Source organism: Eumetopias jubatus, unplaced genomic scaffold (assembly GCF_037043125.1).
Source record: "Eumetopias jubatus isolate StellerSeaLion01/CBP00866 unplaced genomic scaffold, mEumJub1_p1.0 scaffold_6, whole genome shotgun sequence".
NCBI classification, from domain to species: Eukaryota; Metazoa; Chordata; class Mammalia; order Carnivora; family Otariidae; genus Eumetopias; species Eumetopias jubatus.
In genome coordinates, this window is record NW_028274812.1 from 2,619,311 (window position 1) to 2,691,399 (window position 72,089).

Below are 72,089 nucleotides of genomic sequence, written 5' to 3' on the forward strand. Positions count from 1 at the left end.
GATGGCATCACAAAGATGGCCTTCATAACTCTAGCCAACATGCGTGGGGGCCTTTTGTGTGCTAAGCACTCTGCATGGATTATCTACCATTTCTCCCACATGCCTATGAAGAAATGCTGTTATGGATCAGCGAAGAGAAAGTGAGAGCAGAGAAGAAATGTGCCCAAGGTTTCAGAGCCAGGAAGCCGTGAAACTGGGATCAGAACCCAGGTCGACCTTATGCCCTTAGTAAACAGAGTGCTTACAACATGTTGGTCTACTTGTACACCCACATCCTGTACCTGGAAGGCAGAACATCTGGAGACACTGGCTTCATACTGGTGATCCCACAGATTGTTGTTAATACCCACACGTATTGCTTAGGAACAGTAGGCTGTAGCAAGATCTTGTTCCCCTGAAAATCTGAGACATATTGGAAGCCCCAGAGGTGAGGTGGAGGAGGAGGACCGTGAATTAATGCTGAGAACCTGCTGAGTCCTGGATGTCACTCTTCTGTTTAATGCTCACAAACTCTATGCAAAATAGGTGCTGTTTCTGTCTTACAGATGCAGAAACCCAGGCTTAGAGAGGGGTTATGTAATGGGCCCCTGACACATCCAGTGCACATCAGAACCAGATTTCAGTGCAAAATCTGCCCTTTATGTAGGCCATGCTCTTTTCCCTGTAACATGGCGAGGGGGTACAGGAAAGACAGGTTTCTCCGGAAGTCACTAGGACGATCATGTGCCCGGACAGCTGTACCGTGAGGGGTGAGGCCATGAGACACTGGAGAAGTGTTGAAGGAAGCCCACCCGCCGCCATTCCCGCGGGCTGGGCCCAGGCCGAGGGAAGCCGCCTCGTTTCCCTCAAACCACCCGAGCATCCAGATCCTTTAAAGGAGAAATCAAGACTCAACTACTTTTTTGATCAATGGGTGAGGCTTCATTTTAGAGAGGAAAGCCAATGGACCCAACGGCCAGTTTTCCCACCAAATCCATTCTCCCCTTCTGTCTGGACATGTGGTCATTCAGCTAGAGAACATATTTTCCAAAATTGGAGAGTCAACTTTGATTTCTAGAATAGTTACTTTTAATTTTATTAAATTAACTCATTAAATTTAATTAAGGCCCAAGGGATGATTACTGCAATTTAGACAAAAACTACTCAAAATTTTAAGTTAAGAAATCTATTAACTAGGATTTATGAAATACATGTCTCAATTATTCCACTTTAAAAGAGTTAGCAGAAAAAAGTGCTCTCGGTAAATTCCAGGCGAGGGAGGGTGGGGAAACAGGTCCTAATTCTGAGTCCCCGACTTTCCCCTTCCCTTCGGAACTGCCTCAGAAGATTGGCAGAAGTAGAGATTTTCAAGGCTGCCTCACCATCTTAGACAAAGTCTAACTGAGATCGACTGATTGCACTGAGGCACGTTTCAGAGCACTGAGAGACAGAGTCCAGCCCGGTATCCCACTGTCACTGTATGATGCAGTGTTTATGCTTGTCCGATGTTGTTTGCTTTGCCTCTAGCCTGATGTTGAAAGTGGGACCATTTCGCTGGCCCCAAAGCCCAACCCAAACCACTGCACCCTTGTCCAGCCCCTGGCATGGCTCACGTGGTTTCAGGGGTGGGCAATGGAGGTGCCCTGCCCAGAGCTGGAGTCTCTATACTGGCCAGGTGACTCGCTCAGGAAGGGAAGGGGGTTTTGGCCCCTTTAAACAAGTCCCACTGTGCAGAAGTGGTGGACCAATGTTGTTACCCAAATGTAATTCTCTTCTCTCTTTGGGCAAATGTTCATTGGGACATTAAATATCCTTATCACTGATTTAGAAAGAAAAGAAAAAAGGAAAGGAAAGGGAAAAAAGAAAAGAAAAGAAAGGGAAAAAAGAAAGGAAGGAAGGAAGGAAGAAACATAGATTCCTTTCTTTTCTCTACTAGAAAGGTAACAAACCAGAATATTTCTAGAAACAAAGAGAATTTCCACAGGAATTTCATAAGCACCCTCACCTCATATACACAACACACAGTATGTATGTCATTTGCCTTTGGGGAAGAAGCACACAGGAATAAAACAGTTTACTAATTCCACTTTTTTTCTAAAATAAAAAAATATGTATTACATAATGAAAGCAGAGAATCATCCAAGAGTCTCACATAAGAAATATAGACTTTGAACATATGTTGTCTCAATTTAATATACATGAACTGGTGAAATAGGTACAATTATCCCCATTTTTGAGATGATCAAACTGAGAGGTTAGATAACTGGGTCCAGGTTCAAGCAGAGAAGTAAAACCAGTAGGATATGTATATACTCAGTCTGTAAGTCCATTTCCTCCCCATCTGATGCTGGAGTTTGAAATCCATAGAACAGACAGGAAGGAAAACGGATAAAAAATGGGGAAGATCAAGGACAGCTGGACACTAAGTCATGAGCTGGCACCCCATGAGGACAGACTGAAACCTGGGTCAGCTCTTCTGCCACTGACCTTGGTGCAGAGGCCAGGGCTCTTTGTCACAGAGCTCAACACACAGACGGGGACAAGGAGCCAGAGAAGGTGGAAGATACCAGCTGCATAAAATCCCAAGCCCAAGGATTTTACACAGAGAAAATCATGTAGTCTTGGATAGGAACAATTGTGTATCTTCTTTCCAATATGTGTACATCCTATTTCTTTGTCTTGCTTTATTGCACTGGCCATCGCTTCCAATACAATAAATAGGAGTGATGAACATGGACAGCCCTTTTCTAGCTCCCGATCTGAGAAGGAAACATTCGCTCCTACACCAGCATGTGAGCTGTGGGTTTTTTGTTGATGGCCTTTATCAGATTGAGAAAGTTTCTTTCTATTCCTAGTGTGCTGAGAATTTTCGTTTTATCATGAATGGATGTTGAATTTCATCAAGTACTTTTTCTATAACAATTGACATGATCATGTGGTGTTTTTAGAATATTAACATTTTGGTTTACATCAATTGTTTTTCAAATACTGAACAACCCTAGCCTTCCCCAGATAAACCCAATTCAGTCATCATGTATTATTAATTTTATCTATTGCTGGATTCGATTTGCTAATATTTTGTTAAATATTTTTTGTACCTAGTTTATGAGGGATGTTTGTGTTGTTTTCTTTTATTGTCTTTGTCTGGGTTTGGTATCCGGGGTAATGACAGCCTCATAGAATGTGTTTGGAAATATTCCTTCTTTTTTGATTTTTGACAAGAATTTGTAAAGGATTTATATTATTTCTTCTTTAAATGTTTAGGAGAATTTACCAGAAAAACCATCTAGATCTGGAGTTCCCTTTTTTGGAAGGTTTTTAGCTACAAACTTATTTTCTCTAACAGACTTAGGATCACTTAAGTCATGTATTCCTTCATGAGTGATTTTGGTGTTTGTGTCTTTTAAGGAATTTGTCCATTTATTTAAGTTGTCACTTTTATGTGTATAGTGTTGTTTGTTGTATTCCTTAATACCCATCACAGGGCTTATTCTTCTAATGTAGGTATGGTCTACAGTGACATCCTACATTTTATTCATTTTATTAACAATTTGTGTCTTTTTTTTTCTTGCTAGAGCCTAATGAATTTTATTGATATTTTCAAGAACAAACTTTAGATTTCTTTGATTCTATTTTTCTGTTTTCAATTTCATTGATTTTGACTTTCATCATCTTTTCATTTATTTTCTCTCTTTCTTATAGTCCCTTTTTTATATATATAATTTTTTATTATGTTGTGTTAGTCACCATACAGTACATCATTAGTTTGTGATGTAATGTTCCTTGATTCATTGTTTGCATATAACACCCAGTGCTCCATGCAGTACGTGCCCTCCTTAATACCCATCACCGGGCTAACCCATCCCCCCAACCCCCTCCCCTCTAGAACCCTCAGTTTGATTCCCAGAGTCCATCGTCTCTCCTGGTTCGTCTCTCCCTCCGATTCCCCCCTTCATTTTTCCCTTCCTTCTCCTAATGTCCTCCCTGCTATTCTTCATGTCCCACAAATACGTGAAACCATAGGATAATTGTCTTTTAAGGTAGAAGTTTGGATTACTGATTTGAGCCCTTTCTTTTTTAATATGAGCTCTGAAGGCTCTAAGTTTCCTTCTAAGTACAGCTTTTATGGCTGCTTTGTAAGCACCCATATGTTTTTGATATATTGTATTTTCATTTTCATTAAGCTCAAAATATTTTATAACATCTCTTGAGATTCCCTCTTTACCCATGGACTATGGAAATATACTATTTAATTTCCAAGAGGTTAGAGTTTCTTGTGAAACCCCAAGAATATTATCTTGTGATAATATTAATATTTCTTTTATTAAGTTCTAATTTAATATCATTATGGTCAGAAACATATTCATATCACTTCAGTTCTATTAAATTCATTATGAGTTTTTTCTTAATAATCTAAGATACGGTTTATTTATGTGACTATTCCTTGTGTGCTTGAAAAGAATGTTTATTCTGCTATTGTGGGTTGGGGTATTTTACAAATGTCAATTAGATCCAACTGAATGATGATGATGTTTGGTTCTTCTATATCCTTACTAGTTTTTCCGTCAATTCTCCAAATCCTGAGACACGAATGTTGAAATTTCCAACTATTACTGTACGTTTGTCTTTTACTTGTTTCAGTTTCTTTTTTTTTTTTTTTCCAGATTTTGTTTTGTATGTTTTGAAGCTCTTTCATCACTGTCTTCTTGGTGAATTGCACTCATTATGCTATGTCAGTTTTTATCTCTGGTAATTGCCTTTACTCTGCAGTCTACTTTGTCTGGTACCAATAGTGCCACTCCAGCTTTCTTCTGATTTGTGTTTACAGAGTATATTTCTTTCCATGCCTTTTCTTTTTTGTTTTTTTTTAACAGTTTTATTGACATATACTGACAATAATTCACGTACCGTGCAATTCATCTTTAAAGGATACAGTTTAATAGGTTCTTAGGACATTTACAAAAGTGTGCACCCATCATCAGTCAATTTTAGAATATTTTCATCACCTTGAAAAGAAACTTCATGCCCTTTAGCATTCAACCCCTTATCCCCATCCCAGCCCCTGCTACACCACCCCTAAGTAGCAACCACTCATCTACTTTCTTTTTATACAGATTTACCTTTTCTGGACTTTCATATGAATGGAATCATATAGCGTGTAGACTTCGTAAATGGCTTTTACACTTAGCTTATGTTTCCAAATTTCATCCAAGTTACAGCATGAATCAGCATTTCATTCCTTTTTCTGTGGCCAAATAATATTCCATTGTATGGATAGATCACATTTATTTATCCATTCATCCATGATTAGCCATTTGGGTTGTTTCCACCTTTGGTTATTATGAATAATGCTGCTATGAATATCCATGTACAAGTTGTTGTGTAAACATATGTTTTCACTTCTCTTGGGAATTGCCTGATCATATGATAACTCTGTGTTTAATCATTTCAATAACTGCCAGTCTGTCTTCCAAAGCAACTGCACCATTTTGCATTCCCACCAGTGGTGTATGAAGGTTCCTATTTCTCCATATCTTCACCAACATTTGTTATTATTTGACTTCATTATTCTAGCCATCCTAGTGGATAAGAAGTGATATCATTGTGGTTGTGATTTGCATTTCCCTGACAATTAGTGATGGTGAACATCTTTTCATGTACCTGCTGGCCATCTGTATACATCTTCTTTGGGAAAATGCCTATTCAGATCCTCTGCCCATTTTTAGTTGAATTGTTTGGAGGGGTTGTTATTGAGTTATAGAAGTTCTTCTATATTTTTTATATAACCCTTTATCAGATAAATGTGGTTTACAAATATCTCCTCCAATTCATTATGTTGCCTTTTCATTTGATGTTTTCCTTTGCTATGCAGAAGCAAATATTTTTTTTATGTTCAATTAGCTAACATAGAGTACATCATTAGTGTTCAAAGATTCATTACTTGCGTATAACATCCAGTGCTCATCACATCGTGTGCCCTCCTTAATACCCATCACCTGGTTACCCCATCCCCCCAGCCCCCTCCCTTCTGTAACCCTCAGTTTGTTTCCCGGAGTCCAGAGTCTCTCATGGTTTGTCTCCCTCTCCGATTTCTTCCCAGTTTTCCCTCCCTTCTGTGGTCCTCTGCACTATTCCTTATGTTCCACATATGAGTGAAACCATATGATAATTGTCTTTCTCTGCTTGACTTATTTCACTTAGCGTAATCCCCTCCAGTTCCACCCATGTCAATGCAAATGGTAGGTATTCATCCTTTCTGATGGCTGAGTAATATCCCATCGTATACATGGACCACATCTTCTTTATCCATTCATCTGTTGAAGGGCATCTCAGCTCCTTCCACAGTTTGTGGATGATGATTGTGGACGTTGCTCCTGTGAACATTCGGGTGCATGTGCCCTTCTTTTCGCTACGTCTATATCTTTGGGGTAAATACCAGTAGTGCATTTGCTGAGTTGTAGGGTTGTTCTATTTTTAACTTTTTGAGGGACCGCCATGCTGTTTTCCAGAGTGGCTTCACCAGCTTGCATTCCCACCTTTCTGTGCATCCTCGTCAACATCTGTCATTTCCTGACTTGTTAATTTTAGCCATTCTGACAGTGTGAGAGGGTATTTCACTGTGGTTTTGATTTGTATTTCCCTGATGGCAAGTGATGTGGAGCATTTTTTCATATGTCTGTTAGCCATTTGTATGTCTTCTTTGGAGAAGTGTCTATTCACGTCTTCTGCCCATTTCTTGACTGGATTATTTGGGTTTTAGGTGTTGAGTTTGATAAGTTCTTTATAGATCTTGGATACCAGCCTTTTATCTGATATGTCATTTGCAAATATCTTCTCCCATTCCGTGGGTTGCTTTTTAGTTTTGTTGACTGTTTCCTTTGCCTGAGTGATTTTTTTTTTTTTAAGATTTTATTTATTTATTTGTCAGAGAGAGAGAGGGAGAGCACAAGCAGGGGGAGCAGTAGGCTCCTGGCTGGGCAAGGAGCCCAATGCAGGACTCGATCCCAGGACCCTGGGATCATGACTTGAGCTGAAGGCAGTTGTTTCACCGACGGAGCCACCCAGGCGCCCCAGGCTGAGTGATTTAAATGGTGGTAAGAGTTACAGAGGAAATAAGCAAGGTGGCAAAGTTGTGGAGAGTGGGTGGCTGAGTGGCAGGGACCACTTATCCACATATTTCCTTCCACATGAATTCAGCGTCAGTTTGTCAAGGTCTGTGTTTTTAAACCCCTATGAGAATTGAAAGAGATTACACTGAGTTTATAGATCCTTTGGGAATTAATACATGGACATCAGTGAATCTTCTTATCCAAACACAGGCTGAATCTATGTGTTTGGGAATCCCTGTGTCCTTTCCAGCATAGGTTTGTGGTTTTGTGCACATTCGTGTGAATGAGTTTGGCAAACCTATTACACTTAATCATACGCGGTTTGTATTTTAGTGCAAATAGGGTTCTATCTGGTGAAATGCTTCTAATGTTGTGCTAATGCTGTCTAATTTACTACAGTGTTTGCCGCGATTTTCCAATATATCTCTTTGACCTGGATTGTGGAGTGAAGACGATATTAAGTTTTTTATAACAAAAGAAAAAGTTCCACTCAGGTTTTTTAGTATGATTATCATTTTTGGTGAACAAGAACTATTCTCAGTGATGCAGGAAAAGGAACACAAAACTGCAATCTTTGGTGGATGGTTATTGCCATCCCTTACCACCCTCCACCTTATTTTTATTATTTCCCTTCAGTGTGATATTTTTCTCTTCAAGTAATTCAGGAAAACTTGTATTTGATTGACCCCCACGAATAAGAAACATTCTACTGGAATTTCTTTCTATTCATCACCTTTAGGAGTAAAGCAAATAACAAAAAATCAACTCAATAGAGGGATTTATTTCTATAAAATAACACAGGACGGGGCACCTTGGTGGCTCAGTCATTAAGCATCTGCCTTCGGCTCAGGTCATGATCCCAGGGTCCTGGGATCGAGCCCCGCATCGGGCTCCCTGCTCGGCGGGAAGCCTGCTTCTCCCTCTCCCGCTCCCCCTGCTTGTGTTCTCGCTCTCACTGTCTCTCTCTCTGTCTCTCTCTCTCTGTCAAAATAAATAAATAAAATTTAAAAAAAAAACAGTAGAAAAATAAATAAATAACACAGGACAGGCGTCTCATGGTATTGAGAGAAAGAATGAATGAAAGAATGTGACCTTTAAAGAATGTGTGGGTAGACTCATTTTATGATTCTCATAAAATGAAAATTTATGTTAGCTGGGGTGTAAGTTATAACAGCTGCTGGAAGAGTCAGCTTCAAAACCTCTGTGATTTGGGGCGCCTGGGTGGCTCTGTCAGTTAAGTGACCGACTCTTGATTTTGACTCAGGTCATGATCTCAGGGTCGTGGGGTTGAGCCCTGAATCAGGCTCTGTGCTGGGCATGGGGTCCGCTTGGGATTCTCTCTCTCTGTCTCCCTCTGCCCCTCTCCCCCACCACTGCCCTCCACTGCTCCCGTGGGGCACTCACTGTTTTCCATTCTTAAAAAAAAAAAAAAAAAAACACCTCCGTGACTTAATGCAGGAGAATTTCAGGGGGTGTGGAATCTGCTCCACGCAGCCATTCAGGGACTCAGGCTGCCCCCTCTGCTGGCCCCACCGTTCTCTATGGCCTTTAAGGGGTACTACAGAGGGGGCGCCTGGGTGGCTCAAATGGTTAAGTGTCTGCCTTCGGCTTAGGTCATGATCTCAGGGTCCTGGGATTGAGCCCCACATCAGGTTCCCTGCTCAGTGGGGGGCCTGCTTCTCCCCCTCCCTCTGCTTCTCCCCCTATTCATGTTCTCTCTCTCTGCATCTCTGTGTCTTGAACGAATAAATAAAAAAAAATCTTTAAAATAAAAAGGGGGTACTCCAGAGACCACCAACAAAGTAACAGCTCGACGAGATCGCACTTGGATGCCGAATGCATTGCTTCCCCTACAGCCCTACTGCACAGACCGAGTATTGGGCAATAAAACTGACATCGAGGATGAGGAGCCTGAATTAATTTAAGGCCCTAAGTGGCTGAAGAAAAAAGTTAAAAATCTGGACACTCATTAAGACTATTCATTAATGAACCAACATGGTAAATACATTTTCCATGTTAAAGCTTCCGAAGCTTCCGCATGGAGAGAACACTCCGTCAGTGAGAGCACTCCCAGACGGTCCTGTGAGCTGGGCCCCCACCCGCGAGCGCGGCTGGGTGAGGATGGGGGCCTGGCATCGGGGTGGCTATTACATAATAGCACACGCGCAGCGCACACACTGCTTCTGAAACCACAGAAGCCAAACCACAGTGGAAAATTCAGCTACTCTGGAAAGAAATCGCAAGATAATTTTCTGCAAAGTTTCCTACTCCGGTATGCATTCTTCTTAGGTGGCCTATATTTCTAGTGCTTCTTAGAGGCCACATGACAAGAGAGGAGTGGGTCTCCACAAAGAAATGTGTACATCGGCCTTGTATTGCCATGGCTAGAACTGGGGGCAGATGGCATGCTGTGAGGTGCTTGCAATGCCACGCCGTGTGGGAGACTGGCAGGAGTCCTGGCCGGTCCACCTGGGGAAGGCGTGGGATTCAGTCCAATGGGCAGGCCAGCAGTAATAGTGAGATAACAATGGATTTCACCGAACTGAGGACTTCACTCCTTCTTCAATGCAGAAATAACCTCCTGAGAATTCGGAAGATTTTTATCAACTCAGTTTTTGAGGATCTCTGAGGTTGGGGAGAAGATGCCACCCACAAAACCAGCCTGTTAAGCATACAAATGCATCACAGGAAGTATGCCCCCCCGCCTCTGGAGTCCAGCGTTCCCAGAACTGGGCTGGAAAGCACCTGCTGGACTTGGGGGTCTGGAAGCAAGTCCCCGAGGAGATGAGATTACCGTGTCTGCAGCCCCCCCGAGAGGGCACAGCGCCGCGGAGCCCGCTGGGTCAGCATGGCTCTGACACCAGCAGCACAGGCGACCAAACTGTCCCCCAGCTGGGAGGTCCCTGACTCACCGCGCAGTGTCCAGCACCTCTGCAGGCCCAGGTCCTCTCCTGCCCCGCCCCTGCCCTCCGGACCGCGCTCCTCCCCCCGCCGCACCCAGCCTTCCCTCCTGCACCTGCTCTGGGGCTCCTCTCTGCCCCTCTTCCCTCCACCCTTACTTGGCCACAATGGATCAACTGAGTATTTATTTTTGTTCTTATGAAGTTGGCCAGTTAAACACTGTTTTCGGGTTTACCTCCATTTACTTTCTCCCTAGGAAAAACATTTAAAGTTTCTCTGCTGTTTCTCAAGACATACGCTGCCAAATATTTTTGTACTCCCATGGCAATTATTTTTTTTTTTTTAAGAAATAAGAATAGCTCTAGTTCAACTGCCCCTGCTCCCAGGGATACAACTTGAACATGCAAGCTCGGTAAATGACGTCGTTTTGCTTGTTGCCATCACTGGGCATATTGTGTAGACAGAGTTATTTAAATACCTAAATGTGAATAGAAAAGCATGTAGTTTTAGACAGGTTTTTTTTTTTTTTTTTGAAGGGGTGGTGTTCTTAACACATTAGATAATTTTAGTAATCGCTCTAACTTTGAGCACAACGGCGCCCGTCCCCGCGAGGAGCCCTTGGCCATCTGTCCGGAGCATCGGTGACGTGTCTGGTGGATGGCGCGGCTCTCCCGCTGCTCTTCTTTACAAAGTGGTGTTTCCCCTGCCAGGTGGTTACGCCTTGTAGGTGGCAGGCCAACCACTGCCTCAGCCGAGGCTAACGGCTTCGTGTGCACGACAGAAGCAGTCCGTTCTGAAACTCCTAGAAGGTTGGGGCTGGAGGCACTTTCCCCAAAGCAGCAAAGGAGAATTCTTAGTTTTAAATCTCACAACTTCTTTATATGTTAAAGGAAGAACAAATGGGGCTCCAGTCTCCTCTCCACAGCCCCCAGGACACCCTGAGGGCCCTGGAACTCTATAGGCCAGTGTAAAAACAGCAAGCCAGGGTTCAGCACCCACAGTGGATGGGAGAGGCAGGGTCCAGAGAAGTGGACCATGCGAGGAGCTGGAGGCCCCACAGGGCCCTGGACACTGTGATTCTCTCCGTGACCCAGGCTTCCTTCCTTCAAATGGGACCACTTCCACTTTCCCACGAGCATCCGCTCACATTCATTATGTTGATTTGTTATTTCACCTAAAACACATATTTTCATGGGCAAAACTTGGCCAGTTATTTTTCCTGAGGCTTATTTCAACACCTCTGTTGACTTGGCACTTAAAGCTCAGAATATTTTGGTCCCCTTCTAAGAAATATCTAAATGTCACTAACTAGTTATTTGGTTTCAAGGTAATGGATGGGTCTTGAAGCCATTCACATGTTCATTTACTACGATTTATCCTGACTATATAACAGAGTCCTTCTCCCCTGGTGCGGAGCATGAGCAAAGAGAAGCTCCAGTTTCCGAGAGAATTACATTTCAGAACTTCGCCGGGCAGCTGGTGCGTTGACATTTCTCGTTTCCGTGGGAAGAAGTGCTCAAGTGTAGGAAACCAGGTAGGCCTGCCTCTCTAAGCCTGGGCATCTCCTCACCAGCCAACCAACTCTGCTTCCGGCCGCGAGGCTCCGCAGCGCCCTCAGCCGATGGTGCTTGGGACTGTCACCCAGCACGCTTTCGGTCTCTTGAGGGGTCCCAGACAGCTGTGAACAGTTGTCCTCTAAACTCCGCTGAGACCCACCGGGAGTCATCCAGTCTGTGCGGAGCTCAGTGGCCCCACATACGGCCACTTCGACGAAGTGCAAGACCAGCCTGGGAGTGCTTCGAGTCACCTCAGACACCACCACAACCACGTCTGCACGTGGAACAGGTGAGCCGGTCACAGAAAGGGATGCCCCCCCAGGGTTCACTGTCGGCCAACAGAGGCAGAGAAGGGTGGGCTCTGTTCTCTGTGGAACGGTAAGGTGGGAGTTTACAAACACCCCCCTTTTCTGATTTCCCTTCCTCCCCTCTCCCTCTCCTACTCCCTCCCTCACTTTACAGTCTCAGGTTCTTCGCAGGACCCGGAAGTATATAAGGTAATAATTATAACAGGTCATTCTTGGGTTTGTGAAGTAGAGGCAATAAGGATCACAATAAAAGCACAAAACAAGAGGAGAGGGAATAGAGCTGTATAGAAGCGATGTTTCCATCGCTTAGTGAAAATAATTTAGTGTGGACCTAAGCAGATTCGGATCGATTGAGAAGTACACTGTGAGCCCTACAGCAATCACTAAGAAAGTACTTTAAAACCATAGTGAGGACACCCAGGAAAATTGTTAAGAGAGTAGAAACTATGGTTCTCATCATAAGGAGAAGTTTTCATTTTTCTTTTTATTGTATCTATATGAGAGGATGGGTGTTAGCAGAATCTGTTGTGATCACTTCACAGTATATGCATACATCATCGTCATGCTGTACCCCTCACACCTCCATTTACGGTATATGCATACATCATCGTCATGCTGTACCCCTCACACCTCCATTCACAGTATATGCATACATCATCGTCATGCTGTACCCCTCACACCTCCATTTACGGTATATGCATACATCACACTGTCATGCTGTACCCCTCACACCTCCATTCACGGTATATGCATACATCATCGTCATGCTGTACCCCTCACACCTCCATTCACAGTATATGCATACATCATCGTCATGCTGTACCCCTCACACCTCCATTCACGGTATATGCATACATCACACCGTCATGCTGTACCCCTCACACCTCCATTCACGGTATATGCATACATCACACCGTCATGCTGTACCCCTCACACCTCCATTCACGGTATATGCATACAACACACCGTCATGCTGTACCCCTCACACCTCCATTCACGGTATATGCATACATCACACCGTCATGCTGTACCCCTCACACCTCCATTCACGGTATATGCATACAACACACCGTCATGCTGTACCCCTCACACCTCCATTCACGGTATATGCATACATCACACCGTCATGCTGTACCCCTCACACCTCCATTCACGGTATATGCATACAACACACCGTCATGCTGTACCCCTCACACCTCCATTCACGGTATATGCATACAACACACCGTCATGCTGTACCCCTCACACCTCCATTCATGGTATATGCATACATCACACCGTCATGCTGTACCCATCACACCTCCATTCACGGTATATGCATACATCACACCGTCATGCTGTACCCATCACACCTCCATATGGTGCTACATGTCAATTATCCTAAGACTGGAAACACAAAGAGTGAAAATACAGTGAAAAAATAAGTGAAGGAGTTAAAGATGTTACACTAGAAAATACTCACTTACGGCAAAAGAAAGCAGCACAGGAACAGAGAAAAAAAAAAAAAAACATGAGACATATACTAAACAAAAATTAAGAACTGCAAACATAAATCCAAACTATATCAATAATAACACCAAATGTGAATGGATCCAACAATCTAGTCAAAAGGTGGAGGTTACCAGACTGCATTTTTTTTAAATGCAACTATACGCTATCTACAGGGGACAAACTTTGGATTCAAAGATACAAGTAGCTTGAAAGGAATAACCACCATGCGAACAGCCACCATAAGGGCCAGAATGGCTATACTAATATCAGGCAAAATGACTTTAAAGCAAAACAAAACAAAATTGCTAGAGACAGAGAGGGACATTTTATGATAAACAGTGTCATCCATCAGGAAGACATGACAATTACATATCTGCACCTAACAACAGAGTTCCAAAATACAAGAAGCCAAAAACCGATAGAATTGAAGAAAGAGATAACTCAACAATAGTTGGAGATTTCAATACCCCCATTTTCAATAAAGGATAAAATAACTAAGGATAAGATCAATAAGGAAATATAAAACTTGAACACACCACTATTAAACAATTGGACCTAAAAACCATCTGTAGAACCCTCTACCTAACAACAGCAGAACACACATTCTTCTCGAGTGCACATAAAATATACTCCAAATGCAAATTGAAACCGCAATGTGGTACCACTTCACACCCATCAGAATGGCTATATTCAAAAAAAGAGCTAATAATGAGCGTTGGCGAGGCTGTGCAGAAACTGGAAGCCTCGTCCATAGCTGCTGGGGATGCAAAATGATGCACCGGCTGTGGAATGCAGTTTAGCAATTCCTCAAAGTACGAAACAGAGTCATTGCAGGACCCAGGAATTCCACCCCTACATATGCACCCAAGAAAAAAACCTGTATCTACACAAAAAAACCTGCATATAAATGCTCTCGGCAGCATTATTAACAACAGCAAAAACTGGGAACACCCCATCTCCACCAACTTCTGGACACCTGATATACAGCATATCCAATCAGAATATCATTTGGCAATAAAAAGAAATGAAGAACTGACACCAGCTGCAACATAGATGAACCGTGAAAACATGATACCCCGGGAAAGAGGCCGGTCACAGAGGCAAAACAACGTATTATACAATTCCGTCTAGAAGAGATGTCCAGAGCTGGCGACTTTACAGAGACAGGGAGTGGTTGTCTGGGGAGGGGACGGGCAGGGACTGCTAACGGGGACGGGGTGCCTTTTTGGGTGATGATAATCTTTCAAAATGGATGTGGTGATGGTGGCACAAGTCTGTGAATATACTAAAAACTGTTGACTTCTACACTTCACATGGGTAAGCGGTATGGAGCATGACTTACAGCTCAAGAAATCTGCTAATGACTGGAAAGAGGGATGAGCTGCGTGCCGGCCTGTAACACTGCCCAACCTTCTCCCGGCCCTGCGGTTTGTCTCAGCTATTTCTGCTCACCGCTTGCCAGTTTGTTCTCTGGTGAGTCATGCCCAGTAGCCAGGCCTGCAGAGAAAGTGTTTTTATATTTCTGCACGGTTAGAGCTTTCTGAAAAAATTTTACTGGGACCTGGGACAAAGGACAAGCCTTACAGGCTACTGGAGAGACAGACTCCCCTCTCTCGTGGTCTGTGCTTACATTTCACAGGGACGTCCAAGGGCTCTCCCCTCCTGGAGAGAGAGGAGAGGAACAATACGTAAGTACGCGCCCAGCTTCATATTGTTTGGGTTCCTCACCTACAACATAGACCCCGTGATGGGTACGTTGACGTCAGTTGGACCCTCACCACACGGCCTTGAGAAAGGATGCGAGTGCCTGACATTATCTTCTTCACAATTCATTCTTCCTATATGTTGTTTTAATGGTGTAGTCTTTGATACCCTCCTCTTCATATCAGAATGACGTTTTAAAATCTCTCTATGCAGTTAATTTTACTCTAGACTGATTGATTAGAATGGTTTTTCAGTTGCTGATATATAATTTTGAAGAGGACATGAAAGTTTTAGAATTGTCAAATTTTGGAATATTCTTCTTCGCATGAGTGTGGGATTTACAGCATTTCAAATTTCCTCAGTAACTAGTGACATTGTAACAGTACAAATGCTCTTTTAATGATCTTCATTCCCCAGTTTGTCATCAATGTCCTCTACGTAACAGCATATTCTAGGCTTTTATTAAGTTTACCGAAATTGTATCAAATCAGCAATAAGTTTAAATATTTTTCATGTTTATGTGATGCTCTCCTCTCATTAATTAGATTATCAAATACCACAAGAGCCTATTCATTATTTGTATTCAGAATTTAATTCATGAATTACTATTTCTGGTATAATCTGAAAAACACTCTGTTATGATTAATGTCAGGATAACTTCTCACATTTTATCACAGAGATCCCTAGCGGCACAAGTAAGTGGAAACTGGAGCCCATCCCCAGCTCAGTCCGCAATGTACTACCACTAAGACTTGTTCTTCTTTCGTCTTGACGATAGAACTACAGTGCATTTGGGGGAGCTAAAATCATAGTTAAGAATATAAGTTTTTATGGCATACATGCATTTTTGTAACTGCTCTGGTGGTTTTCATGTCGATACTATACCCATAGTCCCCTCCAGGGACAGTGGAGTCCCAGTTCGGAGGCCGCCGGCAGGGACAGGAGGAAGTGGGCTCACCAGCGCATCACTCTGGGGGCGGACCTGGCGAGGGGAAGCGACGTGGGCATCAGGCCTCGGAAGAGGAACGGCAATTCCTCAGAAGCAGAGCGACCCCCCAAGGCCCTCTCTCTTCTCCTTTCCTCCACATCCAAGTACCGCTAAGGCCTAGGATGCTGGCCCGAGTGAAAACGGTTACTACCGACTGAGCTCGTATTTGCCCACGACGGTGGTACCTGCCCTACGAGCACGAGCTCCTCAATGCAGCAGGAGCCCGAGCGGTGCGCAGTATTTACCCCCGCAGAGGAGCCCGTGGAGACTCCTGGCTTCCCGTGGCCCCGCTCAACTGTCCCGCCCCCCACGGCTGCGCCCCCCACACGGCACTTCCCTGCTGGGTGACACCCTTGCTTCTCACAAGCGCCCTCTGCTCATTCCGTGTGATTCTGCCGTTCCTGGGCAGACCCCCCCCGCCACCAGTGTTTCCGGGTGCTGAATTCAAAGAGCACGTCAAACATCATGATGCTGCTAGTTCTGTAGGACGCTCTTCTACTCCTCCTGGACGGTCCAAGTTGCTTCTTCTGTCTGTCCGGTTTCCAAGCAGCCCAGCAGGCAGCACTCCACTCTCTCTACTCCAGCCCTCAGTGCACAGGTGCACAGATATTCCCCAGGTCCCCATCACTGCGGGCCACACCAGGGCATCCTGTGGTGCAGGTGTGCGCCCAGCACCCTCCACCTCTGGAAAACAGCTGTTGGTGAGATTTCCCCCACGACGGGGTGTTCAGGGAGTAAGAGCAAACAGGTGACAAGTGCCTGGCGCACCCAGGGAAGAGAGAATATGTGCTTTCTCCACCGTAGGCCCTGGAAGACCCCGCAGGTATTGCCCAGGTGTGTGTGAGATGGAGAGGTGGGCGAAGGTGGTGCATCCAAAGCAGGGGCAACCGTGTGTATGAGGGTCTGAAGAAACACGTGGCATCGAGGTTCAAGATTTGGTATGCTGGCACAGAGTATCATTCTCTGTATCAAAATTTATTTTTTTTAAAGATTTTATTTATTTATTCGACAGAGAGAGACACAGCGAGAGAGGGAACACAAGCAGGGGGAGTGGGAGAGGGAGAAGCAGGCTCCCCGCTGAGCAGGGAGCCCGATGCGGGGCTCGATCCCAGGACCCTGGGATCATGACCTGAGCCGAAGGCAGACGCTTAACAACTGAGCCACTCAGGTGCCCCTGTATCAAAATTTAAAACAGAAGTCAGAGAAGATCCAAAACCACATCCCACATGGATTGAGAGAGCAGCAAGAGAAATGCTGAATACTCTAAAGGGGAAGGGGGTTTAGTCACCAAAATCTTCATTTCAAAAGAGCTACCATTCAGTTTCACAAACTTCAAGGATTCAAAAGAAAATAAGTATGAAGAAAATTGATAGCCAATACCTGGCAACTTATAAGGCCAAATCGGCTTTTATTGCAACTATCAATGTTTGAAAATTGCACATTAGTGGGGAAAATGATTTTGCCAAATCTGAAGATTGCATAAGTTGCTAAAAACAACTCAAGTTAGAGTATCAGAAGTGACCATGGGACCAGCCCTCGTGTAGACCCCTTCACCTTGTTGCTCTGCCTGCTTCCTGCTCCCGATCTGTGCTGCCCCGTGGAATCCCCTGGACCCGGCTCTTCCCGCCCTCCCCGCATGGTCTTCTGATTCCTGGGAGGCACTGGGGTGTGAGGGGCACTGCGCCAGGTGGTCTGCGCAGGGAGAGCCATGGCCGGGGCATGGCCAGGCTCCAAGCGGCAGCCGTGAACCACAGCAATGCAGCACACCCCAATGATGCGGGAGATGCCAGGCCCCTGACCTTGCTTTGGGATTCATTCCTGGTTGGCAGGAGGGTTCCTTTTCCATGAGGATAGAAATCCTGTGTTCAAAAATCACTTCCCCTGCTAACCCTGTAGTCCTGGCATCATGTGCAGCATCCGGTGTAGGCAACCTCATGCTCAACCCTGTCAAGGAATCTTGGAAGTCGTTTTTTACACTAAGAATCACCCAATTTCACCAGGACGCACCAGCTCCGCAGGCAAGAAGCTGCACGTGAGGGCGTGTGCAGCCTGCTCCGGGCCCGTGGGGCTCCCGTCTCGGCCGCTACAGCTCCCAGCCCCGCCACCCCCACCGTCCCCACATCACACACACCTTCTCTGCTCTCGGGCCCGGCACGTGGAGCCCCGTCCCAGAGGCATCAGTGCAGGTGCGGGGCACCCTGCAACCCAGCCCTTCTACCGGAGGACCCAGCCCATTTTCTCATCAATCAGCTTTTCAAAGTGGCCTCTTTTAGGTACAAAAGTTCTCTCAATTCTCCAACAGGACAGTTGGGTTTTTGTCTGATCATTCTGTGCTCTGAACGGTTTCTCCCAACAGAGGCTGCTGCGTGTGTGCATCTCAGCCTTCGGCAGCACGCCGTTCACTCTCTTCCGTGGGGAAGCGGCGCGGGTGAGTCACACGGGGAGCTGCCTGGTCGTCTCTGCGTGGCTTTCCCGAAGGGCCCCTTCCTCGCACAGAGGCTGGCCACACGCCCGCGTCAGGAGGGCCGGGCCGACCACACCGACCAGGACTTGCATCGGACTCGCGGGGCGGTGCTTTCTGCAGAAGCCACGTCTCCTCGCCACCATCATGGGTGTCCGGTGGGGCTGGCAGTCCAGCTACCGTGAGCCTCCTCTGCTGTTCCCTGGGCCGACAGCCACGCAGAGCCACGGACAGGACCACTGCCTGCTGCCTTTGGGAGAATGTTCATTAGCTTTGGTTCCATCCGATGGCCTTAGCTGAACCGTGAACCTACCTGTCAGACTGGAAGCTTGGAGGCCTCTCCAAGCTCAGAGTCAGGATGGCTGATCTCAACTGTGGAACGCTGTCCTGAGAAGGCAGCTGCCCAGACAGAAACCTTTCTCGGACACCCTTGCCAGCACCTGCAGAGCCTGTCTGTGCGCCCACAGATCCTTCCTGGGTGCGCACTGGGGCCAGATGCTATTCCAGGTGCCAAGGACATACCTAGGTGACTACAGTCCCTGCTCTAATGGAGCTTATGACAGTAAACAGGCCCGTGTCAGTGACGAGAGAGGAGTAAAAACACGGGGTGAACGTGACAGACAGAGTGGGAAGGAAAACAGGCATCCCCTCAGGCTGGAGCATCTCCGAGAACAAGAGGGAAACAAGCCAGTCTGGCGGTTTCTTGGAGAAGGGCTCCACGGACCAGGAGGGACAGATGCAAACATTCCAAGACAGGTCCCACCAGGGTAGCATGTGGCACATGCTGGTTCTGTGCGGGCCCAGGGAGCCGGCGTGAGACGGGGACAGCGACCGTGTGGGCAGGCCCACACCGGGCTACGGTGTTACCATCACACACAAGATACAACGGGGGCAGGGACACAAACAGGAGAGAGTAAAAGCTTTTTATTCCCTTTGAGTTATCATCAATAAAACGACACCTCACACTTGAAAAATTCCACTGTAAAATTCAGGTTTTACCATGAAAATGTGTTTCATGGATGAGTATGTCAAAATCTATTTCCGAACAAAAAGAAAATACTAGTCACACACTCAAAACCTAGCTGAGATACACATGTGGAAATGGAACTTCTCCTCACTAGGTATATGGCCGGCGATGGAGGCGGCTCCATGTTTGGCCCTTCCTGCCCATCCTCCCAGATGTCCTCAAAAGGTCAGATTCTCTGGGTAACACAAAAATGACAAATTTCAGATGCTGCTGTTCAAAGTTTTCCATAAATTTAAAAAGCCACCTCCTGCTCTCCTTTCCAATCATTTCACTGAAATCTAGCTCCTTTCAGATAATATAAAAAATGAGTCACACAGTTGACACAGATTCCAGAGACCCAGAGCAGAACGCAATGCTTTATAGAAAGCGACTGTTTACAGAGAGGACATCTAGGGAAATGCATTTTACAAGCACACTGGGGGACTTTCAGCAACAGATTACATCTCCACACGGCGCTGTGTACTCACACAGGACACGGCACGCCACCAGGACTGAGGTCAGAGCCCACAAAGCGAGGGCAGGCCCCCAGAGCGGCTCCCAGGCCGCATTGGCCCACTTTCTGACTTCCTCTGGGTGTTCGTGGCTCAGGTTCACAGATGTTACACAATCACACTGCCGTGTTATATAATCGCAACCCTTTCGTTATGGCTGCCCTTCACATACGAGGGCCCGGCAAAGACTTCTGTTAACACTGAGGCAGATACGAAAAACTGGCACTACGGGAGTGACAAAGTCCGCTCACTTGCTGAAATCAGTCAAGTAGGTCTAGCTTACTCTTTATTAATAAAGGTGACTTTTAATAAAAAAACATAATTTAATTCAAATAAAAAAGTACAAAATGTAGCACACGCTCACAGCTTCACTTACAGTCCTGGGAACACACACGCGGCACCCCCAGCAGTGCAGGCCAGCGACCCCCCTCCCCCGCCCCCGGGACAGCAGCACGGCGCGGGCAGAGGGAGCGAGGCTGCCCGAGGCCCAGCACCGGCTCCATCCGGACGGGACGCAAGGAAATACGGACAGTGCACAAAGCCCAGCACTCTGCATGTGGTCTGAGGCCACTACTACTGTGACAGTCCAATTTGGATTTTAATACAATCAATTTACAGACTGGAAATAAAAGCACTGCTTGGTGGTTTCAGATGCATTCTGGTATCAAGTATGTTTCCAGGCATCTTTACACACAATAAATTACAACAATAAAGACGAGAGCCTGTGACCAACAGCTTCTCCTAAGGACGGGGAGGCAACGACAACTGCTGTCAGCGACAATTTGTGGATTAGAAGTCAAAACGACCTCCAGATTTCTTCAAAACAAGCAATACTAGCACACACAGGAGTATTTAATAAAAGCTTACTGGCCTAACAACCCTTCCACATGGAAGGAAATACAAAATAAAGCTGACATATCAAATCTTTCGGTAATAAGCTTCAGGCCACTTTGCCAACTCTCTGCACAACCGCCTAATACCAAATGCGCTTGGATTCTGGATGGCTAAAGCCACACACACACAGAGTTGTGTGAACCTACAGCTTTATTGACACCTTTCAGTCAGCTCTTAATACTCATATTTTCATGGGTTCACTCCTTGTAATGAATTTGAGTTGTAGATAATCAACTTCCACAGAGAAATGTGTAGCCAAACCAAACTAAGAATATTGTATCTTCCACACATGGGCTCAAGTAGGAAGCTTTTTGTTTAGTATAATGAAAACTTAAATTTTTAAAAATATCTGCAGTCTTTTTGAAACACAAGGCACCAACAGGGAGCAGACATTCCAGCAAAGAGTGATTGGGGAAAAAAATAAAAAATGGAACTGATCAGAGTCCTTTGTCCTTTGTTGATTAGAATACTTCCTTCTTTCATGTCTATGCAACATCTTCCAGATAATCCGCAACATCACTGAGCTGGGACACAGTCAGGTCCTGTGTCAGGTCATCAAGCTTGGTTGTCCAAAAGAAAAAAAAAAAAGAACCAGTATCAGAATGCAGAGTCATAAACAATCCTTAAAATACATTGCTATAATTTAAATATCTTATACTCTACAAACTGCTTCATATTCCAAAGTCCTCTACCTCACCCTCTTCCTATTTTGAAATCTGTGAGAATTACCAAAAGACTGAGCTAACAGCAAAACTCTACATTAACAACAACACAAAAACCTGCTAAAATAACCCGTCCGGAGCCCCTCTGCTAACTTAAATGCGGCACGCAGTGGCCTCCGAGGCCGGCATGAGGTGCCCGGTAAGGGGCAGACCGTGGAGGCTGACCACATGCCGGGAGTTCTCACTCAACCCTGCCAACAATTCTGGGAGGCAGGCATTCCCACTTGCATTCCATGAACAAACCAGCCAAGGACTGAAGGTTAAAGTTCGCCTAAGAACCACAGTCCATGAAAGAACATGTGCCCAGACGTTGCTGGCTCAGACCTGTTTTCATTATTAACATCTCGTTTCATGTATGAAACACTGTAACATTTCTTTTTTAATTTTTTTATTGTTATGCTAATCACCATACATCATTAGTTTTTGATGTAGTGGTCCATGATTCATTGTTTCTGCGTAAGACCCAGGGCTCCACGCAGAATGTGCCCTCTTTAATACCCATCACCAGGCTGACCCATCCCCCCCTCCCCTGAAACATTGTTAACATTTCATTATAACCTCTCTCAAAGGCCTTCCCGTCTGCTAATCCCTTGAGGGTCACGAGCACTGACTCCCTCCTCATTCTGGAAAGCAACGTTCGCCTCCAGGCTGTAACGACCTACAACCCGAGAGGCCCTCGCCTGACCCGGCTACAGCTTTCCGTGGGCACGACAGGAGATCCTGAGAGGCTCCCTGACCTCTCCTGACACACATGGAAGTACACGCCGCTGTCTGCCTCATAAAAAGGCCATATGTGGATCTCGGGGCCGGACCCCTCACTGCACAGCCTGCGTCCACTTCTGGTGTACCGCCCCCACGGGCTGAGTGACCTGCCCACTGAGACGCAGCTTCACGGCCTCTCTTATACCTGCGCTGATTTCTAGCCTGACTTCTCCAAACGGGACGACTCGCTTCTGCTGACTAACACCACTGGGTGGGCCAGTTCTGACTCCAGAACCGGGGCCAGGATTTTGTTAAAGCTCTACAGTCCACCACCGCAAGAGACTCAGGCAGGAGCAGCACTCCTCGGGCAACGCCCACACCGTACTTTATCACTGGTATTGAGGTCATCGATGTCCACAGAAAGATCTTCTTCGATCTCTTCACCAATACTCAGCTCACTTTTCTCTGAGCGATGGCTGGTACTAGTTTGAGAAAGAAAAGAAAAAAGAACGTTGAATATAAACATTTAAATAAAATATAATAAAATGATATTAAATCTCATGAATTTCATGCATATTATCTCACTTGATCCTTAAAGTGACTTAGTGAGCCACAAACAGGCAAGTCACTTCAAGAGACTAGAAAACGAAGATCCATAAAGGTGACCATGGACACAAGGTCAAGGAAGACGCAAACCCAGATTTTTACTATTTCATCTACTACATCGTGCCACTTCTCAAAAAAAAACTAATAAATTATTGGGTTTTTTTTAAGATTTTATTTGAGAGAGAAAGAATGAGATAGAGAGAGAAAGCATGAGAGGGGGGAGGGTCAGAGGGAGGAGCAGAGTCCCTGCTGAGCAGGGAGCCCGATGCGGGACTCGATCCCGGGACTCCAGGATCATGACCTGAGCCGAAGGCAGTCGCTTAACCAACTGAGCCACCCAGACGCCCAATAAATTATTCTGTTAAAAAATAAATTCCCAATTGGGGGGAGAAAAAAACCCTGTCAATTGTATAAAATTCTCAGACTCTAATTTAAAATTTGTAATCGTATCCATAACAAATATTTCCAAACTATTAGGCAATCATTGGATTATACTGTCCTTATGTGTGTAAAAAAGTGGTCTGAAACAATGTATTAAGCGATGTCATCTGACTCAGAACAATAACTGGAGAGGGCCATTTTTAAAGTTGTGTGTGCCTCCCCCCTCCCCCACCCACCGCGTTTGCGGGGAGCACATGGATCCCGGCGACCCGACATCTCTTGAGCGACTCTGCATCCCTTCCTCGAGGCCTCTGCTTGACCCATTCTTGTCAAGTTTCCTGGACATAATGCATTTGTTCAACACATTCTAATGCCAAACCGAAACAGGCTTCAAAGTCCAGCGTACAATCCTGGATTAACTGTCTTCTCCCCATCTGCACTCAGTACCAACAGGAGAGTCTAATACACTAAAATGAGCACAAATGGAATTATGTCCTACTTCCTGTGTCAGAAACTGTTTACACTGTATTTGTTGCCCAACTACGTTTCTCACCTATTAAAATCATCAATGTAGTCATCTTCTTCTCCAGTCCCTGGTAAGTTCAAGAAAAGATACGTTACGTTTATACCAACACGCTCCACAATTTATCTGTGATCACACACGTACATTTCCTTCAGGAAAAACTACATTAACGAATTATATGGCAGCAGTAAAAAAGAAGTTGCCAGGATCAGAAATAGTATTATTAACATATGTGATATGAAAGTAAATAAACTGCCTAGGAAACAATAAAATGTCATAAAATGTAGTTAATACCCAGTCTTTTATTCCAAGTCTCTAAAAGCTTAATTGCATTGTATGTTTACCATTTATAAAGTCATTTGATATTAAATGATATTATATTCATGATAAGAGCAAGTTATCATAACTGTTACTGACACTTTTGAGTTTTTTTTTTTTAAAGGTTTTTTTATTTGTCAGAGAGCGAGAGAGCGAGCGAGAAATATCAAGAGATAGAGCACGAGCAGCTGGCAGAGGGAGAAGCAGGCTCCCCGCCGAGCAGGGAGCCGGATGCGGGGCTCGATCCCAGGACCTGGGATCATGACCTGAGCCGAAGGCAGATGCTTAACCGACTGAGCCACCCAGGTGTCCCGACACTGTTACTGATACTTTCAACTCCGCATAGTATATAAAATTTTAAAGGATCACGAAGTGTGAAGAGGCAACAGGGCAAAGCAAACAGGAGCATCTCACTGAGACGCAACGGGGTTCAAATCCCAGCTTCACCTGTGAAGAGCTGTCCGCCCCTGGGAGAACTAGGTAACCTTCCTTGGCCGTTTCCTCAGCTGTGAAGACGGCCAAACCCACACCAAACACAGGGCTCACGTCAGGATCCATGCATGCGAAGTGCTGGACCCAAGCCTGGGACACAGTCTGCTCTCCACAGACAGCGACGGGATGAGGCTAGGGCTGCAGACGAATGGAGCAGCGTCAGCAGCGTCTGACCATGCAGCACGAGCACCTATGAGACTTCCAAATCCCCCTCCCCCTCTGCATCACCTGAGGGACAGGGAAAGGCCCCCCGAGAGCCATCTCCCAGGGATGGCCGGCACGTGGAGGACACACGGGCATGTGTGTGGCTGCCAGAGGAAGAGTGCAGACCATGAGAAGGAGGCCCGGCTCAGCGGCCGGCGGGGCTCGGAGGACACTGGATGCTCCTGAGTCCTTCCCAGTGTCAGACCGGACCATGTCTACACAGACGCACCCGGAGGGCATTCAAGTTCTAGACTAGTCAGACAAGATGATCCTCTTCCGATAAAGCCCATGATTACTTTGTCCATTTGTCAAATATGTGTGCGACTCCTAGGACCCCTGAAGTCCTAGAGTTAAGTGGTGCTTCTAGCCTCAAGGAGCACCAGTGGAAGGAAAGAGGCAGCCGACAGCCAGACAAACCAGATGCTGTTAGAGGGCCTGGAGAGAACTCTCTGAGGGGAAACCTAAAGAAGGTACCAGACATAAATTATTGGGGAACACGGGTTCCAAGAAGAAACACATGCAAAGGCCCAGACTCAGGAAGGGTGCAGTGGTTTGGAAAACAGTGAGGAAACCAATACACCCTCAAAATAATGAGTCTGGAGGGGGGAGGGGGGAGACAAGAGGAGGGAAGAAGAGAAGGGCTGGCAGGGGCCACCGAAGGCCTAGAACGTCATGCTCAGGACTTTAACCAAAGTGCAAAGGGGGAGGGGCAGGAGTGGAGGAGAACAAGGAAGTGATGTGTCGTTTCTATTTTCTGTAACATCCAATCCCTGCAGGAAGAAGCGCGCTGGGGGGAGGGGGGCACGCCTGGGTGGTGTCGTCAGTTGAGCGGCTGACTCGGTTTCGGCTTAGGTCATGATCTCAGGGTCACGGAATGGAGCCCCGTATCTGGCTCCGCACTCAGTGGGGTCTGCTTGAGAGTCTTTCCCTCCCCCTCTACCCCCCCCACCACTCACGCACTCTCTCAAATAAATCTTAAAAAAAAAGTGACTGCCTCTGCACAAACTGTCGTCAGTCTGAGCTGAAACTGCTCCCCTTGGCCCTGACCCATCAGGTCTTGGCAGAGAAGTCACTTCCTGGGTGAGGCCTTTCCGGAATGCCTAGGCTAGGGTAAGTCACCCTACTATCCATTTTCACACCAGTGCATATGGACTCTCAACCCCAAGTATCTGTAGGGACCTGTTTGATGCAGATCTTCCCTACAAGAGTCCGAGCTCCACAAAGAAAGTCTGTTGTGGTTGCTGCTTTATCCACCCCCGGCACATGGAGTAACCCTGGATTCACAAAGACCATCCAAACATCTAATTACGAAGTGCTCACTATAGGCTAAGCCACTTCAATTTAGATTTTATTCTAAAAAAATAATCACCTTCGGGCAATCAATGCTAAAATTAGAAATCTAGTTACCTAATCCAAGTGATCCAATTTTATCATTGACCAGTTTCAGATCTTTCAAAACTGTGTTTCCTCTTTTACCTGTGAAGGAAAAATATTCACATAAATTGACTTTTGAGAATACAACAATCTCTAAACTGTGCCACTTTTGTTCAGCATAGGGGTTACGACTAAAACGTCCAAACCAAACACCAAGAAAGAATTACAAGCTCTGATGACACTGGCGTCATGCACTGCATGCCCGTGGTCACATGTAACCACACGTAAACACGTAGTCTCTATTGGAACCTGACCATCAAAATACTTTCCGGCCCAACTATCCGGCGTCACCATCCGTAACAAGCCTCACCGGGTAGGAGTTAATTACTCTCATCGATTTTACTTTCCTCTGAACTTCTCAACATTGCTTTAATTCAATTGCTATTCCATCTACGCAACTGACCTCACTGGTTTTCCTTCCTCAGGCCCAAGTGCTCAATGTCCACATCATTCTTCCCTGATCAGTGTTAAGAGTGATGTGATCATGACATGCTAGACTCCCACTGCAGGTGACAAAGACCAGGAGAAAGGACAACAGCGAAACCGATGGGACGCATTAGCAAACATGAGGCAAGTTTGCCGGACAGCTAAAAGCAGCCACCCATCACCTCCTTCGCCTGGCCCAGCAAATCCTACCGCCCCAACGCGTGATGTAAAAAGGTTAATAGATACTGCAAAATTATGCAAATTCACACCACAATTTCCTAATAAAGATCTGCTTTTTAGGAAATGTTCTCAATAAATCTCACATTTATGCTGTGAACACGGTGTCGATGAAATCTACATTTACTATGATCTAGTAAATGAAATTCACGCACATATCTCCACGTTTAAGGCTGTGCTTTCGAATCCTTGGTCTTGGTGCCATCTGTGTGTGGGGAGGGGGTAGGAAGTAAACTGTAGTCGTATGGCCATTCCATGTCTGCCTGACACCCCACCTCTCTGCTACACGTAAACATGTTAGATTCATACCCCAAAGAATGAAATCTCGCCATTTGCACAACATAAATAGAGCTACAGAGTATAATACTGAGTGAAGTCAGTCAAAGAAAGACAAATACCATATGACTTCACTGGAATGTGGAATTTAAGAAACAGGTGATGGGGATTAAAACATACACTCATCATGATGAAAAAATATTTTAAAAAAATCAAACATACCTGTACCTCTGAAACAAACATTGTATGTTAAAAAAAAAAAAAAAGAAGAAGAATAAGATAGCAGGAGGGGAAGAATGAAGGGGGGGAAATCGGAGGGGGAGATGAACCATGAGAGACGATGGACTCTGAGAAACAAACTGAGGGTTCCAGAGGGGTGGGGGGTGGGGGGATGGGTTAGCCTGGTGATGGGCATTAAAGAGGGCATGTTCTGCGTGGAGCACTGGGTGTTATACGCAAACAACGGATCGTGGATCACCACAGCAAAAACTAATGATGTAATGTATGGTGACTAACAATAACATAATAAAATTAAAAAAAAAAAAGAAAAAGAAAGTGATGCCAATATCCAAAGTAGAAAAAAAACAATTATGACAGATCCAATAGCTAAAGGACGAATATTTTAACATTGACATGATGATTACCGTGGTATCACAGAATCTAGAAAACAAGTTCTTAAGAACTGAATTTAAATCCTACTGAAATCAGTCTAAATGTCCAACAAGAGAGAAATGACTTAAAGATGTTTACTATATAAGGCAGCTAAAAAGTCACTTTCCTAAAAAAAGTATTTTGATGGCACAGGAAAAACAGAAGGCAAACGATGAGGCAAACACAACCTTATTAAAGAGCAAAGAACAGGAACTACCCCTGGTAAAATCATGGGCTCTTCCTAAACAATAACCAATGACCACGTAGCATTTAAGAGAAAACACATCCTGAGTCCTCCAAGTCCGTGTCTTCAATACGGAGACCCGGGGGCTTCCAGGCACTCACTTTCAGAGTCTTTCAATGAGGGGGCTCCGGTAAGGGAGCTGAGTCCACTTTTCAAGGGGGGCGCGTCAGAGAGTGATGCAAGGCTTCCTGCTTGCTTACCAGGTTCACTTCTCCTAACAAGAAACAAGTGTATAGTTAAAGGTCACGCTTACGTTCTGCCACTAAGACATAAACAACGTGAAGACACTGTACATGCAGCACAGGGTGCTGGGAAAGACAGGTTATACGTTACGTGGACTCAAAACCATCAAGAATACCTACAAGGCGAGGCAGGCTGAGCGTCATCACAAATCCACGGGGCATGTTATCAGTGAGAAATCCGCTCAGCTCTCAAATGATATCGCTGTTTGTCATCTTCAGTGTCCGTGACTTTTATCAGAAGCCCCTTCTGGTGCCCAGCAATGCAGGCAGGGGACAGCACAGGTGTCCCGCACAGCCCCGCCAGCTGACCTCCCCAACAGCCCTGAGCTCTGCCCCCCTGCGCACCCCCTCCCGCCACGTCCTACCTCTCTGAGGCCTCCTCTCCAACCCTGCCGTGCACGCCCCCTCAGGCGGGAACCTTCCCAGGCTGCTGCCCGCACACCGCCCCCACCTGCCCACAAGGTGCGCTCACACCTCCCTCCTTCCAGTAGACAGCCTCCTCAAGGGGGTGCCCTGTGCCCCCAAGCACCCAGCAGCCCCTGCACATCACTCCATCTCCTCTCTAATGCAGGACTGTTCTCAACAGACACGCACACGGCCATTTCCCGCTATTTTTCCCCACCCCGCTCCTCCGCACCCGACCACCACAACTCACAGCTCTCCCCACCCACAATCCTCCCCCCATCCCTTCCTAAACCCACTCTAAGCCTTTGATACCCTGCCCCGCCCCCGCCCCCCCCAGCCCAGAATCCCACCATCCCTGCCTCCAAGCTGTGCGCCCTGGCTTTCACAACTTAGCTCAAGGACTCACCCTGGCCTCCTCCTTCCAGAACACCTCTCCTGGGTCCTCTCGGTCCCCGTCCCTCTTCCTCCTCCCTCCTCCCCTCGCTCACCTCCAGGTGCCACTCACTTCCCGGGTGACCACCCCCAGGCTACACCGGCAGCAGGATCAAACACGGACACCTCTCCCCTCATGCCCAGACCCCTTCCCTGCAGCCGGCTTCGCCTGTGCATTAGCAACCTTCCCACACCTGACCCATCAGAAGTGAGCTCCAGACTGTCACCTGGCCCACCTGTGCAGCCCAACCTTGCCCTCCATGCTTCACCTGTCAGTGGTGTTTTCCACCTTCTGGTTACTCAGCTGAAAACCCTGAATTTCCCTTGATGTCACTTTATTCTCTAACACTTAGCAACAAATCCTTTTGGAGCGAACCTCAAAAGACATCCCCAAACCACCTATTTCTCACCACTTTTGCCATCTTTTCACCTGGAGAATCCTGACAGCTTCCCAGCTGGAGACCCAGCAGCCCAGTGAGCTAGTCACTCCGCTGCTCAGTCCCTGGGGCCCCCAGCGCCCCTCAGGGTAAAGCCCCCTCCTGCTGGAGTCAGCGCTGCCCCGACCCAGTCCGTCTCCACAACCACCCCTAGCCGTTCTCTGACCTGTCGCTCACCTCTGCCTGCGCTGCGTGGAGCTCCGGTATCTGGTGTCCGCCGGGCTGACTCTCTCACAAACTTGGGCTCTTTGCTCAACCAGCCCCTCGAAGGGAGGCCCTCCCTGACCCAACGCTGTAACAGAACAGCACGCACCTCCACACACTCACCGCCCCCGCCCCTGCTCCGACCCGTCACTCTGGCTGCATCCACCCAACACAGCATGTGGGGATTCTCACTTCTAGTTGCCTCTGTCCACAGGACTGTAAGCTTCTGAAGGCTGGGGCTCTGCCTGTGTTCTGACCGCACAGCTTGTGCCTGAAACAGCACCTGGCACGTGACAGGCACAGTCTACAATTCCCTACAGAAATTATGAGTATCTACACTTTTTACCAGCTGGAATTATTTTACAACATAAAAGGCTTTAAGGACAGAAAATCAGACTTACATATTCAATAATTACAGAAGCTTTAGTAGCTCATTTTTTAAATATAAAATATTTAGAAATTGTATTTTTAAGCCCCTAGTTTGATAATCCAAAAAGAGTTTACTCACCAACCGTAAGTTTTTTCTGGTTTAGGAATGGGATCATCAAAGAAAGAATCCCCTCCCATATCATCTTCATCTGGACAAAGACCAGCTTTGTCTTTGACATCTAGACTTTTGTTACTTAAGAAAGATCCAATTTTTGTTTCGTGGGCCAGCAAATGGAGACCGCTTTTGCTCTTTGGTTCTGACGAGGAGACACTCGTGTCACTCTGACTAGCATCATTACTGGCCTTCTAGAAAAGAAAAAAAAAGGGAAAGAGAAGAGGTCTCTTTGGTGAAATAAAACATTAATAAGCTATTTTAAATAGCAAAATGTCACGTGAACATACACAAATCTGTGTCTCTGTGTGCAAGTGCATGAGGGGGAGAGTAACTCCAGGACCTAACAGTTCACCCCCAGTTCATAGCATGGCCAACTTCTGAAGGAGAAAATGTCCACAATGATGTGTTTATGCCATTCTTTGTCTCCTGCCCTAAATGGAAATATCTTTACCTATTCCATTTATAAACAACTTCTGCATTTCCTCTTAAGTGCACATCACTCCTTCGAAAATTATCTTAAAAATGAGTAAATTTCCAACTTGCATAAAAGAGAAGGCATTACTAGTAATGGAGGAAGAGTAGTTCACATACATGAACCAAGTACTAAAGCGACCCAGGGCGAAAGCGACAGGTGTCAGGGTGAAAGATGTCGCCTTTCCCACTGTCGTCCGAAGGCAGACTGGCTACTGAAAGCGCGGGTCTGAATTCAGACTCTCAGATAACTTCCTCTTGTGCCCAGGGACCCGCGCCATGGAGGTCTCCGGGCACCTTGAATCATACAAAATATTCAAAGCATTTTTACACCCATCCCGCTGATCTGGTGATGCTGGCATAGAACAGCCCAGTGCATTTCTTGTTGCACAAGGCCTTTTTACTCCATGCTTGGTCAGACTGTCTATGCCAATAAGAAAAATAAGAGCAAACACAAACAACCATGCTTGTCACAACAGAGGGAGCTGACATTTCTGAAGAGCCTTCCGGTCTTCCCACAGGTTACGTCCTTCTCACTCTCAAAAGCAGCCTACGGTGTGGGAGGAGCAGGTTCTGGTTTCTCTGTAGATACGAAGAGGCGGCATGAGGACATTCCAGTCACGTGCCAAGGTCCCCAGAAAGTGAAAGGGTCAGGTCAATACGGAAGTCTGATTCCAGAGCTTAGCTCGTAACACTTATGTCATGCTATTCAGTTGAGTCGTATGAAAATAGAGCTTCTGTGGGTTAAAACGGACAATTTCCCAAGATTCAGCCTTGCACACCGAAGAGGGCCGTGCTGTGTACAAGGCCTGTGGTGTGCAAGAGAAGACTCTCCTGAGCGGTGCAGGGGGCAGGCCGGCCATCCTCTACGACTAACCACACGATCCTAAGGAACTGATTGTTTGCAGGCGTGAGTGTCCCCAAGAATTCAACCAGACCAGGCTCTTCCAAACCTGGCTACTGCTGGGAGCTAAGAAAGAAGGCGTGTGCAGCTGGGGAGAAGTTTCTGGAGAAGACACTCCCTGAGGAGGACTGCCTTTTCAGTATGCGTAGAGACAGAATGGAGCGTGTGTGCATGAAGATGCACGTTTACACGTTTACAACAGGTAGAGGCCAGCATTAGTCGATAGCAGGCAAGACATATGCTATACAACTTGTAGGGCCTTGTACAGAAATTAATTATCGTAAAAGACATGTCTGGAAAAATAAACACCAAGTTATCATCCTTTAGACAACACAGGATATTTTCCAAGGGCAGAAACATTTTAACAACTTTCTTGAAATTTTCCTGGTATGATCAAATACAGAGAAGAACTACCCACTTACATATTCCTTAGATTCATGGCCACTGTAATTTATGATTTATAGATTTTCAAAGACATATGCATTTGGAAATAAATACCAAGTCCTGTGATTTAAACCCATTTACAATTATAGATCCTGAGAGATCTATGCTCTCCATCAAAACACTTCTGAGAAAATTGAGGACTGGTGTGAAATAAAATGGAACGTAATGTACATGTAAAGCAACTTTAGAAAAAAACCACACTTATTCCAACATGAATTCACACATTACCAACATAACTTAAGTCCAAATGAAGATCTAAATTTAGTAACTAACATCTACCCATGACTAGTTTTTGACTGCATTCAGCAATACCCCTGCTATAGGAACAAAGACTAGTTTGAGGAAGACAAGTTTCATGGACAAGCACACTCTGATGTTCAGCACAATATATATTTTTAAAAATCATAATCAGTTTGCTTTAAAACTATAGTTCTAGGGAGTAAAATTTAAAAACACTTGATCTGTTTCGGAACTGTTCTCAAAATCCATTTCTAAACCACATAGAAATACGTGTCATTTTAACCATGGCTACCTATTTACCAATAAGACCGTTACTCAGTTGGGTTACTAAGGAATTCACTAAACTGAATTCCAAATCACTTTTAGGTTAGAAAAAAATTCACACCAAGAGAAAGATTTATCGTAACATCTGTAAATTAACACGCAAGTACTACAGAACTTTAAGAGCAATTTCCATGCAGGAAATCCAAATCTTTTGGGCAACAAGAAATCAAGTCATGACATAAACCCTGGGATCTGTTTAAAAAACCTTAAGTTTTAAGGCATTGTCTGGGGATTTTTGTTACACACCTTTGTTTCAAACAGTGCTTAATTTTAACTATTTAGATTCCTCCTGAACTTAGCTCCAGTTTATCCACATCTCGATGGTAGGAAGGCAAGTAACTAATGTTTATGTGTATAAGACAAAGACTTGCCTTGGAATTCATTCCCTGGATAGCCTCACAGGCCTTAGCAGTTACGGGTTCAACGGTGTCTCCTGGAACAGATGAAGCCCTAACTCCCGTACTTCAGAGCGGGCCCTCACTTACAAATAGGGTCGTGACAGATGTAACTAGTTACGATGGGTCACGCTGCAGGAGGCAGGCCCCTAATCCACTGTGCCCGGTACCCAACAAGAGAGGACGGCGGGGATGGGGTGATGGGTCTACAAGGCAAGGAAGGCCTGGGACCGCCAGCAAGAGACTCTAGTCCCGGCCCGCAGGGGGAGCCTGCTGCGCAGTTACCCTGATTTCAAACCTGCAGCCTCCAGAACCGCGAGACACTAAATGTCTGCTGTTTTAAGTCACCAAGGTTGTGTACCTTCTCACGGCAGCCCTACGTATAGGTGTTTATAATAAATAACTAAAACTAAAATAAAATAAATAAAATAACTAAAACCTATAATCAAGTTTGTCTTTTCGGAAAACCGAGAGACCTACTGAACAGCAGTCGTTACATTCCCTTGGACCAATCTCAAGACTAAAACTTCACTGTGAATTACTGTGAAGTTGTAAGAAAGTCTGAGGATATACTTAATGGTCTACAAGTACACTTACACATCTGGATTTCAGTCATTTCTAGATTAACAGAAAACGAGCCTCACAGAGAAAGAAGTTTCACAGTGAAAACAACTAACAGAAAACGAGCCTCACAGAGAAAGAAGTTTCACAGTGAAAACAACTACAAATTTCCCAGGAGCCAAAACATGAATTATCGCTAGAGCATCTTAAGAACCTAAAAAAAAAAAATAAATGTGTTTTTCCAAGCTCATAACAGAGAAACATCAAAGCTAAAGAAATACCCCAGTTTTGCAAAAGTATTTAAAAAATGCATGGGTATTAATTCCCCTCCCCACCCACACCTCAAGGCCCCAGCTCTCCTCTCCCACCCCACCAAAGGCGGGTTCTTGGCCCATGATTTAAACAATTCTACCACAGCTGTAACACACATATATTTAAAACTTATTCACCTAGAACATAAACACTATAGGATTCTAGAACCAGAAAACAAACATTTAAACTCCTCTAAAAACTCAGTGTTTCTAGAAAACCTCTGTCTATATGCTCTATAGACTACCTGTAATTCCTGTAGATGCATCGTATCTCTGGCTCTGACACAGGACTTGAAAATGACCCTCTGCACAGATGCTCCGCTCCATCACCCAATCCAGCCAGCAGCCTGGGGGCCAGCGCAGAATGCCCGCTGCCCAGTCTCAGATCTGAAGCAGCCGGAAACGCGGAGCTGGCCAGGCAGCCAGGCACGAGGGCAAAGGGTTGGGAATGCTGTTCACCCAAGTGTGTTCATCCATCCCGGAGAGAGAGAGAGCGTGCATGTGTGTGTAAGGGAATGACAGTGCTTGGTTTGCCTAGAAAGTCCTGTCTAGACTGAAGAGACCCACAAATATGCCTGCCCTCCCACCCCCAAACATACGTACATTGTGGTCGTCATCACTGCCCTTAATCAGCTTACCCCAGAATTTTGAAAACAAGGAATAACAAATTTAAAAAGTCCTTTTAGAGGAACTTGAAGCAAAAAATACCTCAACACACACTAGTTTTAAAACACCTGAGAACTGATTACAAAAAGGATGACCTTTCCTATTACTTAATGCAGTGATGAAAAGCATCTTAATCTAAATATTACAAACAAAAAACATCTAACATCTTAAATAACAAACCTAAATTAGTAGAACCTACCAAAAGTGTTATCATTTTTGATATGCATTTTTTTTCCTCAGACAACTAGCACCACGTTTGGTAGAACAAAAGGGTTTACACTGAAATAGACTATTACAGAAGATTCCTTGGAAGTAAGTATTAATATAGACGTGGAATGTTTAAATAGACGCCCTCCCACCAAATACTTCTCCACCGAGTATTCCAATTCTCCCATCCATCCTTTACTGTCTCACAACAGTAACAAAAACTTTTATTTGCACCCAACTTAAATTCCTTCAAAAGCCCTATATTTTGCTCTGCACTTTGACAGGTTTATAACAGCAAGTACAAATCAATTATTTACACACACACACACACACACACGCACATGTATATATACATATACGAATGATCTTTAAAGTTCATTTCTAATATGAATATAACTTCTCTGAAAGTCGTCAAGGATCTCTGAATGAGCCATTAATACTGTGCCTTCCTGTATGCAAAAGAAGTAACAAGACACATCAACAGTTCTTGTTCAATGTCCTGGGCTCTCCTGCTGCCCCGCTCATGGTCCCTTCACCTGGCTCATGGCGGGCAGGGTTACTACCACTTAGAGCTCTGCACAACTGGGAAATGCCACCTAGCTCCCCCGGGAGCCTTGCTGCGTACCTCAGTGACCACATGCAGCTTGGCATTCAAATATTAAGATGTTAAGAATGTTAGGATATTAAGGATCTGCAAACCTACTGCATGCATGAGGCAAAGAAGAAAGGCTGAGGAATGAAGAGCCACGGGCTCACCTGCCAGGCTGGAAAACAGGCAATGTTGGGTATAATACAGACTTAGAAAGGCAATTCAGAAAAAAAATCAAGGAAGTAGAGGGGAAAAAAAGGTTTCAAAGTGACTAAGTATCTTGGGTCAAGAATACAAAAAATGAAATAAAAGGGGCCAGAGAGCCCACAATTGCCGGGCAGGGGCTCTTCTGGATTCCTCAGTCACCCCCGAGGTCAGGGGAGCCCACGAGGCCTGCCCGCTGCAGAGCTGGCGATCTGCTGAGGCACCACGGCTGCGTGGTGAGAAGTGAAAAGTGAAAATTCGTCTTTTAATGTGCTTTGATTTAGACAATGTATAGACTTCAAAATGTTTTAACCAATAAATGATAAAAACTTAATACTATGGGAAATATGCTTTTAACTTTCTCAAAAAGTCCAAGAAATTGATTAAAAGTATCTTTAAAAATATGCTGTTTTATTTTCTTAGTCATCTTTCTTAAGGTGGGTCTCACCTCTCCAATTAGACTGTCACCTGCCGCAGTGGGGCCCACAATGAATCTGTGACCGCAGCCCTTCACACAGCAACTCCCACCAGGTAACTGGTCACACATACTTGCTAATTAATGCTCTAAATTGTCTTCTCGTGTAGTAACACATAAAAATAATGTCACAAATAGAATAATGGGAATCTACCAGTGAAACCACTACAACCAAAGCCCGCTAAGACAGCAGATACAATTTTTAAAAACCCTTTAATTTTGAAGAACTTCAATAATCTATACATAACCTAAGGTTCAACAAGAACTGAAGATTCTTACAGCACTAAAAATTACATATCTTAAGTATCTTATTCTGAACAAATGCGAGACGTATACTGACGAGTGGTGCTTCTAAGACCTGTAATACTTAAATTTTAAAACCAGCTCATCTACTGGCTTAGTCGATTTCTGTCATGATTTGGGGAGGGAAAAAAAACCAGCCAAGGCCCCATCACTGCAGATTCAGCTCGCCCGGCCCTGCGTGTCCCCACGGGTCTCCCGTGAGCCAGGGCTTCCGGGGAGGGCTAACCGATGTGCGATGGTCTGAGACACTGCCGAAGGCTCAACACAAAAAAAAAATGTCTTGAAGGAAACTAAGTTTAGCCTTTAATTTACCAACTGACACTTACCCAAAAAGTAGTTTGATACTCTATTTACCTCAGATAAAAATCATAACGTTAAGAATATGTATATGACCATCCATTCAAAAGGAAAATATTTTCAACTTTATTGCCAACAAAACAAGGAATTCTCAAAAGTAAAACTGACAGCACATTTTTAAAATCCAACAGTATGATTTTCACCTGGATAAAAATCGGAAAGTCAAATTACTTTTTGTTTTCCGCCCCATGACTTGATCATATTCTGATTACAGCTGGAGGACAGCGACACCGGCACAGAAGACGGAGCCCCGGGCCGACAGGGACCCCGTGCCGCTAGGAGCCGCAGAGCCGGCGGCCTGCCGCAGAGGCCGCCCCCCGCCCTCACGCGTGTTACCTTGGCGCCAGGCTTCCGCCCGCTTGTCTTCTTCTTACCTTGTCCTTTATACCTCGGTATCTGAGCATGAGAATGAAATGACATTTTACCAAAACGTATAAATCTTTACAAAGAAACTAATCCATAACCAAACTAATAAAGTTTCCTATTAGAAAAGCTCTCAAGGGGGCGCCTGGGTGGCTCAGGCAGTGAAGCCTCTGCCTTCAGCTCAGGTCCTGATCTCAGGGTCCTGGGATCGAGTCCCGCATCGGCCTCCCTGCTCAGCGGGGAGCCTGCTTCTCCCTCTGCCTGCCGCTCCCCCTTATTCTCTCTCTCTCTCTCTGTCAAATAAATAAATAAAACCTTTAAAAGAAAAAAAAAGAAAAGCTCTTAAGAATGGAAAACCTAATCTATGTTCCTTTCTAAAACCCACATTTTTTTTCTCGTTCCTTAATTCTCTTCTCCTGCAGTGGTTGACCCTGCGCGTAAACACCGTGCCTCGCAGTGCCTGGGGCCCACTGCCTGGGGCCCACGCCGCCCCCCGCCCCGCGGCAGCCTTGTGCAGAACCACACCTCGGTGGGCGCTCCGCGGCAAAGCCAGGCCCGGCCTCCAGAGCAGCCTCCCTGAAGAGCGGCCCCGGCCTCGCCTTGCTCGGGAGCACACAAAGCGGGTCCCTGCGGGTCGGGCAGGACCCTCAGCTTGGCCACAACGTCCCACAGCCCCAGAGCCCCAAGTGCTCTCCGTGGCATGCAGCCTGATGAGGTACCCCGAGAGCCCAAGATGATTCAAAGACCACTGGGTGAGACAAGAGAGCTGGCAAGAAAAAGGTGGGGAAAGTGCTGAAATCCCAAATCCACATCCTCAGAACTACAGGGACCGGCAGCTCACCTGCCATCAGGAGGCCTCCTCTTGACACGAGTCAGCCACGGCCCTGCGGACACGGCCACTGCCCCACAGGCCTCCCCGCCGCACGGGGAGCCGACAGGAGGCAGCAAGCGCGAGGGGACGGCTGGAGGACAGCTTACTGCTCTCCAAACCCACCTTGGTAACTACTGGCACTTCTCTATATTTAAGGCAACGTTTCCTAACTGACTTAAAAGATTCTCATCATAATTCTTAGATCTTGAAAATAAAATTTGTGCAGAGAAAATACGTCAAAGACTTTAATCTGTTATCATGAAGACACACCACATGTAGAAGGTTCGTGTTGCTAATTTGCTTTACAAAATAATAATTGGCTAAAAAGAGAACTTCCAAACAGCTCAATTCTATAGGTACTGATATTGTGGAATATGCATTAATTTTAACCCCTTCACAGCCAGACATGTTCACAGAAAGCAAAGCTTTTTTACCAAGGCTCCTACATCTGACAATTCATTTAAAGGGACTTTTTACATTGACTCACAACCTTGATCTCTCTGTAACCATGGTGACAGCCTCCCATGAGCATCAAGGGAAACCCCTCCCCACAGTGAAGGCTAACTAGAGCTCAGAGAGAAGGGACACCTACACACAGCACGAGGGTCTCTTCCCTCCGCTGCAAATAAAACACAAAATCCTTTGATTTCCAAATGGAGAAAAATGAAAAGGAGCAACACCATAAAGACGCAGCAGCAAAACAACAGGAAGCACTCATTGGTGTCTGAGCCCAGGCATCTGAGAGAGAAACCCTCTGGAAGCCACCTAATTGAAGAGGTACCACTGTGCCCACAAGTCAGTGCAACACCATCACGCTCCAGGGCCTCACCCTCATCCTGCAAAATGGAAGTCACAGCAACCGTCACGGCACAACCTGGCCCAAACCCGTCCTTGTGTACAACCGGTTGTTTCTACCAACACACAGGACGCTGCAACCAGTCCCAAGACAACATACCCCCTAATAATCGTGTTCTGCCCGTTCCTGTGATCCTGGACTTGAAATTCCAGCGCTCACTCAGCATTTTTCTCCAGTATGCCAGATCCCGGCAATCAATGTGCCTTCACTTTAACAACCCATAAACCACACACACACACACACACACACACACACACACACACACCCCCAGGGCACACGTATTTTCTTAAAAATCCTCAAAATAGCTCATTAATATAAAAAAAAAACACTATAATTTACAATTCTAAACTGGTCATCCATCTACAATATTCAACACCACAGTGTTCTGGAACAACAGTCTGGAACCTAGTACCCTCAAGCTAGGGATTTATAAATGAAAAGTAAATCCTCTTATCAACTGAGGAAGAAAATTTTCAAAGTACCAAATGAGTCCAAATTTCTCATAATTCTGTGATTCAGCAGTGCACTCCTTTCTACGACACAAAATTCAAAACACTACCAACAAACTGAAATAACTGTTATAAATATATGCTTCATTAAGGGAGAAAAGCAATTTCAAGAAACTACACAGCACTTTCATTACAAAACAAAACCTGGAACACAGAGGGCGAGGGTGAGGAAAGCAGAGCCCCAGGGAGTCTGAGTGCAGAAGTCCTCGCACCCGTGGCCTACTCACCTTACTGGGACTGCTGTGAGCACTTGCTTTGCCTTCTGGTGACTTTGGTGGAGAATGTACATCAGATAGATCTAGTGCACCCTAAAATATTTCACAGTTTGAGATTAAAACATAGTTTAAAATAAAACATAAATATACTATTAAGCCTCAACAGCATTTTAGCATTTAAAACCACTACACAATACTGATGTTTTTAACTCTTTCTAAATTATGTAAATATTCTTATTAGATTTCCCCCAATTTTACTCAAACAAAAACAAAACAAAACACACTTAGATTCTAATTACCTAAGTATCTGACCCAGTCACCTTGAACAGGCCGCTCAGTCGCGGGTTCAAGGCGCCCCAGACGAAGCCCTCGCTCGGCACCGGGCGGTCTGCACCAGCCCTGTCCTGTGATTTGCACACATCTACTCTTTCACCCTCTCCAGACTCGCTGCCTCCTTCACTCTGTCTCCAGGACATCAAACAGCGGCTCTCCAAAGACACGTCCCCCTCTTCAAAGGACCACACTCCCCTTCCTCCTCTGCACGCTCATGCCACTCTCTCATCTCTTAGAGCACAGGGGCTTGTCTGGCCACGCCACCAAACTGCACGGCCACCGCACCGCACAGCATCGCACCGGACCGTGCCGCACGGGACCGAACCGCACCGCATGGCCACCGCAGGGCACTGCAGCATCACGAAACCACCACGTTCAGGGCACCCGCTGGTCACTTCGCAGAGCTATGCTAAACGCATAGTGAATGGAATGGAATGGAAATGACCTAAAATTCATCCACTACATCATTAGCAGCTCTGTGCACTATGTGCATATTAAATATTGGTTATTTTGCTATTAAAAATCCTACCGATGACTACAGCTCTTTAAGTATGACAATGTGCTGCTCATCACACCTTCTGCTCCTCCCTCGAGCAGCGTGACTCCTGGTATGGCATCATCTTCTCCCAGGCTGAAAACCTCATTTCACCTTTGCCAATTTTTCTTCTTCCCATATTACCCTCTGAGACCTTAACCCTCTGCCGTAATGTTAATTTACCAAGTCCTCTTGCTTCTTCCTTTAAAGGGGAATCTTTATCTGCCCATTTGCTTCTGCACTTACTGCCACAATCATTCCTGTCTAAATTTGCCTTCTAGTGGATTTCACTTCTCCCAGTCTTTGAACTTCTCCCAATTTCACCATCTAACCCTCACAAATTCATCTTCCAAACAAGTACTTCCTCCGTACAAAAGTCTGCAAAAGCTTCCCACTGACCTTGAACACATTATCTGTGAAGAATCCCCATTGGGGGGACACTTGGGTGGCTCGGTGGCTGAGCGTCTAACTTGGTTTCGGCTCAGGTCATGATCTCAGGGTCATGGGATCTAGCCCCTTCTCGGGGCTCTGCACTCAGCCGAGAGTCTGCTTCAGATTCTTTCTCCCTCTGCCCCTCCCCACCATGTGCGCTTTCTCTAAAATAAATAAATCTTAAAAAAAAAAAAAAAGAAGAAGAAGAAGAATCCCTGTTGGGTTGGACCCTGCAAAGGATACAAAGGTGAGCCCAAGCCCCTTGTCCCCAGCCAAGGGAAGACGTGGGGATGGATGGGCAACCACAGGGGGCTGCCACACCCACGCAGCGCCAGGCACTCAGTTACAACAGCTGCCAGCAGAAAGAGGGGAAAAACAAGAAGAAACATCCCAGAAGGCAGAGTGGAAGAGAGAGACCGTGAATGACAACATTCCACAGCTGGGTATGGGGATGACGCACTGTTTCAGGTGGAGAGCAGATGAGGAAAAGGCAAGAAAGCAAAAGCCACTTTCAAGTATAAGAAGTCTGGCTGAAGCACAAGGTTCCACATTTCAAAAAAAGGCATAAGGCTAGAAAGATGAGTAGGCAGCGTATCACACAGGATCTTAACGTCAAGGCTGAGGAATCTGTAAACTATCTAGTTGCCATTACACAGTGATTTCAATTTTTAAAGTGGAAAGGAATAGATAAAGGGCTGAACCTTAAAATGAAGTCAACAAGCACGAGGGATGCAGACCGATTGTGGACAGTGCCCGCAGGCCTGTGCTGGGGAGCAGGACTGGAGCGACTGCAAGGTGCTCGCGGGGAGGGAGGGGCTCACCCGGGGCAGCGCAGCCAACAACCAAGCGCTGTGACTCTCCACGCTAGGGGACACCCCACACCCTGCAAAATCAACTCAAAGTCATGGTCAAGGACGTGGGGCATAGCAAGCTGATTCTTAAGGGGGTTTGAAAACGCACTGTTGGTAAAAGCATCACTGAGTCCAGTGGGCTGAATCCACAGCTGGTTTTCTTCCCCAGCATCAGAAGTCAAAGGTTAATAAAACCTAAAGACAGGTTTCTTCTCAAAGTTATAAACACTAGTGAAGATGGAAAAGCCAAATTGGACACCTGTGAGTTCCCTATTTTAAGTATGAATTTGACCACTGATTTATGTGTGTATACATATACACACAACCAATTAAAATGACATATCCCAATATGAAGAGGAGAAAAGTAGCAAAGAGTGGGTATTTCATAATGGTTTCAAACTTTAAAGAAGTAAAACAATGACCTCTTGAAGCTACAAAAATCTTCTCCTGTGTTCGTCTGACAGAAACCCAGCTCTAAAACAGGGTAAGCTGACTGGGGAGGCTTCGGATCCACCAGTCTGAAAGACATATAAAGAATATATTTATTGAGTTTTCGTTTTCAAATCCACCCAACTAGACAAGAAATCTCTGACTGGGTCTCAGTTTGAGGTAGACGCCCTGTTTAGCAGCAAACAGAGTTTTCCAGTAATTAAGCTTTCTTCCTTCCACGCGTGCTGCTGGTACAGGCGGGAGAGAGACTCCTTCCTGACAGAAGGACCGAACCGAGGGCACAGAAAGGCAGCTCCTTGCATTGAAACCGAGGAGTCCCAGGAGCACAATCAACACAAACAGAGAAATCTGGAGCAAGAACTGGAACTGGGTGGTTATCTGCGAGGACACATATTTTTCACCTTTTGCGACTTCCGCTTTGTTAGAGCGAAGTCTGTTTTTTCACACAGGATTCAAACGTGTTCGCAAGTTAAACAAGGGGTATGTGTGGGGAAGAGCTGGAGATTCTGGCTTCACGCTGGGGAAAGGACTGAGCTGGACAGAGGGAGTCATCAAACAGTAACAAGAACAAAACGGCACACGATGATGATGCAGGCACACGCCCGCAGACGCCTACTCGCGAAGCACGGCTGCCGAAGCCGCCCGGACCCCCCTCAGCTCTCACCACCACCAGCAAGGCTGCTACTTCCATCACCCCCATTTCATGAGTGAGGAACCTAAAGCACGTGGAGGTTAAGTGTCTTCAGAGAGTCACACACAGGACATGGCGGAGCTGGGACATGACCCCAAGCACCCCAGCTCAGAGCCCACGCTCATGCTTGTGAGCTAAGGGCGAGCACACCAGAGAACAGGGGCCACCAGCACCTCAGACAGCTGAACCCAAGAGCGGCTGCAGCGCCCCCGCCATGGCCCGCTTTCCGCTGCAGTGCCCCCTTCTCACCCCGGGGCCCCACCCCTGTTGCAGCACACCCCACCCCTGCTTCCCACTCCAGCGCCCTACCCCAGCGCCCCACCCCAGCGCCCCGCCCCAGCTCCCAGCCGCGGCACCCCACTCCTGGCCCCAGCTCCCCAGAGCCGCCTTAGAACAGCTTCCCAGTCCTCTCCTCTACTCTCACATTAAGAGTGAGTTTAACAAAATTTCCACTTGAAAAACCCTTTAACTAAAACTGATTTGACTCCTAAAATGTGTGGTACTAACCATTTACTATACACCGCGTTATCATAAGCCATCACTCACACGTCCACTTCCTTATGGGAACACATTTTATCTTTAATAACTCTCCATTCTTCTAGTTCATGAAACTGTCTGTTTTATCTTTTCATTCAAAGCACCCATTTGTTATGCCCTATATGCAACAGGTGCTCACGCAGGCTCTCCTGATGTTCAAAGATTCTAATAGAAAACGTGCTCTGAGACTCCCCTCCACATTCTTACTTATAAACCAGTGACTAAAAGCACACATTTAACCGGGTGTCTGAGACAGCTACCACACGGTCCATGTCTGTGAAACGGTATCTCTATGTAAAACTAACATTTGTAACTAGTAACTAGGAATCAGACTTAATCTCATTAGCAGATCTCTAAAAAGGAGTAAGAAAAGCAGTAGCTAATCAAGAAAACAGAAGTTTGAAAATGTTTAGAAACTAAGCACAATCAACAGCTTAAACAGCTTTTAAAAAGCCTTAAGTTCAAAAAATTATTAAGTAGCCTCTAATTCAACCCTGTTCTGTTTAAAATGGTAACAAGACTACGACTAACGAATGTTCTCTGCACTTGACAAGCACCAACCCGTGCCTCAGGCCTCATAATGGCCGCGAGGCGGCCCCCTCTCCCCATGCTGCACAGGGGGAGCCGGGGAGGGCCCTCCACGTCTGAAGCCGGCCAATCAGTGGAGGAGCGGCGGCCGGTTCCACACAGCCGGACCCCTGACCCTGACGCCCAGGTGCCCATCTGCAGAACAAGCGCGGCACCAGACTCAGCTGCCACATGTCCAATTTTCATCAAAATGTGCGTTTATATGATCTGACTGTGTTTTGTTTTGTTTTTAAGGAATAGCTTCTTTCCATTTAAACTCTGATTCACTATGTATGCAAAACTCTGCGTGGCTACACTGAGTAGCCAATAGTTAAAATGGAAAAAGATAACAGAGGCTAGAGTTATACTTACCTCCCCATTGGTTGGCCCTTTTTCTTTCTGTTGACAACGTCTGATCACTTCTAATAATAAAGGTCCACCCACAGTACCTTCTGCTTCAATAATACCTAGATCTCGGGCTAAATTCTCTCGACCTTCAAGACCTTGAAACTAGAGAAGAGGTAAGATATAACAAGTCAGGTATAAATGCACAGAAGTATGCAGATTATTTGCAGAGATTAAAGAAAAATATTTTGGGGACTTAAAGATATCTCTAAACACAGAGAGATCATTTTTCTAATGAATAAAATGCCCGTTTAAAAAAATTATATACTTCTTTTAACCATGTCTCTACATCCAAAAATGGATGTATCTGACATCAGAACAAATTAATTCTACAAAACACTCCTTTCAAAGTTCTACGAAGCAGCATGGGTACCAGCTATCTACAGCTCAGATGGCTTTTAAGAAAAAGATAATCAACTACAAAAAATAATCTATATGCAAGACCCTATAAAGCATCAAATGTTAAGTTTCAGGTTATAATGAACTCATTTGTACCAAGGATGGTTTCAAAGGATAGATGTAAAAAATTCATGACTCTTACTGTGCTGGTTTCAGGCTGAAAAACGGCCAAAGTGAAGTCAAGATTGAAAAACTGGAGAAACTCTGCAACAAGACTAGCCACCAGCCGGCCTGCGAAACGTGAGAGGCGGTGAGCACACCTGCGAGAGCCCTGAAGCCCCTTCACTAACACCACGGAGTAAGATTAATTAACTGAAGAAAAGAGGTTTCTAAATTTAAATTATAAATTTATCTTTGAAGAACACCAGTAATGAAAATCTCAGTCTCGTGTTTTCATTAGGATCATCAGTTTGAAACTCACTATTAATAAAACAACATGACATTTCATAAATGGATTAGAATATTCTGCTTCTTATGTAAAATTGGTTTTAACCAACAATTTCCCATGACCAAGAATATTCAAAACAGCTTAACAGATGTACACTAAAATACGATTTTTAAAATGAGAACCTGTAAGAATCACAGACTTCAAAGAATATCTGAAACTCCTTGAGGCGCCTGGGTGGCTCAGTTGGTTAAGTGTCTGCCTTTGGCTCCAGGTCATGATCTCAGGGTCCCGGAATCGAGCCCTGGGTCAGGCTCCCTGCTCAGGGAGGGGAGTATGCTTCTCCCTCTCCCTTGTCCCCCCCACCCCTCCTCATGTGCTCGCTCTCTCAAATAAATAAAATCTTAAAAAAAAAATCTGAAACTCCTCATCTCTCCTAAATAGTCAACATTTGAAAATTCAGACAGACAAAATAAACAAGAACAAACTGAACATCTTACCATCTTTCGTATTTAAAAACTTTCTCAGGCTCTCATTGACTAGAGGAGTTTTGTTCTGTTAAAAAATGAAATATTATGTCATGCATTTATCCTAAAAACAACTACAAAATGTGGTTTAAAGTTTTTTTGGCAGAGCTGGAAGTAAAATATGGTCACTCATAAAATTATGGTTAAACCCACTCCACAACTATTGATTACTACAGGAATTCTTTCATGCCATTTAATATCTCAAAGCTAATAAAATGAAACCACACATGAAAACTTGTATTTGTTTTTAATTTTTAAATATGCCACAAATTGTTTATTAAACTACTTTAGAAGCTAAATCTTCAGATACTCATGTGAAATGGCAATACATTTACTTACAAAAACAACTGTTTATTATTCTAAATACATGTTGACATTTTGTCATCATAGGTATCTACCATTTATAGCATGCTTCTGTGAGCAAGGACTCAAATTACACACTTGTTATTTGCAGCTCATCAGCAGTATGTGACATGATTTTGCGTAGTGCATAGGCCAACTTATTTTTGCCATTAGATGTCTATTTGAATAAATACAGAAAAAACACTTCTAGCTCACTCAAGCTTCTTTAAGCAGACTGAATGAATTATAGGTGTAATGACAGTCTCATATTCTGCTGATGGGATAATAAATGGTGCAATCACTTTGGAAGGTAGTTTGTAAAGTTTTAAAAAGTTAGTACCCCTACCATATGACCCATCTGTAGGCATTTTCTCAAAATAAAAGCAGAGATCCAAGCAAAGACATGTACTTGAATGTTCACAGAAGCCCTATTTATACTAGAAAACTGGAAACAAGACAAATGCTCATCAACAGATGAATGACTAAACAAACTGTCACATATCCATACAAAAGACACTACACTGCCAGGGAAAGGCAGAATGAACTATTAATACAAAGGACAATATGAACAAATCTCAAATGCATTATGCCGAATGAATGCAGCCAGATCAAAGAAGGAAAGAGCGTCTGTGCGGCAGGATCTGTGCGGCAGGATCCCACGTGTATGGCTCTTAAATACGTGGGTGGCCCTGGGGTGTGTGGTGGGGGAGGGTGGTACAAAGGGGCTTGAAGAAGCTTTCAAGGGCCAAGGATATGTGCCTTATCGACTGTTCCAAGGTTGCGTAAATGTGCTGAAATGTAACACACCGTACATTTAAGTATAATCGAGTTTACTGCAGGTCAATTGCAATAAAGTTGTTTTTAAAAAACCCAAAAAAGACAAGGAAGAGAAAGATCACAAAGGTCCTGTAGGTTGGTCTAGGAAATTTTAAGACACTGAGTCAACTGAAATATTTAAAGAAAATGGAGAAACAAGAGCAGATGTGTATTATAAACGGCCAAACTAGGAGCACTGCAGAAAAAGGACTTTGGGAAGATGGTGAGGGACACCAGCAAAAGGGAGACTGGAGAGAAGAAAGAGGCAGAGCAACCTGCAAAAGACGCAGCTCAGCACAGAGTAAGAGGGGGCAGCAGAGAACCCCCTTGGACATCCCAGCTACAGAGCTGCCGGACAGAACCAGGCAGGCGACTGGATGCGGAGAGGAGCAGCAAGGTCCAGGCAACCGTCCGATTTCTTGCTTGGATCAAAAGCAGTCCCCATAAGCAAGATCAGTCCAGCAGGCAGGGTCACATATGGGTCTGAGGCTCACAATACGGATCAAGGATACAGGGCTCAAGTTACTGGTATAATTAAGGTCATCCAGGGAGAGAGCACAGAATGAGAGCTACCGGAAAATACACCAAGGATTTAAGTCAGGTGTAGAGGAAAAAGATCACGCTAAAGAAACCAAGGAGTGCTCAAAAGGAAGAAAGAGAACAAAGTCCCCAAAATCAAGGGAGATTTTCAGAAAGGAAGGAAGGGAGGAATTAAGAATGTCAAATGCCACAAAGAACAACTAAGTTAAGAACTACATACAGGTAAGAACTAAAATACACTCAATAAGGAGATTCTTCCTGACCCCAGCAAAGGGAAGTCCTTAGATGTAGTAGATTTAAGGCGAATTTAAGTGGATTTAAGATGTTAACGTATTAAAGGGTGCCTGGAACATACGAAATAAGACATACACACTCTTTCAAAATTCAACTGTGAGGGGAAAAAACTGAGTGGTATTAAAAGAACATGAGTTAAGGAAAACAGTTTTCTCCTTGAGAGAGATACAAACACGTTTCTATGCTCAAGAGAAGAACCAACAGCAAGGGAGAGGCCAAAGACACAGCAAGTGGTTGAGGAGCTGAGAGTACCTGGAAGGCAAAACCCAGAGAAAGTGACTATTCTTGGACAAGACAGAGAATCCTCCACCAAAGCAGGAAGGAAGAGGTACAGATACATACAGATGCAGGGCAGCTTTTTCTGAGCTGAGCGACAGATCTGCAGGGGAAGACACCGCAGGACAGGACCTGATGCCCCTATAGGCCAGCTGCCGCGAGTCAGCAGACAGGAGAGGCAGAAGGCTAGAGAGCCCAGCGAAGTGAGAGTTGTGCGTGAAGAGGACTCACGGCCTGCTCAGACCCTCGCTGAGGCGTGTTACCCGCCAGCTAGTCTGGGCAGCAATCCAGTGCTGGGTGACTGCTCTGGCGCGGACACGGCAAGAGCAGGCAGGGGAGTTGGTCTGCTCAATTAAACGACGTTTGCAGTTTTTCCCAGAGCAAGTACGGCTGGAAGGCAAGGAAGCTGGGGTTTCTTAAACATGGACCATAGGGTCCAGACAAGTGAAGAACAGAGGGCAGCCGAGAGAAGACTGACACCTGGACAAACAGAGAAGAGCCAAGAATTGAAGCACTTCATGAAGTTAAAGAGGTGCAGACCCCTAAGTCAAAAAAGTGAGGAGGAGATTAGACGGATTTGTCACAGGAGCAAGGTGAAGACCCTGATTATGGAGTAATTCTTGCCGACAAGTTCCAGGATATTTATTCAGAGTGGTGGGAAGACTTGAGGTAGAGAAAAAAAAGTAAATGCACTTCTATCGAGAAGTGGTTGGACTTTTGACAGTGACAAAGAGCACGTGATTTTAAAATAACGGGGTGGTCAGATAGTTGAGAAAAGTGACGTACTATGTTCTCGCCACCTGTGGGCATTCGCAATATAGACTGACATATCGAAGGTTCTGCAGGAGCCTGCAGCAAACTCACTGACAATGGAACCCTCTCTTCACCGAGCTCCTCTGACCTTGTTTTTCAGATTTCCCTTATGGAAAGGCATCTGCACCACCAAAGATTTACTACTGGCCCCAGGGTTACTACTGTACCTTGACTTTCTTTAGACTACTCCAAAATTCTAAATATAGACAAAAAGAGAGTAAGGTTGCCTCTCTCCCAGTAGTAAAAAAAAAAAAAAAAAATGTAATCCTTAGTAGTTCAAACTCATCCTTGGCTACACCCTAACGTACGTAGCATTTTAGAATAACGTCTAAGTGATTAGAAATTAAAATAAACGAATACGGTAATGTTAAAATTTGTCGATTTCATACCTCTACTTTTTCTTGCTCTTCTAGTGCTAAAAACACAGCTGCTCGGAGTTCAGCCTTTTTTTAAGAAAAGGGGCAAAGGAACAGAAACTGTTTCAAGGCCATTTTCGCGACAAGAAGTGCACACGACGTAAGTTCCACCGGCACCATCCCCACCACCTAAAAGCCCCAAAGCGAAAACGAACGAGACCGCAACGCCTAGTGGGCAGGTGCGGAGAGGCCAGCGCGCACCGCGAGGCGCCCTCCCGCGCAGCGCCCCCCGCCCCCCCGCCCGGTCCCAGCGCCCACCCCGCGGCTCGGCCCCGCTGTCGCGTCCGCGACGCCACGCCAGCCCCCGCCGGCAGCGGCGGCGCGCGCCGACCTCCCGCCCCGCACGCCCGGGGCGCACCCTCGGCCTCCGCGCGGCCCGCCCCCCGCGGCCCGGCCCGGCCCCGCAGGGAGCCGCCCCCGCCCGCGGCCCAGCGGCGGCCCCGCGCGACCCTTTGTGACGCCCGCCGCCCGCACGGGCCCTGCGGCCCGCGGGCGCAGCCGGCGTCCCCGCGGCCCGACCCGGCCCGCTCCACCTTGATGCGGTTCAGGACCCCGCTGTTCTCCAGAGTCTGCACCAGCAGGTCTCGCAGCTCCGTGTCCTCCTCCGGCACCACCGCGGCCGCCGCCGCCGCCGCCATCTTGCTTCTCCAAGACAACCGCCCAAGCCGCGCCAACGGCCAACGGCCGCCGCAGATTCCGCACGCCGCGCGGCGACGCGGCCGAGACCACGCCCCCCGCCCCGGCGCGAAGCCCGCCCCGGCGTCGGGGGCGGGGCCGAGGGGAAACGCAGAGGGGCGCGGCCCCCGGGCCCGAGGGGGGCGTGGCCTGCGGCTGGGGCGGGGCCGTGTGGCCGTGGCTGGCCTCTGCTGACGGCGAGTTTCGAGGGCGGCGGGGAGAGTGGCCACGCCGCACTGCGGTGCCTCGTCATTAAAATTGGATTACATCGCACGCATAAATAAATTGTGTGCTGTGAACGTTAGACGTGTTCGCACAGGTTGAAAGGGACGCCCTGTCCTGCTTAGCTAGCCCCGGGCGGGACGGGGCGGGACGGGGCAGGCGGAGATCTGTGTCCCAGGCGGGTGCCTGCTACCCGTGCAGGCACGCTCCAGCTGGGAAAGTCCTGATGTCTGCCTCGTTTCCGCCGTGCTGCCGAAATGTGTGCACATACACGCGGGAATGTGTGTGTGTGTGTGCACCGCTCACCGCGCTAGAGCCTGCACACACAGGCATGCATGCGTATATATGTAAATGTGCTCATCAAGAGAGAGCATGTGCAAACATGCGTGTGTGTGCACGCGCTCACCGAGAGACAGCCTGTACACGCAGGCATGTGTGCGCACACGCTCAGGGATAGAGCCCGTACGTACATGCGTGCGTGCGCGCGCGCGCGCGTGTGTGTGTGTGTGTGTGTGTGTGTGTGTGTGTGCACGCGCTCACAGGGAGCCGCGGGAGCATGTACTGGATACGCCTGAAGGGGGTAGAGGGAGCTTTCCTACTCAATGTCAGTTACAGGAACAGTTCAGTCGGTTACAGATCTCAGGAGAATAGAGGTCCACAGGGGACAGAATCATCAATTACAGGCCCCAACAAGAAAAACTGTACACTGCACCTCCTACAAAAAAATCCACCACAGCTGCAATTCAGCCAATGAGAAATCATCCCCACCCTGACCTCTTGCTTTCTCCAAAGGACTTTGGTTCAAAACAACCCCTTCCAATTTCCTCCTTCTTCATAAAATAATGTTCCTCTCCTTTGGGGGGCTTGCCCATGGTTTTGCCATAGCTTGCATGTCCTAAATTGCAGTTCTCTGTTATTCCCAAATAAACCCATTTTTGCTGGTAAAAAACAAAACCAAAACAAAACTGACTTCTATTTTTGAGGTTATCAATACATGGGTGTGTGTGTATGTGCACGTGCACACAGAGCGTGCATGTTTACACTGGAGTACGATGCAGATTACATATGGATGTTCAGCATGCTATTGTACTCTTCTGCAATGTTTCAATAGTTTTTCTATTGCACTGCATGTTTCAACAGTTTTTCAATAACATGCTGGGAAAGTGAGGGAACCCCAAACTATGAGGAAGCTAATTAAGAAAAAGTGCAGATTCTGGAAACCCTACCCTAGGCACCCTCCCTGGGTCTGCGGTAGGTCCTAGGAATCTTTTTAAAACCCCAGGTGATTGTAATGCCAGTGGGGGGGGCGGGGAGAGGGGTCTGCAGATTATTGTGTAAAGGAAGAAAGCAGAAGTGGAGATTTTCCACCTTGCCCGCCGCTCTTCTCCCCACTAGCAGCATCTGTTAAAATTGGTATATGTCTTTCCAGGCAACCTTATATAGAAATATGTTCCAGGGCGCCTGGGTAGCTCAGTTGGTTGGGCAACTGCCTTCGGCTCAGGTCACGATCCTGGAGTCCCAGGATCGAGTCCCGCATCGGGCTCCCTGCTCAGCGGGGAGTCTGCTTCTCCCTCTGACCCTCCTCCCTCTCATGCTCCCTTGTCTCTCATTCTCTCTCAAATAAATAAATAAAATCTTAAAAAAAAAAAGAAAGAAATATGTTCCATACACACATACTTCTCCCCTCGCATAATTTGCATCCTAGGCTTACTTTTGAATTTACTAATTTCACTTAACAAATCCTGACCACCTTTTGATATTTGTACACACAGATTCTACCTCCTTCTTTAACTCCTGTGTAGTATTCTGTTGAGGGGTACTCCAAATACGAGTTTTTGTAATTACATTAGGGTTTGTTTGCATTTGTTCTGCTTCTTGCGGAACTGATGGTTAAAAATCCGAACAAAATGCACTTGTGATGAGCACCGGGCGATGTATGGAAGTGTTGAGTCACTATATCATACACCTGAAACTAATACAACACTGTATGTTAACCAACTGGAATTAAAATAAAAAATTTTTTTAAATCTATTGTCCTAACACTGAGACTATTTCTCATTAAGTATTTACAAAATATTTTTGAGGAATCTATCAAAAAAATCCAAACAAAATGGGAAAATATTAAAAGAAAATAACGGTGTCCACATCTTTCCTGCTCACCCAGCCCTCACCCAGTCCCACACTCTAGACCCTCCCACCATTAAGTTTGTTTTCGTTCTTCTGCTTCTTCTTCTTATAACTCTGAATGCTATACTCCCACATCTTCACTCATCAACCATGAACGGTGCCTTCCAAAGAATGAAAATTTATCATCCAACTTCTATTTCTTAAAATTATATTACTTTTAATTTTACTGGTGAGGATTTTGTGACTTTCAATTGTCTATCTGTATCACCGTTTATCCACTCTACACGTCACCTATGCCTTTGAAATGGACTTTGCCCCGCACCATGGGCCCATCTCCAACTGCCGGCACCTGAGATGATTTGCCTGCTGGCTTTTCTGGCCACCGGAGCCGGCTCTGTCTGCATTTGGGGAAGGCCTGAAGCGCCAGGGAAACACTCTCTCCTGAGGGCACCTCGGACCACGAGTGCATGAGGACCCTCAGTTCGTTACCCAGTGGGACGAGGTTCTCTGCTAGCCCCCATGGTTCAGGTCTGAGCTCCCGCTGCCTGGAAATCTACTGGATAGCACAGCCTTTACTGGTTTCCTACCTGCCCTGCCCCATTACCCCCACTCCCCCTCCCATGTTTCCCAGGCCTTCCCCTCGAATGCACTGTTCACACTCAAATCCTTATCTCGTGGTCTGCTCCTGGGGCACTAGAACCAAGACAGTTAGTCCAGACTCATTCCCCAGGGATGGGGCTCTGGAACTGGATCGCCCACCAGCCAGATGGCAGCAAGGGGCCACTGCGCCTGTACGTGGGGTGGCCACAATCCCAGCACCCGGCGCAGCAGCTTGCTGGTCAAGGACTAAGTGGGGGAGGGTGCGCAGAAGGAGGACACTGGCTTGGGCCATCTCTCTAGCATCAGAGATGAGCACAGTGGTCATTTTAAAGATTCTGTGGAGTCAGGTTTGTTTTTTCTAACGATATCAAAGTGCTGAAGGAAGAAGATGACAGGTTCAAGTCAGCCAACTCTCAACCTAGGGCATGGTGTAGAAACTACTCTTGTGAGCCAGAAACTCCCAGGATACCACAGCTGCAGCTAGAAATCCCCCACAATGGGAAACTCTATGGGGATGAGCAAATGTTACAAATTAGGGCTTTTTTTTTTTTTTAACAGAGGGCCAGTTGTTAAGTATTTACTAGCATACCTTTGCATTCACTAGGCTTCCTGAACCCAAGGATTTATACTGTTGGTTCATTTGCAAAGCCTCTAGACTTCTCTAAGCTTCAGACCCCTGCCTTAGCTGTGAAGTATTCACCTATCTCACAGAGTTTTGTAATATAAAATAAGGCAGTTTGTTGGAAATCACATCTATTTCCTGATATCGAGAAAAGACTTAACGAAAAGTTGGCTTTTGAGATTGACCCTAAGGAGAGCCATTAAATCAGAAATAAAGGTCATTCCAACCGTGAAGGTGAACACGAGTAAGAGAAGGGGCTGGGAAGTAGGGCCCACGTTGGCAAATGTAGGACCTGATCTGTCAGAATCAGCACACATGAGAGAAAATGGGAGGAAATGACTACCTGTAGACTTTAGGTGGGGGAGAGCCAAGAGCTGCAGGCAGGGGAAACTGAGGAATGGAACCGAAGATCATATCAGTGGCAGAAGCGCAGGGCGAGTGGGTTCCACGCAGATAATGGTGGGTTATTTGGGGAAGGAAGATGAACCTAGGTTTGGATATCCGGAGGGCAGTATGGAACTCACTTGTCAGCACCTGCCGTTGAACCCTGGCTGTGGAAGGTGGTAAGAAGACAACGTCAGGTTCCTTCAGTCAAGGAGCTGGCAGGCGCAGACATCCAGAGAGATGACAAACTCTCCTGACCCCTGTGAAGACTCGGATGAGGGCTCTGGCGGGGAGAGGGCAGTGTTGGCTTCCTGAAGAGGCAGCACTCAGGGCACTCACGGTGAGACACAACAGGATTATACCAGAAGGGTCCCTGAGGGGCCTTCCAGCTGAACGGAGCCAAACAGACCGGAACACCAGGGCCCAGAGTGCAGGGTGGTATCAGGGAGAGCAGGGGGGAGGCCAGGCTGGAGGGAGGGCAGAGGGGAGGCCAGGCTGGAGGGAGGGCAGGGGGGAGGCCAGGCTGGAGGGAGGGCAGGGGGAGGCCAGGCTGGAGGTAGAAGTCACTGGGTAACCAAGGGCTTCATCTACCCACAAAATGGGCTCGACTTTTATCTTGAGGGTATGAAATAGTATGCTAAACATAGTTTTAAAAGGAATATGGTATTATTCCCTTTGGATTTTATAAAGTGTCCAGAGTAGGGGAAAGCGGGTAGGTTGGACATAGTGACACTGGAGGCAAGGGAATTAGTCCAGGAGCTAAGGGGGGCCTGAACTCCACTCAGAAGAGAAGGCTAATGATCAGGAATTCTAAACAAACTTTGCCAAAAGTTGCTGTGTAAATTCCATTATTTCATTGGTTATCAAGGAGAAAAACTCCCTAATTTCATTCTGTATGAAAGAGCTCAAAATCCTCCGAACATGTTGCCACATGCCACGTAATAAAAGAAGTAATAAAATTAAATTATTCTAAATTGTTTTTAGGAAAAGAATATAAGGGCACCTGGGTGGCTCAGTAGGTTAAGCGTCTGCCTTCGGCTCAGGTCATGATCCCAGGGTCCTGGGATCGAGTCCCACATCAGGCTCCCCGCTCAGTGAGAAGCCTGCTTCTCCCTCTCCCTCTGCCCTGCCCCTGCTTGTGCTCTCTCTCTCTCTCTCTCTCTCTCACACACACAAATAAAAACAAATAATAAATAAATAAATAAACAAATAAAATCTTAAAAAAAAAGAATATAAGTTTCTAAAAGTCAGTTGGAGACTGCAATATACATTTCTTTTATGAACTGTTATTACCCATATACCCAGGGTGTATATGGAGGGTCTTCATTAAAAAATTGTCATGTACTGTCTACAATGAGCCATGATTTAAGCTCCATACATGAAATCGGGAAACTGTCTGCCAGATACCCAGGAACCCTGCGTGTTATCGTTACTATTACTAACACGGCAGTGACTCAGCTGGGACTCAGAAAGGCGTACCTGGGATTAAATCCGTCCTCAGAAAGCGAAGGAATGAAATGATGCAGCCTATTTCCTGTACCAAGTTGGCAGACTGGAATCAGGGAAAGAGGAGAGGAGCTGTGCCTAACACCCTGACCCACCAGCAGCTAGATGTTACAGAAGCTAAGTGAATATGCTAAGTAATGAGAAGGGAGGCATGAGGGGCATGAGGAGTGTGTGCTCAGCATATGGCGGGGGCTCAGTGACTGTGTTCATAGCCGAGAGAAATACCTAAGCGAGGGAGAGAGGAAGGAAGTGACGGGGAAGGAAGTGATAGGGGAGGGGGGGCAGGGAGGAAGGGGCGGGGAGGGGGAGGGGTGGGGGAGTGATGGGACAGGGGAGGGAGAGGAAGAGTGGTGGGAGAGGGAAGAAAGGAAAGGGGGGGAAGGGAGGAGAGAGGGGAGGGAGGCCGTGGTGGGGGAGGGGAGCATCGGAAGTGGTGGGGAGGGGGAGGGGCAGGGAGGAAGCGGTGGGGGAGGGCAGGAGAGCTGTGATGGGGTTGGGGAGGGGGACTGCTCTGACCAGCTGACCGGGAGAAGCCAGGTTTTATTCAGCCTTTCCTAGGTCTACAACTAGAGTTCCGCTTTCAGCTAAACCACAATTCTCCATTTTGTTTCTTTTAGCAGCTTTAGAGGATAACTTTCTAAGTCACTAGGGTATTCTTTCAATGACTTCTTTATCACAAGAGTTCATGTAACTCCTTACCTACTTCCAGAGAGCAGTTGACAATGGGGGAATTTGCCCTAAAATGTGTGTGTTTCCTGTTGTGAAGACAGTAAAGTAGAAGCTCTGTCCAAAAACACTCATTTCCTTGAGGAACTTGAGACTGAAGATGTCACTATCTGGACGTTCATAAATGTGCGATTTTTAATACTGTTGCTTAAAATCTACTTAGTAATTGAAAGGAAACATACTCCTGAATTCAAAGAATTCCCAAAGAAGTTTTACATTAAGGAGAAAGAGGTGGAAAACATTTCACTGATTGTCTAGGGAGGTAAGAGAAGTAATAATGCATTAATCTTCATATCTCACCAAAGCTGAGGGATTAAAGGTTAAAAAATACTTAAAGTGAAAAAGATGCTCTTGAATGTGACTAATTATCTGCTTCCCATCTAGCTTGTTGTATTCACTCATTTAGTCTCCGTGTTTGATTGGAGAACACTAGGAAGAAGAAACAACTGCACAGCTGGTAATTATGCTTTATCCAAGCTACTCGATAAATTGCTCTTTTGTTCACAGCTTCATTGAAGAATAATTCACACATCATGCATTCATTCATTTAAAGTGTACAATTCGGGGCACCTGGGTAGCTCAGGCAGGGAAGCATCTGATTCTTGGTTTCAGCTCAGGTCATGATCTCAGGGTCCTGGGATCGAGCCCCACTGTCAGGCCCTGCACTGGGCATGGAGCCTGCTTGGGATTCTCTCTCTCTGTCTCCCTCTGCCCCTCCCTCTGCTGTCTCTAAAAATAAATAAATAAATACAAATAAAGTGTACAATTCAATGATTCTGGTATATTTACAGAGTTGTACGACATCACCACACTCTAATTTTAGAGTTTTTTTGTCCTCACTACAAGGAACCCACACCCATTAGCAGACGCAGAAGCCCTAGGCAGCCACTAATATATTTTAGGTCTCTGTAATTTTGCCTCTTCTGATCTATCCCTATACATGGACTCCTTGTAACATGGGGTCTCCTGTGACTGGCCTCTGTCACTTAGCATCATGTTGTCAGGGGCCATCAGTGCTGTAGCATGGGCCAGACTTGGTTTCTCCCCAAGGAAAATGTGTTACTGTTACTACAGAGTACTGCTCCATTGCGTGGACACGTTTATTTATGTGTCTATTTATCGGTTGACGGACACTTCGGTCTTTTTCTAGCTTGGGCTATCATGAATACTGGGGCTGTCAACACAAAGTCAAGTTTTTGTGTGAGCTTATATTTATTTAATGTGGTTGTGACTGACACCAACAAATGCAGACAACTTGCCTTCCAAGAAAAGAAGGGTCTGGGCTCAGGCTGCAGAAGTGAAGGGGTGTGGAAGGTGGTTTGAGAGACAGGAACGAGCCACAGAAGCAAACTCTTTCCCTACATTCGGAGAGTGAATTCTGGAGGCTACCGTAAGGAAATTTCTTCGGACACCCCACCTGCATGTTCTTGGCATAGAACAGCCCTGATTCTTTCAGGTCCCAGAACTGAAAGTGCGAAGTGTGCGTGGAGCAGTCTCTGAGTCAGTACTCAGGAATGGTGGTGCTTTCTCTCTTGAGGCCAGCCATCCTGTGCTTGTGAGCCTTGGGGGAGTTTAGACAGAAGTGGGGAATGAATGAGGTTTTCCATGGTCTAGGGGTTTCCACAAATGTCTTAGAGATTGTGTAAAAGACAGTGACATGCGGGGGAAAGAGAAGAACTCTGTGTTTCTACCCTTTGGGAGTGTTCATTACACCTTATTGAAATTACTTAGTTCATGATTCCAACAAGGATTTATACTGATAACAGGTTTGGGGTGGTTAACAGCATGGACTTTTGAACCACCTTGCCCAGGTTGAAATCGACTTCCTAGTTGTGTTGACTCTAGCGAGTTCCCTAATCTCTCTGTGCCTTGGTTTCCCATTTGAAAATGGGGTAAAAGTCTATGTGCGTGAATATGTGCTGTTAAAAAGATTGCTAGATAGCATTGAATGTCTGAAATACAGAAGGCATAATTAGAATATTAACTCTTATTAGTTCTTTTGTATTCGCAGGCTCATTTCATTTCCTCCATGGTCCTCTGAGCCAGTTCCTCTTTTTTTTAAACTCCATTTTACACATGAGACAACTTATGCCCGGAAAAGTTTGGTGATTCACCCACAGCCACACCAGCGATCTGGTTCCCACGGTGTTTTGTGGAAACATTCCCCCCAATATTTGTATGATGTCACTTCATTACATAAAATCGAATTTAATAAAATAGGGAGAAAAAAGTTTTTTGAATGAAGGCAATACGGAATGCAAGAGCTGGGAAAGGTGCTTCTACCTCCCCAAGGACATGATCGAAGCCACCAGAGGGCAGTGCACGTAAGGACAAGAGCCAGGGAGCCCCTTGCTTAGTAGTTTTCATTAACTGCTCCAAGATATGATGTGGAAGCTGATGGCCACCGGTATCAGTTCGTGGACCCTCTAGTTAACTGATGCATTTAAATTAGGTAATCTTCAACACCTAGAACAATATTAACGTGTTTTTCTCCTTTCTGCTACTTCTGAGTATTTATTTATTTAGCTTTACAGTGCATAGCCCTCTTTATGAACTTATTTTTTATAGAACTTTTTAAAAAAAATTTTTTAAGGTAATCTCCACATCCAGCACGGGGCCTGACCCCAAAACTCTGAGATCAAGAGTCTCACGCTCCACCGACCAAGCCAGGCAGGCACCCCTCCACTTTACGAATTTAATTACCTTGTTGCACAGTGCATGTGTACACATAATTGATTGGTACCAAAGCCATAGCTTCAGTACTGTATTAGTATATGGTACGTTCAGACCTTGGAAATGCACATTCTCTGTGCTGCAGAAGCTTTCTATATACTACTCATACTTGAAGCATTGGGATTTTTAAAAATTACTTTGAATTGTTATTTATAATTCACTATTTTCATCCATTAGTTAAATATCTTTGATATTGAAGCTCAGAATTCGATGAAAATAAATTAATTAAAACCAATAGGAGGTACCTGGGTGGCTCAGTCGGTTGAGCATCTGACACTTGATTTCAGCTCAGGTCATGATCTGAGGGTTGTGGGATCCAGCCCCGTATGGGGCCCCAGGTCAGGCTCTGAGTTCAGTGGGGAGTCTGCTTCTCTCTCTCTCTCTCTCTCTCTGCTCCTCCCCCAGCTTGTGTGCTCCCTCTCCCCCTCTCTCTCTCAAATAAATAAATAAAATCTTAAAAAAAAACATTAAATGCCAGTACTATTTTAATTCCCAAATGGATGTGAATTCATTCTTTACAATGTGAGTGAAATAGAAAATTGTTCTAAAGAAAAGATTCACGGTAGCCATACTCTCAGTTTTGAAGGGGAAGGAACAATTTGTTGACATGATAAAAATCTAATAGAAACAGAAAGAAGAAAAGGGAAATGTGTGTATAGATGAGAGCAGTAGTAAGCAGTAAAGGAGAGTAAGGCAGTTACATGAAATTGGGTACTTACAACATGCAAACTCAGCATCTGGGGAAGCCTGTGGAGATAGCCAGGCTAGAGTCCCGGTGAAGAGGTCTGGGTGGAGTGTCCTCCCCTCAGGTGAGACTTCTTTTTTTTCTTTTTTTTTAAAGATTTTATTTATTTGAGAGAGAAAGCATGAGAAGGAAGAGGGTCAGAGGGAGAAGCAGACTCCCCGCTGAGCGGGGAGCCTGATGCGGGACTCGATCCCGGGACTCCAGGAGCATGACCTGAGCCGAAGGCAGTCGCTTAACCAACTGAGCCACCCAGGCGCCCTCAGGTGAGGCTTCTAACTAACCATCTTCATATGGGCCATATTTACTGGGCAAGTGACAGGTCTGAAGTTAAACATTTGTTTGCCTACATGCAGTTTGGAGGGAGCTGCATTCCCGAGTTTTCATGTTTTTGCATATTCAAGGAGCCTGGGCTAGGTGTGTTTGCCTCCCCTCCTGGATTCCATTCCAGGGGCCAGCCCAGCCTGGAGCCAGAGGGGATGCAAGGCAGGTTCTTGGTGTCCAAACCAGAAGGGTTAGTTCTGAGCTGGGGGCCAGCTAATGTCACTAACTAGGCTCCCGAGGTCACTTATGCAGCAAAAGTCTCACACACAACATTCCTTAACCTGCCTGCCTAAGTGCAGGTTGGGGTGGTCAGTTATGCCGGACAAATCATAGAAACCTCCATCTAAACAATGCAAGAATTATGCTGATTTAATTGGTGAATCTAAAAAATACTTGTGAAGATTAAAATACACACGACACACAAAGATCAGGATATATCCATTGAAAGAACCCCTTAGCCTCTTAAAATGTCATTCATATATATTTGCATATATACATGTACCAAACTCCTCTTTTTGCCTTTGACTTGTGTTTTAAATTTGCATTTCCCCAATGACTACTGAGATTGCATGTCTTTTCATCTGTTTATTAGTTGTATGCTTTTAATCTTCTGAGATTCTTGTTTGCCCATTTTCATAGTAGGTTGTCTTTGCTTATTGATTTCTAGAAGTTCCTTGTATATTATGGCTACCAATCCTTTTTCAACAATGTGTGTTGCAGATTATGGCTTATCTCTTCAATTTCTTTATGTTGTCAGAAATTTTAAATTTTAATGTAGTTATATTTACCATCTTTTTTATGGTTACTACTTTATGGACTTCATTTTCTAAAAATCCTCTGTAACCCAAGATTAGAAATAAAGTATTCTATGTGTTCTTCTAAAAGTTTTAAAGTTTTGCTTTTCATATTTAAATACTTAATCTCTCTGAAATTATTTTTTGTGTATGGAGTGCAGGAGAGATCAAATTTCATTTTTCCACATACACAACCAATTATCCCAGCATTACTTATATTGAAGGGGCGCCTCTTTCCCTATTTACCTGCAATGTGGTCTCTAACATAAATCACAGTTCCAAACATCTGTGAGTTTTCCCCTGGGGTCTCTATTCTGTTCCAGTTTTATGTTGGTCTATAACTGCACCAATAACACGGTTAAATTATTACAACCGTATAATATGTTTTGAGGTACAATAGGGCTATCTTCCACTTTATTCATTTTTAGGAATGCTGTGGCTACTCATCTAGATGTTAAATTAGTTTATCAATGTCCTTGAAAACACTTATGGATTTTGACCGGGTCTGAGCGTTAACCTTAAAAATAAAACTGTTAGTTATTTTAATAGCAAAAAAATGGTCTTATTCAGGAAGAGCAGAGAACTGCAATCCACGATGCACAAGCTACTGCAAAATCACAAGCTGGTCAGGGAACAAAGAGGTGCATGATTTCCTAGAGGAAAGGGCCAGTGGGAGGGCCTGTTATAAACAAAAAGTGGATTGGATGAAACTGAGAGTTTGAAGGATCGTCATTTCTCATTGGCTGACCTGTGACCACCTCTCATTGGCTGGCAGTTGCTAGGGTGAGGAGGAAGCTTTTCTTCCTCTGCTGGGGTAATAAATTAATAGCTAAGATGGTATGGACTTGCAAGGTGGTCTCTTCCCATTGGGTCTGCAATTGCTGACAAGGGGTAGGGCCTGAGAGCTCCCCCTACTGGCCTCCCTCTCCATTCTAAACGAGATTTCCTTTTATTAATTTTCACAAATGGTGAATGGACAACAGAAGAGAGAAAAGAACCATGAAATTAGAAAAGCCACCCCAAATAAGTCTTCCCTTCCACATGTCCAAGAAAACTAGTGTTACACAAAGATGACCAACAGAAGAGGATTAAGGTCAAATCCCAAAGTCCTTATAAGAAAAAAAGAAGATAAAAAGCAACCCTGTGGGTAAAAAATCATGCAAGAAAGTCGTGTCTCCAAACAGAAGAACACTATCATATTTTTAAGTGATTTGTACCACAATAAAAAATATCCTTCTCAAAAAATTAAAATAAGTTATCAGACATAAAAATGGTGAAAGATATGAAAAAGTGACACTTCAGATTTAAGAAAAAGCCAGAAAGGACGTGGGAAACTCAGGAAAGAATTAAAATTTTTTAAAAAATTATTTCAGAAACGGAAGACATGAACAGACATTTCTCCAAAGAAGACATACAAATAGCCAACAGACACATGAAAAAATGCTCAACATCCCGTGGCATCAAGGAAATATAAATCAAAACCACGATGGGATACCACCTCACACCAGTCAGAATGGCTAAAATTAACAAGTCAGGAAACGACAGATGTTGGCGGGGATGCGGAGAAAGGGGAACCCTCCTACACTGTTGGTGGGAATGCAAGCTGGAGCAGCCACTCTGGAAAACAGCATGGAGGTTCCTCAAAAGGTTGAAAATAGAACTACCCTACGACCCAGCAATTGCACTACTATTTATCCCAAAGATACAAATGCAGTGATCTGAAGGGGCACCTGCCCCCTAATGTTAAAGCAGCAATGTCCACAATAGCCAAACTATGGAAAGAGTCCAGATGTCCATCAACAGATGAACGGATAAAGAAGATGTAGGGTATATATCTATATATACACAATGGAATATTAGGCAGCCATCAAAAAATGCAATCTTGCCATTTGCATTGATATGAATGCAACTAGAGGGTATTATGCTAAGTGAAATAAGTCAATCAGAGAAAGACAGTTATTGTATGATTTCCACTCATAGGTGGAATTTAAGAAACAAAACAGAGGATCATAGGGGCAGAGAGGAAAAAAATAAAACAAGGCAAAATCAGAGAGGGAGACAAACCATAAGAGACTCTTAGCTCTAGGAAACAAACTGAGGGTCGCTGGAGGGGAGGGGGCTGGGGGGATGGAGTAACTGGGTGGTGGACATTAAGGAGGCCATGTGATGTAATGAGTACTGGGTGTTGTATAAGACTGATGAATCACTGACCTCTACCTCTGAAACCAATAGTACATTATATGTTAATTGAATGTAAATAAAAATTTTAAAAAATTATTTCAGAAACAAGGAGAAATAACATAAAAGCCAATACAGAGAACTGACAATGCATTAAGAGAAGATGAAAAGAGCTGTGCGGTAGCCAGAAGGACGGGTGCCCAGAGATGTCCAGATCTTGTGTGTTTGTTTCTCCAGACCGCAGAGGGAGTGGAGGTGGAGAGATTGTCCGGGGCGTGTGGGTGAGCCCGGGCTGCTGACATGGTCCATCCGGGTGGAGTATTCTTCCTGGCTGTAGTGACCAGATGCACGCATGTGAGAAGTGAGAGGTAAATGCGAGTCCTGAGAGGACAGGGGTGCAGAGGTTTCCGGAGAAACCTGTCTCAGCTGGAGCGGAGCGGCTGGACTATCGCCGAGTGAGCCTAAAGGAATAAGGACCAGCTCCTCTGATGATATACTTGGCCATTTGGAAGATAGCAATTAGGCTCTTTTATTCTAAAAATATTTATTTTATTTATTCTTTATTTTTTTTTAAAGCAGGCTTCATGCCAGCATGGAGCCCAATGCAGGGCTTGAACTCATGACCTTGAGATCAAGACCTGGGCTGAGATCAAGAGGCAGACACTTAACGGACTGAGCTACCCTGGTGCCCCTAAAAAAATATCTTCGTGGGTGAAAATATTGTAACAAGTGAAATAATATTATAGTTTGCACTTTTCAATTTGCTCACTTCCTGTGTTTAATATATATTTTATAGTCATTTTCCTGTGGCAAGGTCACTGACTTCCAAATGTCATGACAGAGGCTAAATTACTCTGATGGTCATTTCATGCACCTAGAAAGAATTTAACTTGGGGGTTGCATTTAACATTTTTCTGTATACTTTGTCCCACTTTGGATCAGAGTTCTATGTCTGATTTTTTTTAAGACTTATTTATTTATTTGAGAGAGAGAGGGAGAATGTGTGTGTTTGTGCATACGCACAAATGGGGGGGAGCAGAGGGAGAGAATCTTCCAGCAGACTCCCCATGGAGTGGAGAACAAATTCTGGGCTCCAGCCCACAACCCATGAGACCACGACCTGAACTGAAACCAAGAGCTGGATGCCCAACGGACTGAGCCACCCCGGTGCCCCATGCCTGTCACCAAGTCTTATCCCCTTATGGGCCCCACATTCTAGAAGAGCTAAGATGTGTGACTTTACTTGGATGGACATGAAGAAAACCAGAAAATACAGGTTCGTCTGTCTAGATTTTAATTTTTAAAAATTAGATTCCTGTTTACAAAAGTAGCATGTAGTCATTATAAAACAAGTGGGGATAAAATAAATACAAGGTGGGGCGCCTGGGTGGCTCAGTCGTTAAGCATCTGCCCTCGGCTCAGGTCATGTTCTCAAGGGTCCTGGGATCAAGCCCCTCATCGGGCTCCCTGCTCGGCAGGAAGCCTGCTTCTCCCTCTCCCGCTCCCCCTGCTTGTGTTCCCTCTCTCTCTGTGTCTCTGTCAAATAAATAAATAAAATCTTTAAAAAAAAAATACATACATACATACATACATACATACAAGGAAAATGTTTTCAGGGTTTTGTCAATATACACACATATATACACATAAATGTTTATATCAGCTACTTAAGACAAAAGAAGCATTCTTTTTTAAAAACTTTTTATTTAAATTCCAGTTAACATACATTGTTACATTAGTGTCAGGTGTACAATATAGTGATTCATCACTTCCATACATCACCTGGTGCTCATCACAGGTGCCCTCCTTCATCCCCAACACCTGTTTCCCCCATCCCCCCACCCACCTTCCCTCTGTAACCATCAGCGTCTTCTCTAGAGTTAAGAGTCTGTTTCTTGGTTTGTCTCTCTTTTTTTCCCTTTGCTCATTTTTTGTTTCTTAAATTCCACATATAAGTGACATCATACGGTATTTGTCTTTTTCCGACTGATTTATTTTGCTCAGCATTATACTCTCCAGCTCCATCCACGTGGTTGCAAATGGCAAGATTTCATTCTTTTTGTTGGCTGAACAATATTCCATTATTAGTGCACCTTCAGGCTCCAGCCGCCTCAGGGCCCAGCCATGGGAGCAAACTGAAATGGGCCTGAGCCCTCCCACCAGAGGCCTCAGCGACAGCCATCCCAAATGGGCCTTTCCCCCAGTCTGTGGGCATGACAAAATCATTGTTGGTTCATGCTGCAAAGCATGGGGTCCTACCCAGCAAAGTGACACAAACACTAGGACATGGTCCTGGGCCTGGAGAGGAGAAGACAGAACGCAGGGTATTTCTTAGACGGCATTGGCCATATGCGTACAAAGATGGCAGGGCAGCTGTTTGTGAAGGCGTTAGGCCAATTCACAGATTTTTGGCTTAGGAAAACGGTGATGCCTATGACTGAGACCATCTTTTTCTTCTAACTTGCATGTCCCCAGTACTTTTCCATGCATGACTTCATTTGCTCATATCCACAGATGGACGAGCACCACAGGGCTGGCAGCAAGCAGGGGACTGCATCCCTGGACTAAGCCACCTGCTCAAGAGCCCGGGGCTAGTGTGGGGCACAGCTGGGTGCAGAACTTTGACCTCTTTCTCCACCCCACAACACTCCTTGCTCTTAGATTTGCGGACAATTCATGCACCGCACATGGATTTGTATTTAATAACAGTGAATAACCATTCATTATTTCTGTCAGTGGATCCCTCAAACTGGAGGAGCATGAACAGGTTAGGTAGTAGGTTCTTAGCCCCGACCCCCAGACACAGCCGCAGGTTCTCCTGCAGGACTCCTTGAATACAAACACCCAGCTGCCCTTTGCGGTGAGATCCAAATGCTTGGTGTCACGGCAGGAGCCACCTTCAGTCAGTTTTCCTCGGGTAATTACTAGTGGTCGGCCTTCCATACCTGCCACCTGCAAGAAGATAGGAAATAAGCAGTTTTCTTTGATCTCCTAAGACAAGCGTCTCACTTCCTAGGTTCACGCTCTGTGTTATCTGTACAAAGCTACAGGCACTGGAACTTGAGTGAATTATGGCCCAGAGAGCACAACCATGGCTTCCCTTATCAAAGGGACATTCGTGACTCTGGACGGAGACTGTTCACGGTCCCACTGACACCGCTACCACTGTGCTGACACTGAGCCTGCATTTCTACCAGAGACCTCTTAATAAAATTAGTAAATAACCAATAATAAACATGGCTAGAATGACGTTGTTTGAGGCCATCCTCCAGGAATGCTCCGGCTGTGAAGCAGAGCCTCTGGACGATGCTCACAGCCTAGGGGATACAGATGCCATGTCGGGAGGGGCAGAGAGCTAAGACTGATATCTGCAGGGCACCTGAGTGGCTCAGTTGTTGGGTGTCTGCCTTCAGCTCAGGTCATGATCCCAGGGTCCTGGGATCAAACCCCGCATCGGGCTCCCTGCTCCGCGGGAAGCCTGCTTCTCCCTCTCCCACTCCCCCTGCTTGTGTTCCCTCTCTCGCTATGTCTCTCACTGTCAGATAAATAAATAAAACCTTAAAAAAAAAAGATTGATATCTGTGTGCCCAACTTCCAAGGATTCTTCTTCCTAATACTGAGCTTCTTGAAAAGGAGTCTTCTGAAGAGGAAGGCTTCTCCTGCTCTAGAGAAAAAAAGATGCTCCCTCTGCCCCTGGAGCCCCTCTCTGTGGGGCACTGGCTTGAGGTGTCAAACCCTCTGGGGCAACTAAGGGGCAGTTCAAGAGGACCGCTCCTGAGGGAGTTTCCCGGGGAGCAAAGACTCTTCCTCCTGAGGATCCCAATCAATCTGCTCCCCAAAACTAAAAGAGATAGTGAGAACCCGACATGCTCCGTTGAATTAGAAAGGTAAGCTTTTCTCAAATCAAGAGTAAGCCTGAGTTGACTGATGGGTTTGACTCTGAGGACAGGAATGGGTTTCCAGCTGACGTTCTCAAATATAGTAAGTTCTTCATAGGTTCAAGGTTCTGAATAAAATGTATTTAAACATACAACAGATAATATATACAATATGTAAATATACAACACACCAGAAAATATGTTTTTGTAATAATTTGAATTTATGATAATGTTTACATGTAAACTTGCAAATGGGTTTGTAGGCTTTCAAAACTATTTTAAAATTTTGAGAGCGAAACCCTTTGAAGTCCCCACATCACAGTGAAATGCTAGCCCTGGTTGGTTGGTTTCTTAAATTGGGTCAGTGGCAGGTGTCAGAGGTGTTTGAAGTCAGAGGATCTAGAGCTCTGTTCTCAGCTGGGGGTGACTTTGCCCCTTGGGTGCATTTCCAGTGTCACTTTAGGTTGCCCCACCTGAGGGGTTGCTCCAAGCATCAGTAGAGGGAGGAGTCAGCGATGCTGCTCCATCTGATATAGCCTCCACCCCTGCACATCCAAGGATCATCTGACCCAAAGTGTCAAGAGTGCTGAGAATGAACCCTGATCCCGAAGGTCAAAGTTTATTCAATACTAAGCTATTTAAAGTACCATTTTAAAGTTCAATAAAAAACAATTTTATGAAATAGCGTTAAAATTTAAACTACAACAACGAATTTCAAGACAAGTCAGTTCCCATACTAGTGACCTTGATGAGGATTAATGTATTAACTTTATTCACTCTTGCCCCTCCTGTGTCAGTGTCCTAGAGTTCTGTGACTTAAACCGGGGAGAGGGCGCAGAGCCCTTCCCCACCCTGGGCAGCATGAGTTTACCTCCCTGCAAAACCTGAAGCCCGGGCTGCTGGCCAAGCTGCCAACCGAAATACATTCTTATTTGAGAGAACAATGGGCAGATATGCTGCTTATTCAGACTTCAATGTTTGGAAGACTTTTTTTTTTTTTTTCCAAAAATGAATGAAGTTTAGGCTCTTCCTTCAAGCGAAACAGCTGACCACGTTTGTCCTCAATGATAACATTGGAGTTTTCAAGTGAAAACTTTGGAAAGCTAGGATCGGCCATGGCTACTTGAAAGCTTCCTAACGTTTAAAGAGCTTTCTGCGGAGGTCAGTGTGACATTAATGAAGATAATTCTTTGATATGGCATCATGAGACACCTCAACACTGGGGAAATCTACATATAACCCAGTGAGCCATTACTTTTCAAATCCCCAGTACACAACTCTCCGGAGTCCTGCGTGGTGTAGGGGTTTCCCACTGCTGCCATGACAGGCAGAGTTGGGGTGGGAACAACGGCTGTAGTGTGACTGAGGCTCCCTGGCTGAGACCAAGGCGCCATGTTGGACCAGGTCTTTTCTGGAGGTGCCAGGGGAGGATCTGTCCCCTTGTCTTTCCAGCCTCTCCGGCCTGCGTCCCAGCTCATGGAATTCATCTTCCATCTTCAAAGCTAGCAACACTGGGTGGAGTCCTTTCCATGTTGCATCCCCCTGACCCTTCCATCCTGACATCACCCTCTCAATGTCCCCAACCACCACATCAGCCAATGTCCCTTTTGCAAAGTCAGGTAACATACTTCCAGGTTCAGGGAAATAGGACGTGGATGCCTTCCAGGGACCATTATCCTGCCTACCACACATGATGAATGATGTATTCAGAAGTCCGAGTGGAACAATGGATCCTAAGGTGACGGGGCACAAAGTCCATTGACGTAGTTTCAAATCCTGCCTTGCAGCTAATCTTTTCTAAATTTTACGTTCTAGAATTTTTCCCTAGTGTCTAAAAGGCTATTAAAAATACTCCCACCCTTTCCAGCTACATATGTGAGTGGGCCTGGATATTCTTTATAAACTTTAACCAAGCAACCCACTGCAATGGAGTGAATGCAGAAACAAAAGAATCCAATTTTCTTTCATCAAACCAGACATTGAGAAGATTTGCAAAAATGTAAAAACAATGCCAGTCTTCCCGCTAAATTGCTTTTGTTTTGAAAAACATTGTAATTTGTATTAAAAATATGTTATTTATGTTAATGCATAAAGGGCTTATCATTATTTTTAAATTAAAAATGTTTAGAATGTTCTCAGTTTTAATTTCAAGTAAGGTAAATATTATTAAATGTAACACATATAGACAAAAGTCCCTTGGAGTCCTCAATAATTGTAAGGATGTCAGGGATCCTGAGACCAGAAAGTCTGAGAAATGCTGTCTTAGAGAATAAAGTAATCCTTGGGCGGGCCTGTAAAATGATGCTCCAGGATGACATTGGAAGGGCCCGTAATGATCTTTTCTGCGTTATTTCCAGGTCTTAGGTAACATTTCTTAAATATTTTCCAGAACGTCTGTGGTGTAGGAGGGAGAAAAGTCTCTGAAGACTCAGGACACTGGGCTCCCCCAGCAAGGACCCGTCTCCTTCTACCCCTGCTGACCTTCTCACGGCCCCGGGCTCCTCCTCTGAGAAATGGACGCAAACACCTGCTTGCCTACCTATTGGATTGTTGGAGACTAAATAATTAGAGTAAAATGCTTTCGAATCCAGACGTTGCTATGTAAATGGAAGTTATTTGTTTTGTTTTGTTTATAAGCATAAATAGGGGAACAATATAGCTTTTGGCTGAGTGGGTGAAGCAGGGCTGAATTTATTAATTAGCAAGTGTCTGTTAGTTGCCTCCCCTAGCCACAGCACAGCACATACAAGAAATCACCAGACACAGCTCTATCCTGGGGAGTTCATAATTTCATGTCAGAGAGTGAGTGGCAACGTCCATATCTGAGAGTATATTTTCAGTGGCTTTAGGCTACAGAGACATTCGAATTCGGGTTAGGAATTGGAAGGATTCCCCGAAGGGGCCAGGTTTCAAGGAAAAAGATGAAACTTGATTTGAGTTTTGATGAATGGCAGGATTTGTTTCCTTTTTTATTGGGATATAATTTACAGGTAACATTAGCTTCCAGCATACAAGGTAATCATGTGACGTTTGTGTACATTGTGAAGGACCACAGGAGTAAGTCTAATTAACATCTGGGACCACACAGAGTTACACAGTTCTTTTTCTTGGGATGAGAACCTTTAAGATCTACTCTCTTAGGAACTTTCAAAGATGCAGTAGGGAGTTACTGACTGTGGTCTCCAGGCCGTACATTTTGAATGGACAGGATTTGAAGCAGAGGGGGAGCGGCTCCCAGCAGAGATGCTACAGTTAAGAACGGTTAAGACTGAGGGGGAAAGAGCATGATTTTGGTCTCTGAGCCCACACATCCGCTGCACTCGGAGGCCCCAGGCCTGCTGCTGGCCTGGCAGGAGGCAGCCTCTTCCCTCCCCGGCCCCCCGCAACTCTTAGCTTCCCCTGCTGCGTCGACGCTGTGTTAATGCACAGATACAGAGGGTTAATTAATGATGAGCCAAATGACTCCCCGCGACACAGGCTTTTTAAGACAATGATGAAAGCCAAATTATGATGAGCTCTTCTTTACTTTAAGCTAGTTCTGACAAATTATGAGTCACCATCTTAATCTGGTCCAGGTAAACTATTGTGTGGAGCAGCTTCCAGGCCAAATCAGCCCCAAAGGAAAGGGCAAATTGCATTAATGACTAGCTATGTGTTGAATGACCGACAAGACAGCACTTAGACTAAAGAGTCCCCTTTTTCATCTGTGGCCAAATAAATGCTTGCAAGACATGAAAGGGAAACACAAAGATGTATCAAAATAAGAAAATCAGCCCTTCCATCCTAGATTTGACTCACCAATGAACCCATGATGCATTTTCTTCAAAACAAAACCCAAACAAATGGACACACAAAGCGTATCTCCCAGGCTTGGGCCTTGGCAAGGCCTGGAAAACCATGGCTCACCCTGGGGCAAAAAGCTCCAGGACTGTGGTCTCTGAATACAGATTTCCACCTAGAAGGATCCAGGGTGCCTTTCAACAAAGAAAGGCAGGAGTAGCAGAATGTGTATTAACTGATGTGGAATTGGAGGCAAATACAATAGAAATAGGGAAACATTCCTAATGATAAATGGGAGTTTTACAAAGAAAACGTGAAGCTGCAGCACCAAACAACTCAAAGCAAAATACACAGCAATGAAAGACTGTGCCGAGGGTGTGGCGCAGATGGTGTGTGGGCACCCTGTCACCTCGGGCCCAGAGGACACCGCACCTGCTGGTCTCCCATGATGTCAGCGTGGATCGTGGCTTCGGGGGTCACCACACCCATCTGCCCCCTGTAAATTTCCCTCTGCTTCTCCTCCAATGGTTTAGCTTCTGTTGACAATCACCACCAAGATCCATTATTTTATCTGGGGTTGCAAAATGGCAATATTGTAATACCTTTATTCCTTCTTCATGTTTTGGCTGGAACGCATACAGAAGAACTTTCCTGAGCAATGATTTGATTGATGTGCTCTTCCTCAGGGAAGAGTGAACGAGTGATTCTTACTCGTTAGTCACAGGTGATCAGAATTAATGACTTGGTCCTCAAAGGACCACTGAGGCTCATTCCCTGTGTGTGTGGGGGGGTCATTAAGCATTCACGGATTTTAATGTATTTGATGTGTTTCAATCCATTGCAGTTATCTTTTTGTGTGTGTGTGTGATGCTCAAAAAAATGTGATTTTTGCCAACAGGAGCCCCTCAGGTGCACTCCTGAGCTGCGTGGCACGGCCTGGCCGTGTTGGACAGCGTTCCCCCCCAACCCCCGCCGCCATGCTCTGGCTTGCAGAGTGTGGTGATGCCTCCAGTCTGAGAGCAGCCATTCCCCAGAAGCCCTGGTCCCCCCAGTGAGAACCTGCGTGTCGAGACCACAGTCCTGGTGCTTGGTGCGAGCTGAGAGCTCCTACCGGGACTTTTCAGTGGAGAGGTAAGAGGTTTCTGTTTGGCTGGCTCTGTGTCTCCTTTTTACAGAAAATAGATCATGAGTTTGTAATGAGGTTCGCAATTCAAACTGAGCCTGACAGAACTTCTGCTTAATTTGTAGTACATTTCTTCATTTTCTTTAATTTTTAGGTTGGCACTTTCTCTCATTCTTAAAACATCCCTCGTGGCTTTCATCTCATTCCCTACTTGTTTCATTGATTTATTTTCTTAACGTTGGGCACTTTCTAACAAAACGGACAGTGGACACAGCTCAGTCTCTTTCCAGTTCTTTCTGCCAGTAGGACGTGTCCTACTGGGCAGGACAGTCAAATTACGGGGTTTAGGGTGACTTCACAGAATTCTGGACTGTGTGGTTGTGCCACCCATTCACTACCTACACCCATTTCT

The 72,089-nt window shown here is 45.5% G+C and overlaps 1 protein-coding gene across 4 annotated transcripts; it reads right to left on the reverse strand.

The window, feature by feature from the left end:
* Positions 1-19,404: 19,404 nt before the first annotated feature.
* Positions 19,405-49,965, reverse strand: CEP43 (centrosomal protein 43). 4 transcript variants are annotated; one of them, XM_088023798.1, is made up of 13 exons: positions 49,797-49,965; positions 49,237-49,290; positions 45,740-45,794; positions 44,997-45,085; positions 44,423-44,560; positions 39,667-39,747; positions 37,177-37,236; positions 30,354-30,580; positions 28,227-28,339; positions 26,265-26,333; positions 23,874-23,913; positions 22,719-22,815; positions 19,405-21,469 (listed from the first exon to the last, which is right to left on the reverse strand). In XM_088023798.1, exons 1-13 carry the CDS (start codon positions 49,899-49,901, stop codon positions 21,395-21,397), a joined length of 1,203 nt encoding a protein of 400 aa, XP_087879924.1. In that variant the 5' UTR covers positions 49,902-49,965; the 3' UTR covers positions 19,405-21,394. The 4 variants fall into 4 exon arrangements, 3 of the variants coding, with proteins under 3 accessions (XP_087879924.1, XP_087879925.1, XP_087879926.1); XR_015768283.1 differs by lacking the exon at positions 23,874-23,913; XM_088023799.1 differs by lacking the exon at positions 37,177-37,236 and having other exon boundaries at positions 49,797-49,964.
* Positions 49,966-72,089: the final 22,124 nt, after the last annotated feature.

Bases quoted from the DNA above. Each gene is read 5' to 3' on its own strand.
- CEP43 (XM_088023798.1), bottom strand. From the start codon at position 49,901: ATGGCGGCGGCGGCGGCGGCCGCGGTGGTGCCGGAGGAGGACACGGAG. The intron at 30,581-37,176 runs GTAACACGCGTG...TTTCTTTTCTAG, and splicing joins GGCGGAAGCCTGGCGCCAAG to AAGGCCAGTAATGATGCTAG. The intron at 22,816-23,873 runs GTGAGAAACGTA...TTCTCAAACTAG, and splicing joins TACATTGATGATTTTAATAG to TACCAGCCATCGCTCAGAGA.